The sequence below is a fragment of the Peromyscus eremicus genome, chromosome 1 (genome assembly GCF_949786415.1).
Source record: "Peromyscus eremicus chromosome 1, PerEre_H2_v1, whole genome shotgun sequence".
NCBI classification, from domain to species: domain Eukaryota; kingdom Metazoa; phylum Chordata; class Mammalia; order Rodentia; family Cricetidae; genus Peromyscus; species Peromyscus eremicus.
The window spans coordinates 180,110,877-180,182,965 of NC_081416.1; the positions used below are offsets into that span (position 1 = coordinate 180,110,877).

The 72,089-nt window shown below is 40.5% G+C and overlaps 2 protein-coding genes and 2 pseudogenes across 2 annotated transcripts; all 4 read right to left on the reverse strand.

The window, feature by feature from the left end:
- Positions 1-1,368: 1,368 nt before the first annotated feature.
- On the reverse strand, positions 1,369-2,343 carry LOC131902611 (vomeronasal type-1 receptor 4-like). The gene has a single exon (XM_059253624.1). The coding sequence runs from the start codon at positions 2,302-2,304 to the stop codon at positions 1,369-1,371; it is 936 nt and encodes a 311-aa protein (XP_059109607.1). The 5' UTR covers positions 2,305-2,343.
- A 15,557-nt stretch (positions 2,344-17,900) lies between these two features.
- LOC131902613 (vomeronasal type-1 receptor 4-like) lies at positions 17,901-18,857 on the reverse strand. The gene has a single exon (XM_059253625.1). The coding sequence runs from the start codon at positions 18,816-18,818 to the stop codon at positions 17,901-17,903; it is 918 nt and encodes a 305-aa protein (XP_059109608.1). The 5' UTR covers positions 18,819-18,857.
- Positions 18,858-36,075: 17,218 nt separating this feature from the next.
- On the reverse strand, positions 36,076-37,195 carry LOC131902602 (vomeronasal type-1 receptor 4-like; annotated as a pseudogene).
- A 20,478-nt stretch (positions 37,196-57,673) lies between these two features.
- Positions 57,674-58,551, reverse strand: LOC131902614 (vomeronasal type-1 receptor 4-like; annotated as a pseudogene).
- Between the last annotated feature and the right edge of the window lie 13,538 nt (positions 58,552-72,089).

Below are 72,089 nucleotides of genomic sequence, written 5' to 3' on the forward strand. Positions count from 1 at the left end.
GTAGAGGAAGAGGTGGGCAGAAGTTAAGGCAAAAATACATATAACAACATAAAGTAATATGGAATCACCAGAACCTAGCCCTCCTGCAACAGCAAGACCTGAACATCAAAACGTAAAAGAAGCAGAAGAATGTGACCATAAAAACAGCTTCATAAAGATGCTAGAGGCCTTTCAAGAAAAAATGAAAAATTTCATTAAAGAAATGGAGGAAACAGCAAACAAAAATGGAAGAAATCAATAAAGATGTTGAGAAAAAGGCATACAAAAATTGGAAGAAATCGATAAAGAAATTGAGGAAAAGACAAATTAAAAAATTGGAAGAAATCGCTTAAAGAAAGCCAAGAAAACCAGGAAAAAGCAATTAAACATGTGAGGGAAACAGTTCAAGACCAGAAAACTGAAATAGAAGAAATGAAGAAGACACAAACAGAGGTAATGCTGGAAATAGAAAATCTGAGTAAAGGAACAGGAAACACAGATGCAAGCATAACCAACAGAATTCAAGAGATGGAAGAATCTCTGGTGTAGAGGATTGTAGCAGAAATCTTAAAAAGTCTTATTAATAAAATCAAACCTTAGCCAGGTATTGGGGTGCATGCTGGAAGATCAGAGAAGCAGATCTCACCTTGCCAGTTTCTCTGCTGACCCTATTTCCTCAGACTAGAAACCTCTGTGTCCTCATCCAGAATGAATCTCAGCTGAACTGTGCTACTCAAAACCTAAAAGCTTAACCAGCTAATAGCTTCTAGTTTCTGATCTTCACACCTTTATACCTTTCTGCTTTCTGCCATCACTCGCTGGGATTAAAGGCTTGATTTCTGGGATTAAAGGCGTATGGCACCATGCCTGGCTGTTTCCAATGTGGCCTTGAACTCACAGAGATCCAGAGGGATTTCTGCTTCTGGAATGCAGGACTAAAGGTGTGTGTGCCACCATTTTCTGGCCTCTATATCTAGTCACTATTCTGTTCTGTGACCCCAGATAAGTTTATTAGGGTACACAATATTTGGGGAACATAATACCACCACAATTTGTAATAACCAGAACTTGAAAACAACCTAGATACCCCTAAAATGAAGAATAGATAAAGAAAACATGGTACATATACACAATGGAGTACTACTCAGCAGAGAAAAACAGGGTGGAGATACAGAGTTGTGAGGCAGGGTCTCCTTGTCACAATTTGGCCTGGATCTCACTCTGCAGGCTGACATGCCATTGATTACATCACAATCCTTCTGGCTCAGTCTCCCCAGTGCTGGGATAAGTTCAGTGAATCAACATGTCTGGTTTATGAGGAAGGATTTCCAAACAACTTTTACTTAATAGAGTGTGTATGGCTGTTAGTAAAGCTGTCTTCTATGTTTGTCATGTTGACTGTGGTTTGCAGTAGTTGAAGAGCACAGAACAAGGATCCTTAGGATCCCTAAAGATCAACAGGAAAGGAGAAATAGTGGGGAAGGACGCCATCAAAGCTTCACCTACATGCCTCAACCAGATGCGAGAGTCCATTAAAAAAGTGTGTAAGATAACACAAATAAAATTTAGGAGGTACAAGCCAACAAATGTGACCACAAGCATGAGGATGGTGTGGGCTGCTCTAGTCTCAGCATGGCCTCGGTGGTTCTGATTGGCAGCGAGGATGTGCTGTGTTCGCTGGTGATGTCTATGCAGAAGAAGCACCATGGAGACACTGGTCCAGGCCATGATGCTGATGAATATGGAATCATGGGCAAAAAGCAAGATGACAATGCCTGCACTGAATCCAGATGTGGAGCAGACCCACTTGCCTTGATTGTGAGTGTCATTGCCTGTGCTCTGTGGACCCCTGATTTTTATTGGAATGTAGACATTATTTAAGACACTGAACAACCAACAACTGTAACAAGAATAACTCAGGACATCAGGGGCTCTTCCTTGAGGCATCAGCCTACCCCAGTGACCAGGAACAAGAGTGAGAAACTGATGGATGCTCAGGACACAGGTGGAGCACATGTTTGTGCTTCGAGCCACCAGGCGAATGAAGTACCCAAGTTTGCATTGCAGGTTAATTTGAGGACTCCTTGGAACAAAAACCATCACGTTGTCTGGAAATGCAGTGACAAGGAGAATGAACACATTGGCCACAGCCAAGTTGGTGACAATGACCTGTGTGGGCCTCAGTCGAGAGCCAGTAAAGATGGGAGAGAAATTGTGGACAAACAGAAGAATGTTGGCCAGTGTCCCACACCCAATCTCGAAAAGCAGGAGTGTCTGCAGAGCCAATTCCTCAGTGGCTTTCAGAGTTTTATTCTGAGAGGACATGGAGACAACCTCTGTGCAGGCTGGAGTGATGACCAGGAAGAACACTGCTGCGTTCAGAACACTTCTCAATGTCTGAGCATTAGAATGATTTGTGTCTTACTTCTTTTGTGAAGGGAGACACTATGGTATCACAGTATAGAACTTGTCCTGGAGAACACTGCATAGACAACCCAGACTATTATTTTGTACTTCATGTACTTTCCCTCACCTCATGATACAAGTGTATTAGTGATACAACTGTATCATTCTTGGTCCACACGTCAGCCATTGTCACACATTGTGGCATATAAACATATGAACAGTAAACCGGGGAACACATTATTTTGTCTTTCAAATGCAACATCTTCCCTCAATGATAAAATGCGTTAAGAAATACAAATTCGAGGTTGGAGAGATGGCTCTTCACAAGACTCTTGTTCTAATCCAGCACTCACATGGTCCTTCATATCACCTATAACATCAATTGCCCAAGTTGAATGCCCTCTCATGGTTTTTGTGGCACTGCACAAATGTGGTGCCAGACATACAGGCAGTTATAACACTAGAGTCATAAAGTAAAATTACTACATCTTTAAAATGACAAGAATTCAAACTTGTAATTCACAAAATCATGTAAGTAAAGTAAGTGGCCAAAAAGAACCTATGAGCTTTTTTAAAAATTTTATACAGATCATCAAAGTGATAGAATACAAAATATTTCAAAAAAGTAACCAGTTTTCTGATCACAAATATGAACCTTAATTTATACATATATATCCTTATGTACATAAGCAACCACAAAAGTTCTATGAGGTAACTCCTTCGGCAGATAAACATCTTATGTGAAGTGACTGCGTACAGGACTAATTCAAAAAAATCAATAGCCCTCATATATACAAATGATGAATGGGTTGAGAAAGAAATAAAAAAAATACCCTTCAAAATAACCACAAAGAATATAAAATATCTTGGTGTAACTCTAACCAAGCAAGTGAAAGACCTATATGACAAGAACATAAAGCGTTTGAAGAAGAATATTGAAGAAGATATCAGAAGATGGAAGTATCTAACATGCTCATAGATTTGTAAAATTAATATAGTAAAAATGGCCATCCTACCGAAAGCAAGGTAAAGATTCAATGCAATCTCCATGAAAATCCAAACACAATCCTTTACAGACCTTGAAAGAACAATACTCAACTACATATGGAAAACCAAAAAACCCAGATAGCTAAAAGAATCATGTACAAAACAACTTCTAGAGGTATCACCATGCCAGATTTCAAGCTGTACTAAAGAACAATAGTAATAAAGCACACATGTTATTGACATAAGAAAAGAAACGTTGATCAATGGAATCAAAGACCCATGCATAAAACAATACATGTATGGACACCTGATTTTTGACAAGGAAGCAAAAATTATACACTGGAAAATAGGAAGTATCTTCAACAAATGGGGCTGATCTAACTGAATGTCTGCATGTAGAAGATTACACATAGATCCATATCCATCACCATGTACAAAACTCAAGTCCACGTGGATCAAAGAACTCAACATAAATCCAGCTACACTGAACCTGATAGAAGAGAAAGTGGAGAACAACCTTGAACAATTGGCACAAGAGACCATTTCCTGAATAGAACACCAATAATGCAGACACTAAGATCAACAACTAATAAATGGGACCCCATGAAACTGAAAAGCTTCTGTGAGGCAAAGGATACTGTCAGTAGAACAAAACATCAGCCTTCAGAATGGAAAAGATCATCTCCAACCCCACATCTCACAGAGGGCTGATTTTCAAAATATAAAAAAACTCAATTTACACGTACATCTGGAAAAATCCCCAGGTACCAAAGTATTTCATTTATTCATACTTTTGTGTATCTTTCCTATTTTAATGAGGAAGCAGAAATTGGAGAGAAAATAAGCCATCATCATCTTCCCTCAGCCACACTCAAAATGTGGTGATACACGATCACAGTTAAACCATTTGCCCAGACAAATACTTTGGAAACTCCTGTCTTTGAATCATGTCTTTGAAAGCTCTTATTTAATCTGCAGCTTACTTCATATATTGTTTTCCAGAGGAACAATCAGTCTCCATCCATCAGTTAAAATTAACCATCCCATATACGGACGTCAAGTTCAATGTCACTTTCAACTAAGTGTTAAGCTGTGAAACAGACACTTCCTTGGGATGAAGAAATCATTGACATCATTAGGTAAAAAAGAGACAAAAAACAACTATCCTAACCATTAATGTTGCCTTCAGAAGAGTTGCAGTAGGGAGAAGAGAATGTTAAGCAGACATCTACAGGTGCAATAATCCTACCTGTCCAGCCACAGCAAGGATAGAGGTGCTCACAGAGATGAAGACCATCTCCTAAAAACTTACTGAAGAAACAAAGCTCTTATTTATTCTCCATTTTAAGATCTTCTCTTCTCTGAGACAGGTACAAGAAAAGGCTTACCTCTCCAATATTTTCCATGGAACATAGTGCATGTGCCTGAATGAACACAGATTACCAGTGCTCATAAAAGGACTGTTTATTAGACTAACATCCCTCAGAGAGTGCATTATCTTGTCATGTGTGGTGTCAATGACAGTGTTTGCATGGAGACTTTGGGATACCTTTAATGAAGGAAAAAAAAACATTGGTCCTCAGGGCAAATCACAATTTTTACCTTGTTAATGATAATGTTTTTGACTTTGTTGGATGTTAAGGAATAGCTGTCAGAAGTTAGAAAATGTTTCCCAGGTATCCTTTGGGAGCATCTAAGTTTTCAAATTGTGTTGTCATCAGGGGTGGAGAGGGGCACTTCAGGGAAGATGAATGGATTTGTTTAGTGTATTTCCAAGGGGGCTTATTGTACAGTAGTTTCACACTTTCAAAATCATACTGGCATGAAATCCTTGAGGAAGACCATCAACATGTCATCAGGAGTCTGGTATTTTTCCATCTGTGAACCAAGTATTGGGAAAGAGCCATGAACTTGAGGTAAGCCAGAACAGAGATGAGTCACACAGTGGCAGACAGGCCCATGGTGGGGAGTTGGGCTTGAAGGAACACTAAAGAACAAAAACCATCATGGCAATCATGCTTAGAAAAGAGAAAGAAGGAAGGGTAATTCAGAGCATCATGGCTGTGTTCTGTATGAGCCTTGCTAGAGTGTGGGAATATGGGAAGAAAAATTACAATAGTTCAAAAAAAATTACACTAGTTCATCAAAGTGAATTTTTTAAAAAAAATCTCTACTTCAATACGGCCTCCCATGATTCCATCTTTTAGGAATGGTTCTTCCTCTTGGGGCATAAGCTCCTGGCCAGGTGAATGGCCCATGTGATATGAAGGTTGAATCTCCATTTAGGCTGTGTTGGATTCAATGGATTTTTCCTTAATTAACTTCTATGTCACTCTAATTTTTTGTACAATTATCCCTGGTCAATATTCCAGGAATTATAAAATATCTAACTAGACCAAAGATAAAAAGTAAAAGACAATGACTTGTGTGTGGGTCCTCTCCCTCTGGGCCTGTTGGCCAACATATCAAGAGGGGAAAGGGGCAGATGGGGAAACAGAAATCTTTGGTGACCCATGAGCAGGAATGCAGATAGCTCTTTAGAAGACAGATTTCCCTGAATAAGTTCAATTTTATTCCAGAGTATAAGGAATGTAGCAGGGAGCTTAGGGACAAACCCTAGTTTGCATTAAGTGGCACACCCCTATCACAAGGCTTAGTATGTGGCAGTAGGGTCCTATAGCAGAGCTCCTAGTACAAGTCTTCTTAGTGGGGATCTGTGCCAAGGACTATGTTAAAGAAGAACCAGGCATTTGGTTTCAGAGGCAGCTTTTGGATTAGGTCAGTTTTCCAGGCCTGGGGACATTCTCCAGATAAAGCTAGGTAGAGAACAGGAAGTTCTCCTAGGAGGTGATGGTTCCATTTTGCTCAGCTTGTAGATAAAGGTGCTAGGCTCATGTCAGGCTGTGACCTTGACCAGTCAGCCATGACTTCCAACATCTTCCTGGTTTTAGTTATTAATGAAGAGGCATCACTGTAAACCTTCTAGGAAATGTAACTATATCCTTCATTATCCATTCTGTGTATAATGCCAAAGTTCAGGGTTTATCTCAAGTCCTTATTCAAGTAGTCTTTGAGACTGGATCATCTCATCTAGTCATCTCAAAATTGCTCTGAGCACCTTGTAGTTCAAAGCTGATCTGTAGATGATGTTTGTCAGCTTAGTGATGTTATTATTGTCCATGTGGAATTGTTGTTGTTGTGGGGCCCCAACTTCTTCCTGGAGACTTCAGTTGATGTTAGGCCTGGCCGTGATTTCCTGCAGAAAACTGATAAGAGACTCGAACACAAAGACATATATGCAGCTAATTGAAGCCTTTTTTCTAGAATTAATTAGTACTCTATATACCATTCATATCTTAACAAAGTTTAAAATGTGTATCTATACATCTATATATCTATATATATATTAATCTTGTAAGTTTTGATATAAATTTTATACTTTAAGAAAAGTTTAAAGAATCAGAATAGAATCAAAGAGTTGAGATTAGTAATAGAATAGTCCCTTAATTAATTTGGCTTTTCTCCTGTCTCATAGCAGAAGATGGCTCTTTTATTCTGGCATGATACAGGGAGTTTGCATTTTCCTTTTAACAACATGCTTGAGTTTAAAGAAGGAGAGAGCCATTCTCCAACTCCAAAGTCAGCTTTAAATTTTAATTGGACTGGGACTATTAGAAGACCAATAGTGTTACATCTTTAGAGAAAAGCAGAAACAAACATTTAGGAAGACATAAAATTTTTTAGATAATATATACCCATATGCCGTTTCACTCTGTTTCCTGGGATAGATGATTTGTCCCTTTTCTTCAGTTGTCTCATTTGTCCAGTGTTCTTCAGATTCCTTAACCTTCATTCTCCTAAAAGACAAAAACAAAAACCTTTCCCCAAGACTAATTTTGGGGATGTTCCTTTTTGGCAAGTTATTATCTGATTAAATGAAAAGACATGTGTTACTGGTATAAGTTAGTTTAAATTGGATGTTCATGTTGGTTGATGAGCTATTACCTCCTCTAATTAAGAGGTTTCTCTTGTTCAAATCGAACCTTTATCAATTTTGATGGTACCCACAGCTTATCTTCTCTTGTAGAAACAAAAGCAAAACCTCGTCCCCAATGTAACACATACCCTGGTTTCCATTCTGAGGTCAGCACATCCTTAAAGTATATAGGCTGATTTAATTCTGTAGTTTTTTCTATTATCCAATGTCTCTCTGCAGCTGTTGTTCCTTTCTCATTGGCATTAAGAAAATTCAAAGTTAATAGAGCATTATGCAGTCTGTTTCTGGGGGTTTTGTTACCCCTTTCTGTTTATTTAGCATATCCTTTAGAGTTCTGTTTGATCTTTCTATAACTGCTTGACCTGTAGAATTATGTGGTATGCCTGTAATATGCTTTATATTGTAATAAGCAAAAAAAACTGTTTCATTTTAACAGAGACATATGATGGAGCATTATCAGTTTTGATTTGTGCAGGTATACCCATGATGGCCATAACTTCTAGCAAATGAGTGATTACAGAATCAGCTTTTTCAGAACTCAAAGCAGTTGCCCACTGAAATCCTGAATAAGTATCGATAGTGTGGTGTACATATTTCAGTTTTCCAAATTCTGCAAAGTGAAACATGTCCATCTGCCAGATTTCATTCCTTTGAGTACCCTTTGGGTTACATTCTGCTGGTAATGGCATTTGATTGTAGAAGGAACAAGTAGGACATTTCTTTACTATTTCTTTGGCTTGTTGCCAGGTTATGGAAAAATCCTTTTTTAAACCTTTACTATTCACATGATGTTTTTTATGAAATTCTGAGGCCTCCAGCACATTTCCTATCAATAATTTATCAATCTCATCATTGACTTGTGCTAGAGGGCCTGGCAGACCAGTATGGGATCGGATATGAGTTATATATAAAGGATGACTCCTTTTCCTGATTGTATCTTGTAATTGAATAAATAGTGAAGTTAATTCTGAAGCATCAGGGATAAATTCTGCAGTCTCAATATGTAATACTACTCTTTCAGCATACTGAGAGTCAGTTACTATGTTGAGAGGTTCTGAAAAATCCATTAATACCAACAGAATAGCATACAATTCTGATTTTTGAACTGAATTATAAGGACTTCGAACCACTTTACTTAAATTTTCTGATTTGTAACCTGCCTTTCCTTGTTTGTTGGCATCTGTATAAAATGTATGAACTCCAGATATGGGTTTTTCCCGTACAATTCGAGGCAAAATCCAATCAGCTCTCTTTATAAGATCAATTCTATCGCTTTTGGGATATTTGCTGTTAATTTCTCCCAAAAAATTACTGCAAGCTCTTTACCAAGGTTCACTTTCTGTCCATAATTTTTCAATGTCCTCCTTAGTTAAAGGTACGACAGTTTCTGCTGGGTCTCTTCCTGCTAATTGACGAAGTCTCAATTTTCCTTTCCAAATCAAGTCAGAGATTTTTTCCACATAAATTTTTAATTTTTTGTTTGGGTTATTTGGTAAAAATATCCATTCTAATATAATATCCTCCCTCTGCATTAATATTCCTGTAGGAGAATGCCTAGAAGGTAAAATAACCAAAATGCAATCCAGCTTTGGATCAATATAATCCACGTGCCCTTCATGTACTTTCTTTTCTACCAAGGCCAATTCTTTCTCAGCTTCAGGTGATAATTCTCTTGGACTATTTAAGTCCTTGTCACCTTCTAAGGTTTTGAACAAATTATGCAGTTCATCATTTTTTACCCCAACAATAGTTCATAGATGAGAAATATCTCCAAATAATCTTTGAAAGTCATTAAGATTCTGTAGTCTATCTCTCAAAATTTGCCCCTTTTGGGGTCTAATTTTTTGTAGCTCTATTTTATATCCTAAATAATTTATAGAATCTCCTCTTTGTATCTTTTCAGGAGCAATTTGTAATCCCCAGCAAGGCAATATTTTCTTTACTTCTTCAAACATTCCTTCTAAAGTATCTGCATTTGAGTCAGCTAGTAAAATATCACCCATATAATGATAAATTATAGATTTAGGAAATTTTTTACATATCACTTCCAATGCCACAGAGTTGGGCTATTCAACATTCCCTGTGGGAGGACCCTCCACTGAAATCTTTAAACCGCTTGAGAATTATTATAAGTAGGCACTGTGAAAGCAAATCTTTCTCTGTCTTTTTCTTGTAAGGGTATTGAAAAGAAACAGTCTTTTAAATCAATAACTATAAGAGGCCATCCTTTTGGTAACAGAGTAGGCAAAGGAATTCCAGATTGTAGAGAGCCCATTGGCTGAATTACTTTGTTAATTGCTCTAAGGTCTGTTACCATTCTCCATTTACCGGATTTCTTTTTAATAACAAATACAGGAGAATTCCAAGGGCTGGTTGATTCTTCAATATGCTGAGCATTTAACTGTTCTTCTACCAGCTCTTCTAAAGCCTGGAGTTTCTCTGTTGTTAAAGGTCATTGCTGGACCCATACAGGCTTGTCTGTTAAGCATTTTAAAGGTAGAGCTGTTGATGTCTTTGGAAGATCATCAGTTGTTGTGCCCTGTTCTTGTATAATATGGATGGCTGGTGACCACTCAGAATAATGCCTTCTAATATTTCTCTCAGAAACATGTGCTAGTTTATGATTTGTTTCTGAGATTGGAGGGATGTTAATCTGAGTATTCCATTGTTGCAAAAAGTCTTGACCCCACAGGTTCATAGGTATGTTAGCTACATATGGTTTCAATTTTCCTCTCTGTCCTTCTGGACCTATACATTCGAGCCATCTTGCACTCTGTTTCACCTGAGATAATGTCCCAATTCCTAACAGTTGAACGTTTACCTCCTGAAGAGGCCAAGTTGGATGCCAAAATTCTGGTGCAATTATGGTAACGTCTGCACCTGTGTCTACCAGACCAGACAACAAAACACCATTTATTTTTATCGATAATTTTGGTTTTGTTCATTAATAGAAGTTTGCCAAAAAAATTTCTTTATATTTTCTCCTGAATTTTCTATTCTCTCTGTTTCATCATCCTGACCAGTATGACTTATTCCAATAGGCATTTGGTTATTTAATTGCTCTGAGTAGGGGTTTCCTCTACGACTGCAGGAAAAGTTTGAACTGGATTTGCTATTGGGGCCTGTATGAGGCCCCTCTGGGAGTTTCCCGAAGACTGAGGCAAAGGATTACTCTGTCTGTCCCTTGTTGATCTACATTCGTTGGTCCAGTGTTTTCCCTTACCACACCTTCTGCATACTCCAGAAGGAAGGGGCATTCTGTTGCCATTGTTCCTTGAAGAAACATTGTTTCTAGAAATGACCGGTTTAGAGTCCCTTTTCAAATGTCCTTGCTTTCCACATCCAAAACATCTAACATTCCTCAAACCTTTTGAAATTGCTTCTCCTACCCATGTATCATCATGCTCATGAGCTTCAACATTAACTGTGTCTCTAATCCAATCTTCCAAAGGTGCAGATCTTGCCTTTAACGGCCTGATTATTGTTTTGCATGCTGCATTCGCATTCTTTTTTTTTTCAACTACAACAATAAAAGATTTATTTATTTCTATTTGTATGTGTAGGCGCGTTTTCCCTGCATATGACTGTGCACTATATGTGTCCCTGGTGTTCTCCGTAGCCAGAATAGATCAGATCCCCTGGAAACTGGAATTACAGATGTTTGTTAGCTAGCTACCATGTGGGTGATGAGAACCAAACTTAGGTCCTCTGCAAGACTAGCAAACGCTCTTAAAACTGACCCATCTCTCCAGCCCCTATTTGTGTGTGTGTGTGTGTGTGTGTGTGTGTGTGTGTGTGTGTGTGTGTTTGAGACAAGGTCTCACTGTGTAGCCCAGGCTGGCCTGGATCGTCATCATCTTCTACTTCAGCTTCCCAAGTGCTGGGATTACAGGCATGAAGCCACTACTCTGGGTCTAGCATTTACAATTTTAGTAGTTATTGGTTTCCTTCCTGAATCTATCATGAATTCTCATATACATTAACTTGAAGAAATATGACATCTTAGCACAGGTAAGCTATTCCGTTGCATTAATAAATTAACTTGCAAGGGGACAGCAACTCATCACTGGCAGCTAATGGCCAAAATAGTCGGTACCCAAACCTGTGCAGTCCATGTGAAATTTCACAACACCGATGTTGCAATTTGCTTATGTAATGATAGTATTTACTTTGTGATGTCCCTTTTCTTCCCCCAATTCCCCCCTTAAAGTGTTTTCTTACCCTAGACTGGCCTTGTGTCCTGTCAAATGACGCTAGCACTACTCTGACCTTCATGGGGTTAGCCAAGGGTCAGGGCTTCCTTCTGCAAGTGAGCTAGCCTTTGGTAAAGCCACTCCAAAGCAACAAACTTCCGCCAGCCACTTCCAAGACTAGGTGCACATATATGAGGGGACTGTAATACCAGCACTTGGGAAACTGAGGCAGACGGACAGACGCGAGTTCGAGGCCACCCTGGTCTACATAGAGACGCGCGCGTTCCAGGCCAGTTACAAAAGGCTCACGTGACGATCTCGCTGGGACCGGTTATGCAAGCAGACGGTTAATTTGTAATTTACCTTCCCGAGTAAAGGAAGCCCGCCCCTCGGTACCGGAGCCGTCATTGGGTGGTGCGGCTGTCAATCACGCTGTATATAAATAGAGGCTGCTCGGCGCTCGGCCAGGCAGCGTGGCTGGCGTCCTCCGGTCCGACACGTGTGGCACACCATCTCCTCCGGGAACCTCTGCCTGCTGTGGCAAGTGGGCTCGCCTGCAGGTACCGGGGCCTCTGCTCTGCCCGGCCTCCCCCGCAGGCGGCACGATGGCGGAAGCGGCGGCAGGCGCCAGCGGAGAGGCCATGGCGGCGCTGGTGGCGGCGGAAGGGTCCTTCGGCCCGGCGGGCCGGAGTTTCTCCAACTACCGGCCATTCGAGCCCCAGACACTGGGCTTCAGCCCGAGCTGGCGGCTGACGAGCTTCTCTGGCATGAAGGGCTGAGGCTGCAAGGTCCCCCAGGAGACTCTGCTCAAACTCCTGGAGGGCTGCATTCGCATTCTTAAAGGCCAAAGATTCAATTATTATCTTACTAGCTTCTGAATCCGGGACCATTCTCTTTACTGCTGAAGCCAGTCTTTGTAAAAAATCTCTGAAAGATACCTTTGGGCCTTGTACAACCTTTGTAAATGACTCAATTTTTTTCCTGGTTCCTCGACTCTGTCCCATGCATTCAAGGCTGCTGTTTGACATAAAATTAGGGTTTGGACATCATATAAACATTGTGTTTGTGCTGAAGCATATTGACCTTCTCCAATAAGCTGATCCTGGCAGACTTGTATTCCTTTATCCCTCCACTGTTTTTCTTTGTTTTTAGCTTCATCCTTGAACCAAGTTAGCCACTGAAGCCTTTGACTGGGTTCAAGAACAGCTTGTGCCAGCTCCCGCCAGTCCTGTGGTACAATCCTATTATATGTTGACCAAGAGTTTAACATTTGCTTTACATATGGGGAATGCATGCCATAAGATACTATTGCCTCCTTAAACCTTCGTAAATCTAACATTTCAATTGGAGCCCAAATATTTTGTGTAGTCATTTGATCAGGCAACTGCTGTATGATTACTGGACAAACTAAGGGTGACTGTATTAAAACAGGCTTTCTTTCTGTAACCCTATGATCCAATCTTGAAGCAACTTCACTGTTAGTTTCTTCTGTCTGAGTTTTTACAGGTTTAACAGGTTTTTCTAAAGCTGTCACCCTGGCACTTAAATTGACTATCTTTTTAAATAGTAAAATGAGGATAAGCATAGTAATAAACTGCATAATTCGATCAACATTAATCTTCTCATATAGCTGTTCCATTGTCAGACTGTCTAAAATTGCAAACAAAGCCCAATTTTCTTCCAATGTACACAGAATACCAATTTTTTTTAATGTGGAAAAAAATTTTTCTTTTAAATAGTTTCCTTTAAAATATCTGATATGTTAAGTGACTTACCAAGTCCTCGTAGAACAGTACCAATCTGAGGGAATTTCAAAACAGCCACCTAGTATCCGAGGTGTGAGTCCAGAGAGAGAGAGAGACAGACAGAGAGAGAGAGAGAGAGAGAGAGAGAGAGAGAGAGAGAGAGAGAGAATGCAAGAACCATAGCCACAAGTTCTGCCTAAGAGCTTGAATCCAGCCACGTGTTCCCGCTTGAGCTTAGTCAAGCCTTGGCTCTGGCTACCTTAAGCTCCAACCACATGCATTGGCTTTACAGGCAGGGCAGGCCTGAGTTGTTTGTAGCACTGGCTTTAAGCAAGTAGCTCAAGGTTAGTCCCACCTGTGGTCAAGCTGACCTGGGCCTGGCCTAGGGAGCCGGCTGCCCTGGCAAGAAACCGGACCTGCTGGCCGCCCTGGCGGGAAACTGGACCTGCCGCCAAGCCAAGTTAAGTGGTTTTTAATGGATTCTTGTCACATTGGGTGCCAAATGTAGATGTAACCAACTGTCTTATTAAATAAGATACACAGAGCCAATTCAGAGAAGAGAGCCAAGAGGTCAGAGCTAGGAGCCTCACCCTTCCTGCTTCAGTGACCCTCTTCAGTCAAGAGAGCTCTCCAAAAAGGACCTACTTCCTGTGTGTATGTCTTTATATAGTCTAGCTGTTCTGCTTTCTCATTGGTTGTAAACCCAAACACGTGACTGCCTCATCACTGCCTGTATGAACCGCCCTCTAGGTCCTTAAAGGCATGCGCCATGGCCACCACACACTTGCTATGGCTCTAATAGCTCTGACCCCCAGGCAACTTTATTTATTAACATACAATTAAAATCACATTTCAGTACAAGTAAAATACCACCACAGAGATCCATAGGGGAAATTTCTTTAAAAGGTGAAAATAGAACTACTGTGTGGTCTGAAAACTGACAGCCTAAGTTATATTCTCAGATTTACATTGTACAAGGAGACATTGACCACTCAAGTTGTCCTCTGACATTCACACCTATACCATTTCACATGTGCACATGTGTACATACAATAATCCATGTCATATAAAATTTCAAAACCCTATGTCTAAGGGTCTCAGTGCTGTGACAAGACACCATGACCAAGGATCCCAATTAAAGGAAGTGGCTAACTGGGCTAATGAATTCAGAGTGTTTGAGACCATGATGGTAGAACAGAGGAATGATGGCAAGGAAAGCTGCGAGTTTACATCTTGATACTCAAGAAGTGGGAAGAAAGTGAACTTGGGATGGTGAGAGGCATTTAAAGTTTAAAGAAACTTTATACTTTACCCTTGGACCCGGTGATAAACCTCCACTAAAAAGAACAAATCTTAGTCCTTTCCAAACCGCAACCACTTGGAAAGCTAGTATTAAAATGGAGGAGACTTATATGGAGGACCTTATTTAAACCACAACAGCATGAAAGTGAGACAGTGAGAGTCCACAAAGATGCTCTGCAGGCAGAGAGAGTGGTTGATGACAAAAGAGGAAAATTAGACTCTAGGAAACCATCACCAGAAGATCCAAGATGGTGGTTGTCAGGCATACACTGTCTTCTAGAAGCTCCAGGGAAAAAACTGGGGACCACTGGTGAACAGATCTCAGAATATGTGCTAGATTGTGTGTGTGTGTGTGTGTGTGTGTGTGTGTGTGTGTGTGTGTGTGTGTGTAACATTTCAGTAGCAAAGCATATTAGGAAGGTCCCAAAACAGAATGGGATGTCTACAGCATGTCTCAGGGATTGGCATAGTTCGGCACACTCTGTGATTCAAGATCATAAAAGGTTGTGCAAAAGAAGAAAATCATTTGAGTTTAAAAGAAAAATAGCTTATTCTTTTGTTACCATTTCTTTTTGGGCATTGAAGTTAGACCAGGGCTAAATTTAACCCTTTACGTCTTGAAGATCAAGACTACTTGAAGATATTTTCCTCAGGGATCAATTGGTCTTGCAGGAACCTCTAGTTCTTTTAGCCTTTCTTCTACAAGCTGACCCATCTAGGTAAGAATGTGTCAAAGGCCTTGCTAGATCATGGCTTTGCTTGGGATCAAGGAGGGAAAGTCTCCTCTATCTTGCATGTCATCCCTGTAGACTGGACACTGGTTAGAGTCTACCTAGGAGGGTATCCATGGCCTCCCTGCTTAAGGGGGTAGGTGACTTAACAAGGAAGGCTACAGAATATTTTATGAGATGCTCCATGTTCCTCCAGGAGTTGGTTGACCTTGGAGGATCACCCCTCTTAACCCCTTTGTCCACAGCAGTATAGGCTTGCCAGTATCCTTATTGAGAACCCAGGAAGGCACTTAAATCAGTTTGATATTTGTTAAATTATTGTTATTTTACATTTATGAATGTTTGCTTGAATGTTTGTCTGTGCACCACATGCATGCCTGGTACCCTGAGTGGCCAAAAGAGGACATTGAATCTCTGGAACTGGAACCACAGGTGGCTGTGAGCCATCACATAGGTCCTCTGAACTGAACCTTGGTCTTCTGTAAGAAAAACAACTCTCTTAACTGCTCAGCCATATCTCCAGCCAAGTCTGGTATTGTTCTCTCCTACATAATATTTATATAGAGCTGAGGCAGAAGATAACACTTTTAATACACACTGATTGGATGGCCTTTTGTTCCTTTAAAGCAGAACTTGAAAAACTTTCCCAGGGTGGATCATTACTTTCAGAGAACTCCAATGACTTCAGAGTGTTGAATTTTGAGCTTAGAAAGTCAGGATCACAGTTACCATATCTACATCTCATCTTTCACATTCAATCCATGCCATACTTAGACTTGGTAAGGATTTCCAATTTTCTAACTGATGCTGGGGAAACAATCTGCCATCTTAATCTTTATACACAAATCCTTCTTTGCTAAAATATTTCCTTTTTAACACCTTTCCATCATTACCTTTTTCTTATGTCCAGTTTCCTTTTCATTAAATATCCTTCCTTCACATGATGAAATACAATAAAATTATCAAGTTAAATAAAAAAAGAAAGTTTAATCCAAAACAGCATGCATAGTATAATGAAATAAATTAACATAACTAGAATGAATAATATAAAATTGCGAAGCTTTAGATGTTCCCAGCAGACCTGTATAACAACAATGTCAGACGGCAATATTTTCTGCCTTGTATAGTCCAGGAAATATTCTCACATAGGCATAGGAACTCATAGTGGATGCTGCACAGAAGATGTGAGTTAAGTCCAGGATGACAGGCTGGACACAAATCACACGAGAATCAATAAGATTTCTTATGCTTCAAAAAAGAAGATTTACACACACACACACACACACACACACACACACACACACGGAGGGGGAAGGGAGAGAGAGAGAGAGAGAGAGAGAGAGAGAGAGAGAGAGAGAGAGAGGAGAGAGAGACCTATACATAGTCCTTATGTAGCCAACAGGTGAATCGACACCATACAGTGCATATGATCTTCAGGGTTTAGATTTCAGGGTGGAGATATGCTCTTCCTTGTCTGTTCATGGTCGCTGCTGCTGAGAGAATCCTATGGCAGTCTATAGTATATTGGAGGTAAGATAGATTTATCACATCATTCTTTATGTTTTTTAATTATTTGCAGTTTATTTTATTTCAGGTTTGACATTCTCACTGTATTTTTCTTTGATTTCTTGCTTTTAAATAATTTTTATTCATTTTTATACCAATCACAGATCCCACTCTTCCCTCCTCCCAGCCCTCCAGCCTTTCCTTACCCACCCACCACTCATTCCCTCTTACAAAAAGGTGAGGCCTCCCATGGGGAGTCAGCAGAGCTAGGTCCATTTAGTAGGGGCAGGTCAAAGCCCCTCCCCCTGCCTCAAGGCTGTATTACATCATTCTTCATAGAATGCACTATCAGGAGGATAAGAGAAAAATCAAGGGAAGGTGAAGTTCTAATAAACTTCATAGTAAACTAGGGCCTTCATTTTGATTTTCAGTGATGAAGTATAAAAACTCACATGATAAATCCCAGAAACGAAGCTTCCACATCTTTAACTTATATTTATCCCCACAGGAACATTTCCTTAGGGAAAATTAAAGAAGGTTTACCTGGATGTGTGAGAATCAACCTTTCAATGCACAATACTTTCCCTATCTAACATGGCGGCATTTCAGATAAATACATGGGAAACAAAGACTCAAAGACTAGGAGGACACATATTTATTGTTCAGGAACCTTATATGTGTCCAGGATAAGCACAAATCTCTGTTTTTCAACTTTAAAATTTACATCTGTCCAATGACAACAATATGCCAATACATGAGGTTATGAGCTTTGTTTACATGAGATAACATTTGTATAAACTCTTCACATGACAAGCTAGATATGTGGAACTGCGGCTCTGTATCAGAGGTTGTCCAGTATCTTACTCCATAGGTCTGGGATATACCATTAATTACATTGCATTTCTCCTGGATTAACTTTCCCAGTGCTGGGATGCCTGTAGTGAGTCACAATATCCCTTTTGTAAAGACAGACTTTTCAAACCATTATTTACTATAGAGTGTTTCTGACTGTTGGTAATGCTGTTTTCTGTGTTTGGCCTTTTGACTGTGGTTTTCAGCAGTTGAAGAGCACAGAACAAGGATCCTTAGGATCCCTAAAGATCAACAGGAAGGGAGAAATAGTGGGGAAGCCTGCAGTCAAAGCTTCACCTACGTGCCTCAACAAGAGACCCCAGTCTGTTAAAACAGTGTGAAAGATGATACAAATAAAATTTAGGAGGTACAGGGCAACAAATGTGACCACCACTATCAGGACAGTTTGGGCTGCTCTGGTCTCAGCATGGCCTCTGTGGTTCTGAGTGGGAGTGAGGATGTGCTGTGTTCTCTGGTGATGTCTATAGAGGAGAATCACCATGGAGACACTGGTCCAGACCATGATGCTGATGAATGTGGCATCATGGGCCAAATGCAAGAAGACAATGCCTACAGTGAATCCAGATGTGGAACAGAGAAACATGCTTTGATTGTGAGTGTCATTGCCTGTGTTCTGTGGACCAGTGACTTTGATTGGAATGTAGACATTATTTAAGATACTGAACAACCAACAACTGTAACAAGTATAACTCAGGACATCAGGGGTTCTTCCTCGGAGCATCAGCCTACCCCAGTGACCAGGAACAAGAGTAACAAACTGATGGATGCTCAGGGCACAGGTAGAGCACATGTTCATGCTTCGAGCCACCAGGCGAATGAAGAGCACAATTTTGCATCGCAGGTTACTTGGAGGACTCCTGGGAACAAAAACCATGATGTTGCTTGGAAATGCAGTGACGAGGAAAAGGAAGGCATTGGTCACAGCCAAGTTGGTGACAATGACCTGTGTGGGCCTCAGTCGAGAGCCAGTAAAGATGGGAGAGAAATTGTGGACAAACAGAAAAATGTTGGCCACAGTCCCAATCCCAACTTCAAAAAGCACAAACATCTGGAGAGCCCATTCCTCAGTGGTTTTTAGAGCTTTACTCTGAGAGGACATGGAGAGGACTTCTGTGCAGACTGGAGTGATGACCAGGAGGAACACTGCTGTCTTGAAAACACTTCTCAATGGTCTGAGCATAATGAATGATTTGAGTCTTTACATCTTCTATGAAGGGAGACACTATTATATCACTGTACAGGAGCTTATCCTGCAAAACACGGCATAGACAACTCAGACTATTATTTTGTACTTCATGTACTTTCCCTCACCTTGTGATAGAAGTGTATTGGTGATAGAGCTATATTTTTCTTGGTCAACATGGCACCCACAATAACACAGTAGGGCATATGAATATATGAACAACAAACATAGGAACACATTTTTGCATCCTTTAAATGCAGCATCTTCCATCTTAGCACAATGATTTCTTCATCCCAAGGAAATGTCTGTTTCACAGTTAGCACTTATCTGAAAATGACATGTAATGTGACAATTATATATAGGATGACTGCTTTTTAGCTGATGGATAGAGACTGTCTGTTCCTCTGGGAAACAATGTATGAAGCAGATTGCAGACTAAACAAGAGCTTTAAAAGACATGTTTCAAGGACATGAGTTTCAAAAGAATCTGTCTGTGCAAATGGTTTAACTGTGATGGTGTATCAACATATTTTGAGTGTGGCTAAAAAAAGCTTGAGCTGACTCACCAGCATCTTCAACATTTCTAGCTTCTGCTTTCTCATAAAAATAGTTAAGATACAGAAAATTATGAATAAATGAAATGCTTTGGGCCCTAGGGACCAAATGTGTTAGTAATTACAAATTGAAGGTTGGAGAGATGGATCTGCACAAGACTCATGTTCAAATCCAGCACCCATTTGGTGGTTGACATCCATCTGTATTCAGTTTTCCAAGTTGAATGTCCTCTCATGGCTTTTGTGGTACTGTACAAATGTGGTGCCAGACATACAGGCAGTTAAAACACTAGATGCATAAAGTAAAATTACTATATCTTTAAAGGAATAAGAATATAAATTTATAATTCATAAAATCATGTAAGTAAAGTAAGTAGCAAATAAAGAAGCAATCAGCTTTTGAGAAAATTTTTTACAGATCATCAAAGTGATAGAATACAAAATATCTCAAAAAAGTAACCAGTTTTCTGATTACAAATATGAACCTCCATTTACACATATATGTCCTTATATACAGAAGCAGCCCTAAACGTTCTATCACAGAACTCCTCTAGCAGATAAATACCTTTAGTGAAATGACTGGATACAAGATAAATTCAAATAAATCAGAAGCCCTCCTATATAAAAATGATAAACATGCCAAGAAAGAAATCAAGGAAACAACACCCTTCAAAATAGTCACAAATAATAAAATAACTTGGTGTAACTCTAACCAAGCAAGTGAAAGACCTATATGACAAGAACTTCAAGTTTTTGAAGTAAGAAATTGGAGAAGATATCAGAAGATAGAAAGATCTCACATGCTCATGGACTGGTAAGATTAACATTGTTAAAAGGGCCATCGTACCAAAAGCTATCTACAGATTCAATGAAATCTCCATTAAAATTCCTACACAAGTCCTCACAGACCTCAAGCAAACAATACTCGACTACATATGGAAAACCAAGAAAAACGCAGGAACGTTAGAACAATAGTGTACAATAAAAGAACTTAATGAGGAATCATCATACCTGATTTCAAGCTCTACTACAGGAATATAGCAATAAAAATCACATGATATTGGCATAAAAACAAAAAGTTCAATCAATGAAATCAAAGACTCATCATGTAAATACATGCACCTATGGACACCTGATTTTTGACAAAGAAGCCAAAATTATACAATGGACAAAAAGAAAGCATCTTCAACAAATGTTGCTCATTTAAATGAATGTCAGTATGTAGAAGATTGCAAATAGATCCATATCTATCACCCTATACAAAAATCAAGTTCAAGTAAGTTAAAGATCAGTTTTTTAATTGAAGAATTTTTTGTTCATTTTACATACTAACTAAAGATTCCCTCTTAACTTTCCTCATGCTACCCCCAAAGGAGCCCCACAACTCACCCCCATCTACTCCTCCAAAAGGCTGGTGGTACATTCAGTTGATTCAAGACCAAGGCCCTCCCCCACTGCATTAAGGCTGAGCAAGGCATTTCACCACAGGTAATGGGCTCCAGATAGCTAGCTCACGCACCAGGGATAGTGGATCGAAGACCTTAACATAAACCAAGTTACACTGAACCTGATAGAGAAGAAAGTATGGAATAGCCTTGAATGAATTGGCACAGAAGACCATTTCCTGAATACAACACCAATAATGCAGACACCAAGATCTACAATTAATAAATGGAACCTAAAGAAACTGAAAAGCTTCTGTAAGGCAAAGGACACTGTCATTAGAACAAAACAGCATTCTACAGAATAGAAAAAGATCTTCACCAACTCCACATCTGACAGTGGGCTGTTTTCCAAAATATAAAGAACTCAATATACACATACGTACAGAAAAATCCCCAGGTCCCAAAGCATTTCATTTATTCATAATTTTCTGTATCTTAACCTTTTTTATGAAGAAGCAGAAGCTGGAGATGCTGGTGAGTGAGCTCCAGCTTCCCTTAGCCACACTCAAAATATGCTGATACATTATCACACTTAAGCCATTTGCACAGACAGATTCTTTTGAAACTCATTTACTTGAAACATGTCTTTGAAAGCTCTTGTTTAGTCTGCAACTTACTTCATACACTTTTCCAGAGGAACAGTCAGTCTCCATCCATCAGCTAAAAATCAGCCATACTATATAGAGATGTCACATTACATGTCATTTTCAGATAAGTGCTAAGCTGTGAAATAGACATTTCCTTTGGATGAGAAAATCATTGACATTATTAGGTAAAGAAGAGACAAAAAAGCAAGTATTCTAACCATTAATATTTACTTCAGAAGAGTTGCAGTAGGGAGAAGAGAATGTTAAGCAGACATCTACAGTTACAAGAATCCCACCTATCCAGCCACAGCAATTTTAGAGATGCTCACAGAGATGAAAGCCAGTTCTTAATCTTTATTAAAGAAACCCAGCTCTCACTTCTCCATTTTAAGATCTTCTTGTCCCTGAGACAGATCCAAGAAAATGCTTACCTCTCCAATAACTCGGTGGAGCACTGTGTAAATGACTGAAGAAATACAGATTTCCAGTGCTCATAAAAGGACTGTTCATCTAGACTAAGATCCCTCAGAGAGTGCATTACTTTGTTATCTGTGATGTCTTGACAGTGTTTGTATAGAGACTTTGGGATACTTCCAATGAAGGAAAAAAAAATTGGTCCTCAAGGAAAATCACAATTATCACCTTCTACTTGTTAATTATAATGATGTTTATGACTTTGTTGGATGCTAAGGAATAGCTGTCAGAAGTTAGAAAAAGTTTCCCATGTTTCCTTTGGGAGCATCTAAGTTTTGAATTTGTGTTGTCATCAGGGGTGAAGAGGTGCACTCCAGGGTAGATCAAGGGATTTGTTGAATGTATTTCCAGAGGGATTCATTGTACAGTACTGTTTCATACTTGCAAAATCATGCTGGCATGAAGTCCTTCAGGAAGATCATCAACATGTCATTAGGAGTCTTGTATTTTCCCATATGTGGCCTAAGAAGTGTTGGGAAAGAGCCATGAACTTGAGGTAAGCCAGAACAGAGATGAGTCACACAGTGGCAGACAGCCCCATTTTGGGGAGTGGAACTTGAAGAAATACTAAAGAATAAAAACCATTGTGTCAATCATGCTTAGAGCAGAGAAAGAAAGAAGGGTAATTCAGAGCATCATAGCTGTGCTCTGTAACAGTTGTCCTAGGGTGTGGGAATATGGGAAGGAAAAGTACAACATTTCATCAAAGGGAAATTTTTTCCAAATATCTTTTTCAGCATGGCTTAAGGTCAGCCCACCTATCTATAGGTGTTTCTTCTCTTTTGGTGCATAATACATTGGCTGGGTTATTGGCCTATATAACATGACTGTTTAGTCTCCAATATAAGGCCATAGGTTTTGTCGTCTTAGATAGAAGTAGGTTTGCAGGAAATCTGGGACACTACAAAAAGACCAGATATAAAAAATAATAGGAATAGAGGAAGAGGAAGAAACACAGGTCAAAGGCACAGAAAATATTTTCAATAGAATCATAGAATAAAATATCCCAAACCTAAAGAAGTACATGCATATCAAGGTACAGGGAGCATACAGAACACCAAATGGACTAAACCAAAAAAGGAAGTACCTTTGGTACATGATCATCAAAACATTAAATGTTCAGAACAAAGAAAGACTGTTAAAAACTGCAAGGTAAAACAATGAAGTTGGGGATTGGGTTTAAAAAAAGACCAAGCAATATATAATGGCAGACTTACCAGATTTACTCCTTTTTCTCAGTGGAGACTCTAAAAGCCAGAAGGGCCTGGACAAATATGCTAAGATAATTGTGAATTTATGTGATGACTGTATGTCATTCTTTGTTTATTTTTTCTATCCTCAGTTCTTCCTGTATTGTTTCTCTTGGGCTAGGGAGAGATGTGAGACTGTATGTATGCCATTATCACCAGAATTTTAGGTGATCTCTTTATTGGCACCACAGTATAAAAAAGCAATTGGGATTTTATTTCTGTGGTTCTTAATTTCATTAATAAAAGCCTTTAAGAAGCCATCAAATGGAAGCTGAAAGATGATTTTATTCGAGTTGAAAAGAAAAACATACCAGAACAGGAAATCTATAAATTGCCTATAAATATCAGCAGTTTCTCAAAGGAGGGGAATTGAAAAGAGCCATGACCTTGAGTTAAGCCAGCATGGAATTGTTCACACAGTGGCAGACAGCCCCATGGTGGGGTGTGGGGCCTTAGTGATAGGCTAAAGAATGCCAAGCAGTGGGGTCAACATGCTTAGAGCAGAGACAGAAAGAATAATTCAGAGCACCATGGTGTGCTCAGCAAGAGCCTTGCTAGAGATAGGGAATCTGGGGAGGAAAAGTAGAGTATTTCAGCACAGGGATAATTTCTCTGACCCTCTCTTTAGCATGCCTTAAAGTGAGCCCACCTTCCTAGAGGTGATCCTTCCTCTTTGTGGCATAATCTCCTGACAAGGTGATTGACCTGAATGTTGAATCTCCAGTCAGGACAGACATTTCACTGTCTTAGATACAATATTTTTCCGTTAATTAAATTCTATGTCACTCTAATATTTTCCCACTGAAGAAGTAAACATGAAATTATTTGTAAATAGATCCTAGGTCAGAAATCCCAACCATTTTTGACATCTGTGACATCTGGAGAGAAGAGTGTTTTCAGGTGGCCCAAAGATATTTCTGGCTTCTAGCCAGGATATTAAATGCTGATTTTTCTCTAGTGTCTTTCTACTGAATATGGCATAACCAACATGTGCTCTCCAATTCTCATATTTTCCCTCTGGGGAGAATATTTCATGTTTCTACAAATGTGTATGAGCTGTAGTAGAAATGTCATTGGAGACAGAGTGTATCTGTCTTCTTCAAGCTGATGGAGAATTTTTAGTAAGAGAGTTGGGGAACCCCTCAAGATGGACATGTTGAATAAATTACAAAAGAACATCAGTAGTTGCTTGTGCCACAGGTGTCAGGACGAAGGACGTCCCTGACTGGAGATGGAAAGAGATGTGAGGAGAGGTAAAGTCAGGACCTTGACACATCCTAGGCAGGGAGGGAGGAGAAGTAAATACAGAAGACATTTTGAAGTGTTTTAGTCAAAGCCTTCTAATCTGGTGATGGGATCACTAGAGCATCCATCCATTCGGCTCTTAAATAGTTTTCATTTGAACCCTATGGCTGAATATTTAGCTGAGAGGTTCTATGAAATCTTAACATCTGAGAATTCCCCAATCTCCTCATGATTCAAGAAAATTCATTGTATGTACATTTTGGTTTGAATGAGAATGTCTGTCATAGGCTCATCTCCTTGAAAACTTGGTCCACATATGGTGGAATTGTTAGGGAATGTATAGGAGGTCCCGACATGTTGGTGGAGCTGTGTCATTTGAGGTAGGCTTTATGGTTGCAAATACTTCTGCCATTCCAAGTGTGAATCACTTTGACATTTTGGTGTAGATCAAGATGTGAGTTCTCAGCTGCTCCTTTACTCTGCCATCACAAACTCCAATCCTCTAAGACCATGAGCCAAATTAACTCTTTCTTTCTCAATAACATTGGTCATGGCATTTTTATCACAGCAACAAAAAAATAATGCAAATGATATAGAAATGGCTATGTAGCCTAGAGAGGAAGTAGAACCACATAATGCTTTAGACGTGGATTCAGAAGATCTTTTTCTTCAGTTCCCACTTGCTACTCAGACCACACAAAAAGAATGTGTGGCATATTGAGAGTCCTATGAATGTATCATATCATTCTTAAATATTCTTTCAGGTTTTGCACAGTAGATTCATTTTTGAGGCCTCACTGTATAGTCCAGGCTAGCCTGGAATTCACTATATAGACCCAGCTTGATTCTCCCTCACATAGAAGGCCTGCCTCTGCCTTCTGAATGCTGTGATTAAATGCCTTCACCACTGCACCCATCTGTTCCATAGTCAGTTTAACTACAATGTCAGTCTTGGTCAGATCACAGTAAATAGCTAATAAGCTCCCCATTAATTCAAACTAAAATATTAAAAGGGTAAAGTCTAACAAAAATACAATCAGAAAAAAGACAGACTAATTAGAAAGGACAATTAAGTCAAATAGAAAACTAGAAGCACAGTTTCTATTTTAATGCTGAAAACTAAAATTTCTTATGAAAAGTCAAAGAAATGAAACTTCTATACCTTTATTAGTATTCACACCTGCATTAGAAATTTCTTCAGTCAAAGTCCAAGCTTTTTAGATCCTTTTGTGAAAACACATAGTTGCATTTTCTGGTTAATTGATGATGTGGGAGGGCCCAGTTGAGTGTGTGATATCATCCCTTGCATCAAGGGTGCTGTAAGAAAGCAGGCTGCACAGTTGATGGAGAGCAGGTCAGAGAGATCCCCTTGCTTCTGCCTCTTGAGTACTGGAACTGATTTAGGTTAAGACCACTACATATGGCCCACTACATGTAGTTTTCAGCTCAGTAGGAGCCAATGAAATGAAAGGTTCTATGAGATAAAATGCAAGCGTCAATATGTTCTGGTTAAACTCTAAAGACTTCTAAGAAGCAGCAATTCTAATTTTTGATGTTGGATCCAGAAGTCTTGGTCAAGGGTAGAGGGATATGTGAATTCTATAACAAAGCCCAAAGTGACAAGAATTCCACCTGCTCAGTCACAGCAAGATGGAGAGTCTGCCGAGGGGTGAAGGCTTTCCCCTGAACTCAGTCACTGAATAAACACAGCTCTGAGCCTTCTGTCAAGGAAGACCCCTGTGTCTATCTATTTTCCTGAAGAAGAATTCAACAAAGTATCACCTTTCACATAGTATCTACAGAGCTCTGTGCAGGAAGTTTTCAATACAGGTGAGTCCAGGATGCCAGTGTTCATAAAGGGCAGGTGTCTGGCCCTGATATCCCTCAGAAAGACCATTACAATATCACCTTTTAGTGGCAGCATCTGCATGGTTAGAGTTTGGGTTGCCTCCAAGGAGGAACAGGTTTTCTCCCCATAACAATCACCACAAACAACTGATTGTGGTGACTAAGGAACAGCTGGGCCAAAGTTAGAAAAGGTTTGCATGTTTCATTGTGGATAATCTATGTTTGGAATTGATGTTAATATTAGTTATGGAAATGTGTGCTTGAGGGTAGATCAAGGGATGTATTTATGGTATTACCTGTGGGATGGTGTACATTGCACAGTACTGTTTCAATCCTCCAAAAGTATGCTGAGGACAAATCCTTTCATAAGGACCATCATTGTGTGAGCTTGAGTCTAGTATATGCTATGCAGATCCTACAATCTTCTACATGTGGCCTGGGACTGTTTACTCTGTCAGTGTAGACCCACCGGAGCACATGTTTCCTCCAGCAGATTCTGTGAGTTATTTCAGTGTTCACTTGTCTGTATGTGGCTCTCAGGCTTGTTTTCTGAGATACCCATGGATCCTCTGACACTACAGAGGCCTAATATATTGCCATTGTACAGAGAATCTGCTGTATAAGTAAGGAATCCTGGGAAAACGGGCAAGGATATGGATTAGGCAATCATAACAAATATAGAGAACAGGGTATGGGTGTGTGTGTGTGTGTGTGTGTGTGTGTGTGTGTGTGTGCAGTTCTAGCATGTAAAAAGCAAGGGAAACAGGAATCACACCCTAAGGCTCACCTTTCCTTTATAATTTCAAATTCAATTCCAGTGATAGTGAACATGGCTCCTAATCCCCTTAGCCATATCTAGATTCTGGATATACCTCAGGGACTGTCACCTGACTCAGGATGGTGTCAGAGAACTATATCATATCACTCACCTCCATAGACCTGCTGGGACCCTTGGGGACACAGGCCAGGCACTGTGAGGTCACAGATCCATGACTCTCCACTTCACAACTGGCCTCCCAGGTCTGAATAGAATCCATGGATCTCATATCCTGAGGTCAGAAGGAGTACTAAAGGTTGATTCTAGCTCTGTGCAATCTGCTGACACTTTTGTATGTCTTGAGCTGTGCCCTTAGCAGCAAATCAGGGGTCGCTTTAGATACCTCATCCAGGAAGCAGTCTAAATCTGTGGGTATTTTGCAAGCGGCTGAAAGTAGATCTACCACATGACACAGCTACATCATTCTTGGGCATAGGCCCAAAACCCTATATCCTATTACAGAGACATTTACACCCATGCTTATCCCCACTCTGTTCACAATATCTAGGAAGTGGAACCAGCCTAGATGTCATTCAGCTGGTGAGCAGATAATGGAAATGTGGTGCATTTACACAAAGGAATCATAGTCACTCAAAAAGAGAACATGAAATTATGAAACTTCCAGGGAAATGAAGGAAACTAGAGAATATTATCTTAAGTTATGTAAGCAAGGCTCAGGATAAATGGAGCTTGCTTGCTTTCATATGCATATCCTAGCTCCTAATTTTTATGTGAGTTTATTTTTGTGTGGGTGAGTATGCCTCACTGCCAGGAAACTAGAAAGGAGCCCAGCCAAGGTGGGGAATGGGAGAGTAAAGAGAAAATGGTGGGAAGGATAATAAAAAGTGTGACAGTGTGATATTAAAGTGCAAAGGGGGAATCACTGGGAGGGGAAAGTGAAGCAGGGATGAGGGCAGGGAGATGGGGAGATGATGGATGTGGGGAGGGTCAACCAAGACTGTTTGAAAATGCCATAAGGAAGTGGCTGCTTTGTACACTAACTTCAAAAGCCAAGAGTTGAACAAACTTGTCAGAATCACTATTCATCATGCAAACACAGTTTTCAGAATGAGAACCATCTAACTCCAACCAGAATGGCTCTTAGCAAAAGAATAGAGAAGAGTACCACAGAGCACAGGTTGCTCTTGCAGTGGACCTGGGTTTGACTCCCAGTACCTATGTTAGGGAGCTGGCTCTGAAAGAACTGTCGCCCTCCTCTGGCCACAGTGGACACTACACTCACATGTACACAAAATATATTAATAGTAGTCATTGGATCAGATGTATAGAATACACACAGGTGTATTAACAGATACATACTGATGGGGAAACAGTGTTTGTAAAGCAGTACATTGTAGGAGCAGGAGAATAGAAAATTCAGTGTAGAAGAGAGTTGCAGAAGAGGCACAGTCCATGTGAGGATGTTTGGTATCAAGGTGGAGGTGCTAGAAAACTGATTAGGGGATTTCTGAGAGGGCTCCGTGGGTTGAGGCACTTGCTGTGGATGATCTGAGTTCCATCCCTGGGACCCACATAGTGGACAGAAAAAACTGACTCCTGAAAGATGTCCTCTGACCTCCACACATGGGCCATGCTGTGTGTGCACATGCACACACACACACACACACACACACACACACACACACAGAGAGAGAGATACACAGACACACACACACACAGAGCAAATAAAATGTAATAAGAAAAGCTTAAACATCCTTTTATAAAGAATTTTTTAACTGTTTTTAGTTCATATGTGTTTACATGCAGTGTCCTGAGAGGCCAGAAGAGGGCATCAGATGCCCTAGGACTGGAGTACAGATGATTGTGAGCCACTATGAGGGTGTTGGGAATCAAACCAGGGTATTGTGCAAGACCTGCAAGTGCTCTTAACCACTGAGCCATCTCTCCAGTCCCAAAAGACAGTTTAGAGACAGAGAAGCTGGGCAATATATATGCTGATGTAACTGGTACTGGTAAGTCAATCAATGAGACCAAATCAGCACATCATACCATAGAGGTTCAAAATCTAATTATGAGTAACCATATTAATTTGTGGAAGAAAATACAGAAGAATAATTAAATTTCAGAGTAGGAAAGATCATCATAAATGATAAGATTAATCCAATATATCACATTATGTTTAAAACAATTCTACCTTCTAGGTACCATAGACAATATACAGAAAAACCCACTTTTTGGAAAGATTTAGATACCACATATTAGGCAAATAATTTTTATTTATATACACCACTCATATACAGTCAAGCTCATAAATTTTTTTATCTATCTATAAATTATATATAATTATTTTATGTTTTATAAATTAAATTTAAGTATACTCAATTTAAATACACCTAAATTTATTTTATCTTTTTTTTTTTTTTTTTGGTTTTTCGAGACAGGGTTTCTCTGTGTAGCTTTGCTCCTTTCCTGGAACTCGCTTTGTAGACTAGGCTGGCCTCGAACTCACAGAGATCCACCTGCCTCTGCCTCCCAAGTGCTGGGATTAAAGGCATGCGCCACCACTGCCCAGCAATTTATTTTATCTTTTACTGAACCTAATACTATGTATGTTTATTCATATATTATGTATATACTTTATGTACATTTATTTATGTATTTATGTATATACTGATGTACAGTCAAGTTAAATCTTCATACTGAGGAGAAAGAAACACATGCTAACTCCCCCATTATCATAACCACCATCATCCTTTCCATTCCTGTCATCTTCATCATCACCCTCTCCATGTCCATCCTCCTCATCAACACCATCATGTTCATTAAAATATCCATTTCCCACAGGAGGAAGTTCAGCTATTGCAGGTAGCCACAGAGATCACCTCCAGTTAGGACCCGAGAAGTGAACCACCCTTCATCTCTTCAGAATCCCCCAGCACCCATCAGACACTTTAATTCATTACTAATTATGACTGTTTACTTATCTACAATTGTGTGGGTGGGTGTGCTTCTGACGTGTCACATATGTGGAGGTCAGAGGACAGCATGGGACTTGGTTCTCTCTGTCCACTTTTATGACAGGTCTGGGAATCCAACTCAACCTGTGAGTTTTGCACAGTGAATGCTCAACTTACTGAAATACCTCCCCAGGCCTTAAGATATGAATGAAGGAAAGAAAAGAAAGAAGGGAGGGAGTCAGGGAGGGAAGGGTTAAAAAGAAGGAGGGAAAACTGTCATCATAATATATTGTATGAGAACAGAGTCTATTTTCAATAAAAGGAAACAAATAAAAAATTATTTTTTTATTTTTAATGTATGAATGTTTGCTTGAATAGGTGTATGTGCACCACACACACGCCTGGTACCGTGAGGTCAGAAGAGAGCATTGAATACCCTGGAACCTGAACCACAGATGTCTGTGAGCCACATATAGGTACTGTGAACCAAACCCAGGTCTTTTGTGAGAGTAACAAGAACTCTTAACTGCTCAGTCATCTCTCCAAGGCTGGTATTAATAACCACTGGGTAATATTTAGACAGAGCTGGAAAATAAAGCCTATAGAGCCTAATCCATTTATTTTTTAATTTTATAATTAATTTAATTTTGCATATCAGCCACAGATTCCCCTGTCCTCCCTCCTCCCACACTCCCTCTCTGCCCTCCCCCAATCCACTCCCCATTCCCAACTCCTCCAGGGCAAGGACTCCCCTAGGGATTCAGTTCAGCCTGGTAGATTCAGTTGAAGCAGGTACAGTCCCCTCCTCCCTTCACCTAGGCTGAGCAAAGTGTCCAGCATTGGCCCTAGTCCAAAAAGCCAGCTCATGCACTAAGGACAGGACCCAGTCCTACTGCCTGGGGTCCTCCTAAATAGTTCAAGCTAATCGACTGTCTCACTTATCCAGAGGGCCTGATCCAGTTCCATGGGGGCTCCTCAGGTATTGGTTCAGTTCATGTGTTTCCACTAGTTTGGCTATTTGTCCCTGTGCTTTTTCCAATCATGGTCTCAATATTTCTTGCTCATATAATCCCTCCTCTCTCTCTTGCCTGGATCTCCATCTGGGGCCTGGTTGTGGATCTCTGCATCTGCTTCCATCAGTAATTGGATGAGAGTTCTATCACGACAGTTAGGGTGTTCGGCCATCAGATCAACAGAGTAGGTCAGTTCTGGCTTTCTCTTGACCATTGCCGGTAGTCTATTGTGCAGGTATCTTTGTGGATTCCTGGGGACCTCTCTAGTACTTTGATTCTTCCTATTCCCATGAGGTCTTCATTTATCATGGTCTTTTATTGCTTGTTCTCCCTCTCTGTTCTTGATCCAGCTGGGATCTCCTGCTCCCCTAAGCTCTCTTTCCCTTGACCCTTGCCCTTCGTTAACTTCCCACGTCCAGTTTGCTCATGTAGATCTCATCCATTTCTCTGTCGTTGGGTGATCCCCATGTCTTTCTTAGGGTCCTCTTTACTAGGTAGCCTCCCTGGAGTTGTGGGTAGCAGTCTAGTCATCCTTTGTTTTATTTACATCTAGTATCCACCAATGAGTTAATTGGTTCTTTGAAAAAATCAACAAGATAGACAAGCCCTTATCCAAACTGACCAAGAGGTAGAGAGAGAGTATCCAAATTAACAAAATCAGAAATGAAAAGGGAGACATAACAACTCACACTGAGGAAATCCAGAAAATCATCAGGTCATACTTCAAAAACCTGTACTCCACAAAACTGGAAAATCTAAAAGAAATTTTCTAAAAGAAAATCTAAAATCCAGGAAATTTCTGGATAAGTAACACATACCAAAGTTAAATCAAGAGCAGATAAACTGTTTAAATAGACCAATAACCCCTAAAGAAATAGAATCAGTCATTAAAAGTCTCTCAACCAAAAAGAGCCCAGGATCAGACGGTTTCAGTGCAGAATTCTAACAAATCTTCAAACAAGAGTGAATACCAATACTCTTTAAATTGTTCCACACAATAGAAACAGAAGGAACATTACCAAACTCCTCCTATGAGGCTGCAATTACCCTGATTTCTAAACCAAACAAAGAAAGAGAACGACAGACCAATCTCCCTCATGAACATTGATGCAAAAATACTCAATAAAATACTGGCAAACAGACTCCAAGAACACATCAAAACAATTATCCACCATCATCAAGTAGGCTTCATCCCAGAGATGCAAGGGTCGTTCAACATATGAAAGTTTGTCAATGTAATATACCATATAAACAAACTGAAAGAAAAAAACCACATGATCATCTCACTAGATGCTGAAAAGACATTTGACAAAATCCAACACCCCTTCATGATAAAGGTCTTGGAGAGATCAGGAATACAAGGAACATACCTAAACATAATAAAGGCAATTTACATCAAGCTAACAGCCAACATCAAATTAAATGGAGAGAAACTCCAAGCGATTCCACTAAAATCAGGAACGAGGCAAGGCTGTCCATTTTTCCCATGCTTATTCAATATAGTACTTGAAGTTCTAGCTAGAGCAATAAGATAACATAAGGAGATCAAAGGGATACAAATTAGAAAGGAAAAAGTCAAGCTTTTGTTATTTGCAGATGACATGATAGTATACATAAGTGACCCCAAAAATTTGACCAAGGAACTCATACAGCTTATAAACACCTTCAGCAATGTAGCAGGATACAAGGTTAACTCAAAAAATCCATAGCCCTCCTATATACAATTGACAAACAGTCTGAGAAGGAAATCAGAGAAACATCACCCTTTGCAATAGCCACTAATGATACAAAAGAGCCCAATCCATGGAAATACATAACGATTGGACAAATATTTTGTTCTTTTGAGGCAGTACTTTAAAACTCACCGAGGAAAGACCAATACTTGGAGAAAATCCCACTTTTACTCAATGTATTGAACTTCAACCTTACAAAGATAAGATCCCAGATGCCATATCAATATTTCACCTCTCACATCCATTCAAACTTACCCAGACCTTCATAACTTGGTCAGGCTTGCACACTTTCTTCCTGATGCTGGGAAATCATTCAGCCATATTAAATTTCATACACTTTTTTTCTAAAGGTATTTTCATTCTCACACCCTTTCAACAATATCTTTACCTGTGTCCTGTTTCCTTTTTGTTTTTTTTTCCTTTCATCATATGATGAAACAGAGCAAAATACTGATTTAAGTTCAAAAGAAAGTTGGCTCCAAACTTCATATGTAACATAATAGAAATAAATTAATATTTCCAGTATACATAGTGTTCAATTATGAAGCATTGTTATTCCCCTGAAAATGCCACATAAAACAGGTCACTCAACCATATTTTCTGCATTGTACAGTCCAGGAAATGTTCTCATATAAGCATGGTTATGGTCGCATTTGAGAATAAATACCAGATGAATCAAAGCAAAATATCAACCAATTGAAATTGACAACATCCAAAAGAAAAACAAGGAAAAGCCCTGATAAAATGTCATCTTGAGGCAATGGCTGAGGAGTTTAAGACAGATGTCCACTCTATCTTGTAGGTGGATGAGCAGCCCATTAACTGTTTCTATTGCAGACATCATTATATCTAGAGATGGACAATAGCTCCCTCTCCTTGAAATAGTATTCCCCTCAGTTGTTATGACGTGCACGATGCCTCTCCCCTTGGCCTGTTTGGCTGTTCACATTGGTGCTTGTCCCAGAGTCAGAGCTTATCCTGACTCAGGGAAGGGTTGTTAGAGGACTGTTGAAACCAAGTGCTTGTGCCTCAACTGAGTAGACTAACCCCATCTCCAGAGCCTGCTTCTCAGTGAGCTCACAGAGCACCTGGCAGTGCACACACAAAAGACTTTAGATCCTCTGTAAAGTGGAAGGCTGCAAATGATGACTCTTACTTGATGACCAGTGATTATAGAAGGAACCAGTGGTGTGTTTTGCACATGTGTATTCTGGACAGAAGATTCACATTTTTGCTAAAGACAGGCTGGACCCTATGCACTGAGAATCTCCTAATTTCCTTATGCTTCATCAAAGGTAAGTTTATACACATACACACACACACACACACGCACGCACGCACGCACACACGCACCCATGTGGGCAATGGTGGAATGTCTTTCTGTATGCTATGAATGTGTTGCTCTGATTGGTTGATAAATAAAATTCTGATTGGCCAGTAGCCAGGCAGGAAGTATAGGAGGGATAAGCAGAAAAGGAGAATTCTGGGAGAGCAAGGCTGAGTCAGGAGATGCCAGCACGCCTTCCAGGGAGCAGCATGTAAGGGCACACAGGTAAAGCCAAGGAACATGTGGCAACATATAGATTAACAGAAACGGGATGAGTTTGAGTATAGGAGCTAGTCAGTGGTAGGCCTGAGCTAATTAATGGGCAAACAGTTTTCATTAATATTAAGACCCTGTGTGTTTATTTGAGTCTGAGCAGCTGTGGGATTACAGGACAGGGGGGAGCCAGGTGGGACCAGGAAAACTTCAGCTACACACACAAACACACACACACACACACACACACACACACACACACACACACCCCTCCATGTAATCACTATGTATCTAACAGATGAGTCGATACCAAACAGTGTATATTACCTTCAGATTTGGACTTTGGTATGGAGATGTACTCTTCCTTGTGTGTTCATGGTTGCTGATGCTGAGAGAATCCTAGAGCAATATAGGGCTTATTGGAGGTGAGATAGATTCACCATATCATTCTTATATATCCAGTGAGGAGCTCCACACTTGTTCTAACCAGAACATGAGTATTTTGTGGCTCACCTTCATTTCTAAATAAATAATCAAAATAATTAAAAACTGTAATATTAAAGATGATAAACTGTGCTCAAATCAGTCAATAGAGTATTCCATCAGGAGAAAGGCAAAATAAACAGGAAAGAAATAAATGAGTCTATTAGGAAATAGGACCTTTGTTTTGATTTTCAATGATGAAATACAAATTAATCTCATGCAGTGAATCTCAGAAATGAAGCTTCTACAGCTTTATGGATATTTGTCCATCCAGCAAAATTTCTTTAGGGAGAGACAAAGAATGTTTACCTAAATATGTGAGTAGCAATTTATCATTGCAGAACATTTTCCTTACCCAACATGCCAGCATTTAAGATAAATGTAAGAGCAATAAAGACACAAGAGAAGCAGGTCCTATTAATATTGTTCAGGTGCCTTATATGGGTATAGACTCTAGGATAAGCACACATCTTCATTTTCAACAGTAAAATTCATGTCTGCCAATTAACATGCATTTATAATGATACACTATAACAATTATACACTAACATATGGGTTGTTATAATCATCTATATGAGACATTTTCTATAAACTGTTGAAACAATAGACATGAATATGTATAGACATCTGACAGGAAAGGAAAAATAATAAAGTATGTGGATATAGAGGCTGGAGAGATGACACAGAGATTAAATATCCTTGCTGTCATTTCAGAGGTCATAAGTTCAATTCCCAGTGTCCACATGGTGGCTCACTACCATCTATAAAGAGATCTGGTGCCCTCTTCTGGTGTGCATAAATACATGCAGGTGGAACACTGTGTACATAATATAATAAATAAATTTTGAAAAAGAATAAAAAGAATATGGATATATAGGCTACAGTATTGATTGCATGTAACCTAATACAATACACCAACAGTAACACATTGATTTCCTAAGGCGGTGGTGAATATTTATGTGATGACTGGCATTCTTTTTCTTTCTTTTTCTTTAATTTACTTGTTATATTCTTTCTTAGGGTGCAGATACAGTGTTGTGAGACTGGATCTCCTTATTACAAGCTGAACTAGATCTCATTCTACAGCCTGACATGCTATTGATTATATTTCAGTCCTCCTGGCTCAGTCTCCCCAGTGCTGGAATAAGTTTAGTGAGTCAATGTGTCTGGTTTATGAGGAAGGATTTTCAAACAACTTTTACTTAATAGAGTGTGTACGGCTGCTAGTAAAGCTGTCTTCTATGTTTGTCATGTTGACTGTGGTTTTCAGCAGTTGAAGAGCACAGAACAGAGATCCTTAGGATCCCTAAAGATCAACAGGAAGGGGGAAATGGTGGGTAAGCCTGCAGTCAAAGCTTCACCTACGTGCCTCAACCAGATATGAGAGTCCACAAAAGAAACCTAAAACAAACTGCAAACACAGTCTAGAACATAAAATCTTACAAAGATGACCACCAGCATGAGGATGGTGTGGACTGCTCTGGTCTCAGCACGGCCTCTAAGATCCTGATTGGAAGTGAGGATGTGCTGTGTTCGATGGTGGTGTCTATGTAGGAGAAGCACCATGGAGACACTGGTCCAGACCATGATGCTGATGAATGTGGCATCAGGGGAAAAATGCAAGATGACAATGCCTACACTGAAACCAGATGTGGAGCAGACCCACTTTCTTACATTGTTAGTGTCATTGCCTGTGCTCTGTAGACCACTGACTTTGATTGGAATGTAGACGTTATTTAAGATACTGAACAACCAACAACTGTAACAAGAATAACTCAGGACATTAGGTGCTCTTCCTCAGAGCCTCAGCCTACCCCAGTGACCAGGAACAAGAGTGAGAAACTGATGGATGCTCAGGGCACAGGTGGAGCACATGTTTGTGCTTTGAGCCACCAGGTGAATGAAGAACTCAATTTTGCATCACAGGTTACTTGGAGGACTCCTAGGAGCAAAAACCATCATGTTGCTTAGAAATGCAGTGACGAGAATGAACACATTGGCCACAGCCAAGTTCGTGACGATAACCTGTGTGGGCCTCAGTCGAGAGCCAGTAAAGTTGGGAGAGAAACTATGGACAAACAGAAGAGTGTTGGCCACAGTCCCAATTCTGACCTGGGAAAGCAGAAGCATCTGGAGAGCCAATTCCTCAGTGGTTTTTGGAGCATTATCTGAGAAGTCATGGAGAGGTCTTCTGTGCAGAATGGAGTGATGACCAGGAGGAACACTGCTCTCTTAAAAACACTTCTCAATGTCTGAGCATAATGAATGATTTGAGTCTTTACTTCTATGATACGATTGTATCACAGTATAGGAGCTTGGCCTGGAGAATACTGCATAGACAATTCAGTCTATTATTTTGTACTTCATGTACTTTCCCTCACCTCATGATGGAAGTGTACTAGTGATACAGCTCTATAATTCTTGGTCAACATAACACCAATTGTAACACAGTATGGCATAAAAACATATGAACGCAGCCCCGGACTTCCCTTCTGGAGCACAGGTGAGTCCCCTAACTTGCCCCCGACCCCATCCCTGGGCACCAGCCACTCCGGGGAAGACCTGCCCAACTTGGCCCCAGGTTCTGGCCACCGGGCAGATTCCCTTCTAGCCCCACCGGGAAGGATCCCCTTCTCCAAGACCCCTGGCAGACCCTGCAGTCTCCACACCCCGCCCCTACGCCCATCCGCCTGAGCCCCAAGCCTCTTCCTGAGATTTAGAGGCCGGCCCCCAGCTCATATCTTGCCCCAGACTTCCATTGTGGAGCACAGGTGAGTCCCCTAGCTTGCACCAGACCCCATCCCTGGGCACCAGCCACTCCGGGGAAGACCTGCCCAACTTGGCCCCAGGTTCTGGCCACCGGGCAGATTCCCTTCTAGCCCCACCGGGAAGGATCCCCTTCTCCAAGACCCAGGGCAGACCCTGCAGTCTCCACGCCCTGCCCCTACGCCCATCCGCCCGAGCCCCAAGCCTCTTCCTGAGATTTAGAGGCCGGCCCCCAGCTCCCATCTTGCCCCGGACTTCCCTTGTGGAGCACAGGTGAGTCCCCTAACTTGCACCAGACCCCATCCCTGGGCACCAGCCTCTCCGGGGAAGACCTGCCCAACTTGGCCCCAAGTTCTGGCCACCGGGCAGGTTCCCTTCTAGCCCCACCGGGAAGGATCCCCTTCTCCAAGACCCCTGGCAGACCCTGCAGTCTCCACTCCCTGCCCTCACGCCCATCAGCCCGAGCCCCAAGCCTCTTCCTGAGACTTAGAGGCCGACCCCCAGCTCCCATCTTGCCCTGGACTTCCCTTCTGGAGCACAGCTCCCATCCTGCCCTGGACTTCCCTTCTGGAGGAGAGAGAGAGAGAGAGAGAGAGAGAGAGAGAGAGAGAGAGAGAGAGAAGAGCTCCATCCTGCCCCGGACTTCCCTTCTGGACAAGAGCTCCCATCTGGACAAGAGAGAGAGACTTCCTGAATCTGTCAGCTCTGTCTGAACCAAGTGTGCGGATAAGGCCAAGAACGAACCACAAGGAGATGGGCAGACATCAAGGCAGAAACACATACAACAAAATGAATAGCAGTACAGCATCACCAGGCCCTAGCCCTCCTCCAACACCTAGACCTGAACATCAGAAATTGGAAGAAGCAGAAGAAAATAGCCTTATAAATGACATCATGAAGAAGCTAGAGGCTTGTATAGAGGAAAAGGCAAAAAAATGGGAAGAACGCTGTAAACAACTAGAGGAAAGGGCAAACAAATTAGAAGAAATCAATAAAGTCCTAGAAGAAAACAATAAAGTACTGAAAGAAAATCAAGAAAAATCAATGAAACAAATGAAGGAAACAGTCCAAGACCTGAAAAGGGAAATAGAAAAAATGAAGACACAAACAGAGGGAATGCTGGAAATAGAAAATCTGAGAAAATGATTGGGCACTTCAGATGCAAGTATAATCAACAGAATGCAAGAGATGGAAGAGAGGATCTCTAGCATTGAAGATACAGTAGAAGAAATAGATTCATCAGTCAAAGAAAACACTAAAGCCAACAAAGTCATGAACCAAAATGTCCAAGAAATTTGGGACACCATGAAAAGACCAAACCTATGAATAATAGGGGTAGAAGAAGGAGAAGAATACCAACTCAAGGGCACAGAAAATATATTCAACAAGATCATAGAAGAAAACTTTCCCAACTTAAAGAAGGAAATGCCTATGAAGATACAAGAAGCCTATAGAAAACCAAACAGACTAGACCCCAAAAAAAAGTTCCCTCGCCACATAATAATTAAACAATCAAATGTACAGAATAAAGAAAGAATCTTAAGAGCAGCAAAGGAAAAAGGCCAAGTGACATATAAAGGCAAACCTATCAGAATAACACCCGATTTCTCAATGGAGCCTTTGAAAGCCAGAAGGACCTGGACAGATGTGATGCAGACACTAAGAGACCATGGATGTCAGCCTAAACTAATATACCCAGCAAAACTTACAATCATCATAGATAGAGTGAACAAGACATTCCATGACAAAACCAGATTTAAACAATATTTATCCACAAACCCAGCCCTACAGAAAGCACTAGAAGGAAAATTCCAACCTAAGGAAGTCAGATACACCCTCAAAAACACAGGCAATAGATAAAGCCACAGCAGTAAACCCCAACGAAGAAATGTACACACACATCACCACCAAAAAATAACAGGAATGAACAATCACTGGACATTAATATCCCTCAATATCAATGGACTTAATTCACCTATAATAAGACCTAGGCTTACAGAATCGATATGAACGCAGGACCCATATTTCTGCTGCATACAAGAAACACATCTCAAATTCAAAGATAGACACTACCTAAAAATAAAAGGCTGGGAAAAGACTTTCCAATCAAACGGTCTTAAGAAACAAGCAGGTGTAGCCATCCTGATATCCAGCAAAATAGACTTCAAACTAAATCAATCAAAAGAGATCAAGAAGGGCATTACATACTCATCACAGGAAAGATCCACCAAGATGAAGTCTCAATTCTGAACATTTATGCCCCAAACACAAGGGCACCCACATATGTAAAAGAAACATTACTAAAGCTTAAATCACATATAAAACCCCACACATTAATAGTGGGAGACCTCAACACCCCACTTTCACCACTGGACAGATCTCCCAAATTGAAACATAACAGAGAAATAAAGGACTTAATTGATGTCATGACCCAAATGGACTTAATCGATATCTACAGAACATTCTATCCTAACAAAAAAGAATATACCTTCTTCTCAGCACCCCATGGAACCTTCTCTAAAATCGACCACATACTTGGCCACAAAACAAATCTAAACAGATATAAAACAATTGGAATAACCTCCTGTGTTCTATCAGACCACCATGGTCTAAAGTTGGATTTCAACAACAAAAACTACAGAAAACCTACAATCTCATGGAAACTGAATAATACCCAACTGAATCACCAATGGTTTAAGGAAGAAATAAAGAAAGAAATTAAAGACTTCCTAGAGATCAACGAAAATGAAGACACCACATATCCAAAACTATGGGACACTATGAAAGCAGTACTAAGAGGGAAATTCATAGCACTAAATGCCCACATAAATAAGCTGGAAAAATCTCACACTAGTGACTTAACAGCACACCTGAAAGTTCTAGAACAAGAAGAAGCAAAGTCTCCCAGGAAAAATAGATGCCAGGAAATTATCAAAGTGAGAGCTGAAATCAATAAAATAGAAACAAAGAGAACAATACAAAAAATTAATGAAACAAAGAGTTGGTTCTTTGATTAAATCAACAAGGTAGACAAGCCCTTATCCAAACTAACGAAAAGACAGAGAGAGAGCATCCAAATCAACAAAATCAGAAATGAAAAGGGGGACATAACAACAGACATTGAGGAAATCCAGAGAATCATCAGGTCATACTTCAAAAACCTCTATTCCACAAAACTGGAAAACCTTAAAGAAATGGATAATTTTCTGGATAGGTACCACATACCTAAATTAAATCAAGACCAGATAAACTATTTAAATAGTCCAATAAGCCCTAATGAAATAGAAACAGTCATTACAAGTCTTCCAACCAAAAAAAGCCCAGGAACAGATGGTTTCAGTGCAGAATTCTACCAGATCTTCAAAGAAGAGTTAATACCAATACTCTCTAAATTGTTCCACACAATAGAAACAGAAGGAACATTACCAAACTCCTTCTATGAGGCTACAATTACCCTGATTCCTAAACCAAACAAGGATACAACAAAGAAAGAGAACTACAGACCGATCTCCCTCATGAACATTGATGCAAAAATACTCAATAAAATACTGGCAAACAGACTCCAAGAACACATCAAAACAATTATCCACCATGATCAAGTAGGATTCATTCCAGGGATGCAAGGGTTGTTCAACATACGAAAGTCTGTCAATGTAATACACCACATAAACAAACTCAAAGAAAAAAACCACATGATCATCTCACTAGATGCTGAAAAAGCATTTGACAAAATCCAACACCCCTTCATGATAAAGGTCTTGGAGCGATCAGGAATACAGGGAACATACCTAAACATAATAAAGGTAATTTACAGCAAGCCAACAGCCAACATCAAATTAAATGGAGAGAAACTCAAAGCAATTCCACTAAAATCAGGAACGAGGCAAGGCTGTCCGCTCTCCCCATATTTATTCAATATAGTACTTGAAGTTCTAGCCAGAGCAATAAGACAACATAAGGAGATTAAGGGGATACAAATTGGAAAGGAAGAAGTCAAGCTTTCCCTATTTGCAGATGACATGATAGTATACTTGAGCAACCCCAAAGATTCCACCAAGGAACTGATACAGCTTATAAACACATTCAGCAACATAGCAGGATACAAGATCAACTCAAAAAAATCAGTAGCCCTCCTATATACAATAGACAAAGAAGTGGAGAAGGAAATCAGAGATACATCACCCTTTACTATAGCCACAAATGACATAAAATACCTTGGGCTAACACTAACCAAGCAAGTGAAAGACCTATATGACAAGAACTTTAAGTCCCTGAAAAAAGAAATTGAAGAAGGTGTCAGAAAATGGAAAGATCTCCCATGCTCATGGATACGCAGAACTAACATAGTAAAAATGGCAATCTTACCAAAAGCAATATACAGATTCAACGCAATCCCCATCAAAATACCAACACAATTCTTCACAGACCTGGAAAGAATAATACTCAACTTCATATGGAAAAACAAAAAACCCAGGATAGCCAAAAGAATCCTGTACAATAACACAACCTCTGGAGGCATCACGATCCCTGACTTCAAGCTCTACTATAGAGCTACAGTAATAAAAACAGCTTGGTACTGGCATAAAAACCAACATGTGGACCAATGGAATCGAACTGAAGACCCTGACATTAATCCGCACACCTATGAACATATAATTTTTGACAAAGAAGCCAAAAGTGCACAATGGAAAAAAGAAAGCATCTTCAACAAATGGTGCTGGCAAAACTGGATACCAACATGTAGAAGGCTGCAAATAGATCCATATCTATCACAAAAATTAAGTCCAAGTGGATCAAGGACCTCAACATAAATCCAGCTACTCTGAACCTGCTAGAAGAGAAGGTAGGAAGTAGTCTTGAACGCATTGGCATAGGAGATCACTTCCTAAATAGAACACCAGTAGCACAGACACTGAGAGAAACAATCAATCAATGGGACCTCTTGAAACTGAGAAGCTTTTGTAGAGCAAAGGGTACGGTCAACAAGGCAAAGCGACAGCCTACAGAATGGGAAAAGATCTTCACCAACACCACATCTGACAGAGGACTGATATCCAGAATATATAAGGAACTCAAGAAATTAGACATCAAAATGTCCAACAGTCCAATTAAGAAATGGGCTATAGAACTAAACAGAGAATTCTCAACAGAGGAAACTCAAATGGCTGAAAGACATTTAAGGAATTACTCAACATCCCTAATCATCAGGGAAATGTAAATCAAAACAACTCTGAGATACCACCTTAGGCCTGTCAGAATGGCTAAGATCAAAAACACTGAAGACACCTTATGCTGGAGAGGATGTGGAGCTAGGTGAACTCTCTTCCACTGCTGGTGGGAATGCAAGCTTGTACAACCACTTTGGAAATCAATATGGCGCTTTCTTAGAAAATTGGGAATCCATCTCCCCCAAGATCCAGCTATACCACTCTTGGGCATATACCCAAGGAATGCTCAACCACACCACAAGAGCACTTGTTCAGCTATGTTCATATCAGCATTGTTTGTAATAGCCAGAACATGGAAACAACCTAGATGCCCTTCAACTGAAGAATGGATAAACAAAATGTGGTACATATACACAATGGAATACTACTCAGCAGAGAAAAACAATGACATCATGAGGTTTGCAGACAAATGGATGGATCTAGAAAAAATTCATCCTGAGTGAGGTAACCCAGACTCAGAAAGACAAACATGGTATGTACTCACTCATAGCAGGATACTAGATGTGGAACAAGGATGACTGGACTGCTACTCACATCACCAGGGAGGCTACCTGGAAAACAGGACCCTAAGAAAGACACGGGGATCGCCCAATGACAGAGAAATGGAATGAGATCTACATGAACAGCCTGGACATGATTGGAGGTAGTGAAGGGCGAGGGTCGAGGGAAAGAGAGTTTGGGGGAGCGGGAGATCCCAGCTGGATCAACAACAGAGAGGGAGAACAAGGAATAGGAGACCATGGTAAATGAAGACCACATGAGAATAGGAAGAAGCAAAGTGCTAGAGAGGCCCACAGAAATCCACAAAGATACCCCCACAACAGACTGCTGGCAATGGTCGAGAGACAGCCCGAACTGACCTACTCTGGTGATGGGATGGCCAAACACCCTAATTGTTGAGCTAGATACCTCATCCAACTACTGAGGGATCTGGATGCAGAGATCCATGACTGGGCCCCGGGTGGATCTCTGGGAGTCCAATTAGCGAGAATGAGGAGGGTTTATATGAGCGAGAATTGTTGAGACCAAGGTTGGATAAAGCACAGGGACAAATAGCCAAAAGAACGAAAACACATGAAATATGAACCAATGGCTGAGGGGTCACCAACTGGATCAGGCCCTCTGAGGGGGTGAGACAGTTGATTGGCCTGATCTGTTTGGGAGGCATCCAGGCAGTGGGACCGGGTCCTGTGCTCATTACATGAGTCGGCTGTTTGAAACCTGGGGCCTATGCAGGGTCCCTTGGCTCGGCCTGGGAGGAGGGGACTGGACCTACCTGGACTGAGTCTACCAGGTTGATCTCAGTCTGCGGGGAAGGCTTTGCCCTAGAGGAGATTGGAATGGGGGGCGGGCTGGGGGAAGGTGAGGGGGGCGGGAGGGGGGAGAACAAGGGAATCCGTGGCTGATATGTAGAACTGAATTGTATTGCAAAATAAAAATTTTTAAAAAAAGATATTTTTGTATATTGATACAAAAAAAAAAGATACAAGGGAGATGACAAGTCCTATTCCTACCAGTAAAGGAAGGACTGTCTCTCATCTTTGGTTTACAACAGTGTTGCTTCTTCCTGCTCATATACATAGACCTATGGAACAATCACAACAGGGGTAGAAAACCCTGGCAGGGCTTGTCTATGCAGGAGCTGATCATTCCCTGATACCAAAGAAGATGAAGAGCAATGCATGTCAGCCTGGAAGGAATGATGTTAGTGAGACATTGGTCCTGGGATGAAGAAGAGTGTATTGACCAGCACAGCTGTCAGCAGAGGTCTATTTCTGAATGCATAAAAGAAGCAGTTAGAGGCACTGGGGTGGGTAGTGAAAGGGAAAAGTTAACAACGTATTGAAGAGACTGTGACCAGAGTAGCCTGGGCATTTCCTCTTAGTTGTGTCTCCTGTTGAAGATATATTCATGGGTTAGTATGAACTGAGAGACCCACACCAGCTGTTGAGAAATAAGAATATCAGCAGAGGGTTGTGCAACAAAACTGGTGGGATATAGTTTTCCCTCGACTCCTGTTCTTTGCCTTTCATTCCAGGGGTCATCATAGTAGTGGTAAGATGGTTATTTAGATTGTAAAACAGGACCAGCATCCTTGGTTGCTATCACTCATGGATCCAATTTCATGGTGTTTTGTCCTCATAGGTTTCCTGAAGGGGAAAAAAATCAGTGGTGAGTATTGAGTTGAGAATTAGGGTGTTGAGCAGAGGCAGTTCATGCCTGTGACAGAACAAAGACTGTCATTAAAACAGCAGACAAGGAAGGTTTGAGGGGCATATGGCATGGGCAGTCACCACCAGATCAGGAGATTTTGTTGCTCTGGAAGGGGTGGCCTTTATCCATTTCCTCTGTTCCTGACCAGTCATTGAGTGGCAGGCCATCTTTCTGGTTGGCAGGGTGATGTTGGACATTTCTGGCTGGGACCTGAATAGGCCTTGCCTGGTCCTTTCTGTGAAAAAAAAAACACAAGCAAAGGAACCTCCTCCCGCTATGAGGAGGGGGTCAGGTTCCTTCCATATTCCATAGATGGGATAATGCCATCTTATCAAGATTGGAGTGTGTTTGTAGATTTTGTAGAAGTAGACTATTTTTAGAGTGGCTATTGTCATTGCCGATGCATTGTTAGAGGTATAGATGTTCTTTTTTGTCTTTATGTTGACCATTGCTAGTTTTTCAAAATTTTAAATTTAGGACTGAGTATATAAGACATACCCTGTAACAGGTAAAGGCTGAAGAACAGTGGAAAGTCTTGGCAGCCAGGTCCATGTGTGATGTAGTAAATAGGCACCTCAGCCTCTTGTCCCAGGTTTGAAACAGATACATATTAGGGACAGAAAGTAAAGTTAAAAATTAGCTTTTATTAAATTTAAATATTGACTAAAATGGAATCTAGTTAGAGCCGATATTTGGAAACTTGTTAGTTGATACCTTCAATATATGTTTTCAGATTTCTGTGAACAAATCCCATTGTTACCGTAACCTTTTATATATAAGGCTATGTTGTGATACTTTAAGAAGCACAATACCCAAAGTCCTGGTCCTTGGGCAGGTGTTACCTTTTAAGAACTAGAACTTGCAGAATTCTAGGAAATTACCTGATCTCTGGGAAGGCACTATCTTCTAAGAACAACAATTTCCAGAAATTCCAGGATACTGCTTGGTCTCTGGACAGGGATTATCTTTGAAGAACTGCAGTTCCCAGAATTCCAGGAAGTTTCCTGCTTTCTGGGCAGGCACTCTCTTTTAAGAACTATTTTAATTAATAAATCAACCTATTGATGAATTTAGTTTATTTTTGTACGTCAATTGGCATTACAGGTAGCTACATTGTCTCTTATGTCAGGAAGTTTCCTTTTGTCTCAACCTATCTAGCAGCTGTTATAGGGACAGGGAGGATGCCTTCCATACCTGCTCTCAGCTGAACTGAGGCATAGGTTGTCAGAGTCCAGAGCTTAGTAGCTTGTTATTTGTAGGTGATTTTTGAATAGTGATTGCAGCCACGTGGAAATCTATTGAGGTATAGGATGGTAAGAAATTAAAATTCAGAAGCTTAAGATAAAATCGTGTATTTGGAACCCTTTTTGTTTGATGAGTTGACAGGTGGGTCATATAAGATTTCTTGAATCTTATATGAATTTTATTTTACCAAAGGAGATAAACATTTTCCATGTCTCAGATTATCATTGTATTGAATCACACTGTAGAAAAGGAAGTTAGTGGGCGTCAGTAAAAATGATGCAAGAGATTTACATCTTGGTGTGATAGCAAGGGCTATGGCTTTGGTGAAAAGCATGAACATTGTTTCCTATGTCCAGAGAATTCAAAATAGATTGGACAGAGAAGTCTTAAGTCCATTGAGAAATACTTTTAAATCTATATTTAGAGAACACTTAAAGGAAACTGAAAATCTTGAGCTTTTGATAAACAATAAATAGTCAGTGCTCTACCAGCTTATCAGAACTCTGCTGACAATGTTTGTAGCTAGAGTTTTCCTGCCTGGCCCACAGTCAGGACAAATCTCTCTCACCCGCCAGTCCCACAGCCGCTCAGACCCGACCAAGTAAACACAGAGACTTATATTGCTTACAAACTGTATGGCCGTGGCAGGCTTCTTGCTAACTGTTCTTACAGCTTAAATTAATCCATTTCTATAAATGTATACCTTGCCACGTGCCTCGTGGCTTACCGGCATCTTCACATGCTATTTCTCATCGTGATGGCTGGCAGTGTCTCTGACTCAGCCTTCCACTTCCCAGCTTTATTCTCCTCCTTGTCCCGTATATACTTCCTGCCTAGCCAACGGCCAATCAGTGATTTATTTATTGACCAATCAGCAACACACTTGACATACAGACCATCCCACAGCACTTAAAACTCTGGACTTTAGAGTTTTAGTATAATAATAGCATAGTAAGGGAGAGAAATTGGAACCATTTTTATACACCTTAGGCCATTTTTATGCCTTTATAAATTGTATCCAAGTATCTTAAAAACATCTTTTTTAACATCCTCACAATCCAGGTCTTAATGTCTTTAGGCATTGTTGTTTGCATTCACATACATTAATAACTTGCAAATAACAACTTATATCTATATATTTAAAAACTTAACTTACCCTTTTATCACAAGTTAAGCTTTCACATCTTCAGACATTTATAGCTTGCATTTATACATCTTAATACACCTTCTTAGACCCTAATACATTTGCTTAGATCTTTAAAACTTAAGGTTCAAACTTTACACCCTATTTATACATTTAATAGATTTTTAACCAAATCTAATAAAAGGAACTTATAAATTTGGAGGTGTAGAATATTTATATAAACCCAGTTTAATTTTTTGACTGTGCCATTTTTAGTCTTTTTTAAATGTATATTTTATTTATATTTATTATATAAAATAAATATATTTATATATTTATTATATAAAATAAATATATTTATATATTTATTATAGATAAAGTGGTCTTTTATTATAATTTATACAGTATTCTGCCTGTATGTATGCCTGAAGGCCAGAAAAGGGCACTAGATCTCATTGCAGATGGTTGTGAGCCACCATGTAGGTCTTGGGAATTGAACTCAGGTTCTTGGGAAGAATAGATAGTGCTCCTAACTGCTGAGCCATCTCTCCAGTCCCCATTTTTAGTCTTTATGTTAGGATGCTCAGTCTGATGCAAGAGAGAGAGAGGCTTTAAACCATGTTTTAAACTAGGAAGGGGAGAGCGAGACCCCAACTCTAGATAGAGCCTTTTAATAAGATGGAACAGAGGCAAATTTTACCATTATTGATATCTATATCAAAAGAATATATAAACTTTTGTGAACCCGAATCTAGTGGCCAGAGATCTCAGAGATATTTTTTTGAGGTCCGACCAAAAGTAGTTAGCCCTATGATGACTTGAAAGGCAATAAGGGTGACAGAGATAAAATATTTAACCCACCTTTGTCTCCATAACATATTTCAATGACATTTATAAACATAGCAGAATGAACTAACAGACAAATAGACCAACTTTTAACGACACAGCTTTCAAATGAAACCTTCTCCTGAGAGGGATATTTCCCTATGAATTTTTAACCTTCCCTGATGGGCATCCTATTGATTCTGTAATAAAAGTGAAGAGTTAGTAGAAATAGAAAAAAGGAATTTTAATGGGTCTTCAAGGCTTTGTAGTCAGGATTGTAGTATCTGGGAGACTGTGAAAGGCAGCACTGTGGAAGTGTTGGTTGGGGAGACTGGACAGCGGACCCCAACCCTGGCCTCCCTCACATGCCCCTGCCATCCAGAGCCTGCTGCCCTGAAGGCCCCTAGCAGATAGAAAGGGGTAAAATATGATGACATTTTGATGATATCTTTCTATAGCAAGTATTTATCTCACTTTCCTGCAGTAAACTTTAGGTCAACTCATTGAAAACTATGTCACGATACCTATAAATCATCTACCACATCTATCTGGAGATAAAATGTGTTCAAAACCTGTGGAGAATTGCTGTGAGACTGAATCTTCCTTATGACAGCTTGACCTGGAGCTAAACCATAGATTTTATGGCCATCCTCTTGCCTCAGCCTCCCTAGTGCTGAGATTACATAGTGAGCCAAAATGACTTCATAGTCCAAAACATTTTCAACCCATGATTACCGAATATTTTATAATCACAGTGAAGCTGTCTTGTGTGTTTGTCTCGTGGACTGTGGTTCTCAGGGGGAAGAGTACAGAACAAGGATCCTCTTGATCCCTAAAGATCAAAAGTAAGGGAGAAATGGTTGGGAGCTTGCCGACAAAACCTCCCTGTCATGCCTCAACCAGAGATGAGAGTTCACCTAAGGAATGTGAAGAGAATTACAAATACCGTCTGCAAGATAAAGCTTACCATTCTGACCTCACATCAGGATGGTTTCAGTGGGTGTGATTTGGTTCTCACTTAAGATGTGAATTTGTTCTGACTTGAGGTGTGAATGTGCTGCACTCTCTGGCCATTTCTGTGCAGGAGAAGCATCCTGGCGACACTGGTCTAGACTGATGCTGACAAAGTAGAGTCATGGGCAAACCATGTAAGACTACATCCCCACTGAAACTAGAGGGGAGCAGACACTTGCTTTTAGAGTCAGTATTATTGAGTTGGGCTGTACACGGGTGATGTTCATTGGCGTGAAGATGTCATTGAATTTACCGAGGAACCACTGAGTGTCACAGAAATAACTCAGAACAACCATAAGGTCTGAAACCTGAGGACTTCATGTTACATCATTTGACTTATATGATTTAAGGGGGGAACTGATTCCTTCAAGCTGTCCAGTGACCCCTACATGGGTGTCCTGGCACTTATGTCTGTACACACAGAAACACACACAGAAACACACACAAACACACAAACACAAACACAGAAACACACACAGAAACACCCAAATATACACTCAATCAAAAAATAAAATACTAAAGATTTGAAAGACATGAGCTGGAGAGACAGTCTGAAGAATATTTCTTTAGGTTGTAAGACTGTTTAAAGATAATGAAGGAAAAATTAGACTGTAGGACATAATCATCGAAGTTGACCAAGATGGAGGATATCAGGCATATTTTTCTCCTAAAATCTCCAGGGAATATAATAATGATCATTTGAAAACAGTCCTCACAACATGTGTGTGGGGATGGGACATCTGAACCATAATTTCAATAGCAATTCCAAAGCAGGATGTGCTGTCTACATTAATCCTGGGGGGACTGATTCAGTTTGTGGAGGTCTCCCTCACAGATCATGAGAGGACATGCAGCAGAAGAGATTGGGAACCACAGATGAAGACAGAGAAGCAAAGAAATCTGCAGGATGCTTTCAGTAACATTTTATTTTTAAAATTTCATTTACTTATTTAACGTGTGTATTTAAGTGTTTATACATAACATTATACTGGAATTTTGGGTGGGATTTTTTTAATCATCACCAGTTTACAAAAGGGAATTGGAGATTCTTTTTGGGGGTTCTTAGTGTCATTATCAAAGGAATTTCAAAATGCATCAAATAGAAGCAGAAAGATAAGTTGATTCAAGTTGAAAAATAAAATCATCAGCCATTGGATGAGATTTCTAGCATGACAGTTAGGGTGTTTGGCCATCCTATCACCAGAGTAGGTCAGTTCAGGCTCTCTCTCGACCATTGCCAGTAGTCTATTATGGAGGTATCTTTGTGGATTTCTGGGGACCTCTCTAGCACTTTGCTTCTTCCTATTCTCATGTGGTCTTCATTTATCATGGTCTCTTATCCCTTTTTCTCCCTCTCTGTTCTTGATCCAGCTGGGATCTCCCACTCCCCTAAGCTCTCTTTCCCTCAAACCTTGCCCTTCATTACCCCCACTCATGAACCAGACGCAAAGATCCACGGCCAGGCCCCAGAAGGAGCTCCAGGGGTCCAATTGGCGAGAAAGAGGAGGGTTTGTAGGAGCAAGAACTGTTAAGATCAAGACTGGAAAAAGCACAGGGACAAATAGCGAAACTAATGGAAACACATGAACAACGAATCAACAGCTGAGGAGCCCCCAACTGCATCAAGCCCTCTGGATAAGTGAGACAGTTGATTAGCTTGAATTGTTTGGGAGGCACCCAGGCAGTGGGACCAGGACATGTCCTTAGTGCATGAGCTGGCTGTTTAGAACCTGGGGCTTATGGAGGGACAATTCACTCAGCCTGAGAGGAGAGGACTGGACCTCCTGGACTGACTCTACCAAGTTGAACTCAATCCCCAGGGGAGTCTTTGCCCTGGAGGAAATTGGAATAGGGGGTGGGTTGGGGGGAAAGAAGGGGGAAGGGGGGAGGACAGGGGAATCTGTAGCTGATATGTAAAATTAAATTAAATTATAAAATAAAAAAAGAAAAAGAAAATCATGCCATAATTCTCAGAGGCTTCTCACAAGAAGGAAATGAACATGTCATGGAAAGAAATTATGAACTCCAGTTATGCCAGCATGGAATTCAGCCACACAATGGAAGACAACAGCTTGGTGGGGTGTGGTGTGTGGGAAAAGACTAAAGAATGCCAATCTTAGGGCAAGATTGCTTAGAGCAGAAAAGTGACTAAGAACAGCTTGGCTGTTCTCTTGTGCTAGGCATGGGAATCTGCAAAAGTAAAGTATTTCATCATGGGGATAATTTTTCTAACCTGTCTTTAGCACAGCTAAAAGTGAGTCCAACATCCGAAGGTGACCCTTCCTTCTTGAGGCATAATACCTCAGCAAGGGGGAAGAACCAGGTAACTTGAATGGGGAGTCTACCATCAGGCCAGAGATTCTACTCATTAGCCTAGACCTAGATCAGAGATCTCAGCCATTTCTGGCATCTCTGATATCTGGAGAGGGTGATGGTGCTAAGAGGTCCACAGACACTCTTAGTTTTAACCAAGAAAGAAACTGGTTATTTTCCTTTGATGGGTCATTAGTATGAACTGCATAGTCAATAGGTGTCCCCTTTTCTTATCTTCCTCCTCTGAATAGGTAATCTCAACTTCAATATGTTTGTGGGGAGAAGGCTCCTATTGTTCCTTATAACTGAAGTGGGACACTGGATATGAAAGAAAGGGAACCACCCAGAAAGATCTGTCTAATAAATCATAGAAGGACACTGAAGTTCCATTTGTGTTACAGGTAAAGGGAGGGAAAAGATCCTTGACTGGAGCCTGGCAGGAGATATAAGAATGAAGTAAAAGCAGGAGTTATTAGATTGGAACGTCCTAGGCAAGGAACTGGGAGAAGCAAATGTCAGAGTTTTTCAGCATCCTCATCAAAGTGTATTTGTGATGGGATCATAAGACCATCCATTACACTGCTCAATCAATTTCCTTTGACCTCAGTGGCTGGACTCAACATCTGAGAATTGCTCGATTTCTTCACGTTGTAGAAAGATTAGATTTAGATATTGGAGGTTTGAAGGAGATTGGCCCCTGTAGACTCATATGTTTGAATTCTTGTTCCCAAGTTAGTGGAACACTTTGACAAGGTAGAAGAGGTGAGGCCTCATTGGAAGAGGTGTGTCACTCTGTTGGGATTTGAGGATTCACAAGACTCACAACATTTGGAATGCAATGCTCTACATGGGATGTCTCCATCAAATTCCTCCTCTTGGAACTCAGGGAAGACTATAGAATAGGAGGCAGAAAGAGTGTAAGAGTCAGAGGGGATGGAGGAAACCAGGAGATCAAGGCACACTGAATTAACTGAGCAAGGTGCATATAAGCTCATAGAGACTGAAGAAGCAAGCACAGGGCCTGCAGGAGTCTGCCCCATATCCTCTGAATATACATTACTGCCTATAGCTTAGTATTTCTGTGGGACTCCTGAGTGTGGGAATGAGTGGGGCTCTGATTCCTGTACCTGCTCTTGGGGATCTTTTCGTTCTGTGGGGATAACTTGTCCAGTCACAATATGATAATTTTTTTGTTTTCTCCTAGTATATTATGTTTTGTCACATTTGGCTGTTATCTCTAAGAATACGATTGTTTTCTATGAGAGACAGAAAGAGTGCATGCAGAGGAAGGAACTGGGTTAAATAGAAGGAGGGAAACTGTCATCAGAATGTATTGTATGAGAACAGAGTCCACTTTCAAAGGAAACAAATGAAAACAATTAAGTTTTATTTTGTATGTATGAATGTTTGCATGAAAAATGTATGTGCACTACAGATGCCTGGTACACTAAGTGGTCAGAAGAAAAGAGAGCATTGGATCCCCTGAAACCTGAACCACAGATGGCTGTTAGCCACATGCAGGTGCTTTGAACCTACACTGGGTCTTCTATAAAACAAACAAGCACTCTTAACTGTTCAGTCACCTCTCCTAGGATGGTATTAATATCCACTGAGTAAAATTTAGACAGAAATAAAAAATAAAGCCTAATAAACTCTAATACATTTAAATACATACCAAATGGACAAATATTTTGTTCTTTTAAGGCAGTACTTGTAAAACTTACCAAGGAGAGACTAATACTTGGAGAGAATCCCATTTTAATTCAATGTATTGAACTTTGACCTTACCAAGATATGATCACAGATGACATGTCGATATCTCACCTTTCACTTCTGTTTATATCTTACTCAGACCTTCATAACTTGGTCAGGCTTGCACACTTTCTTCTGATGTTCGGAAATTATCCAGCCATATTAATCTTAATACACGTTTTTTGTGCTACAAATATTTTCATTCTCACACCTCTTCAACATATCTTTTCCTGTTTCCTGTTTCCTTTTTTCCCTTTCACCTTATGATAAAACAGAGCAAAATAGTAAATTAAATTAAAAAGAAAATTGACTCCAAATACATGTGTACTATAATAGCAATAAATTAGTATCTCCAGTATACATAATGTTAAATTATGAAGCTCTGTATATTCCTCTGCAGACACCATATACAACAGGTCACTCAACAATATTTTCTGCATTGTACTGTAGAGAAAATGTTCTCACGTACACATGTGTGTGGTCTCCATTGATGATAAACAGTAGATAGGTCAAGGCAAAATATCAACCAATTGAAATTGACAACATCCAACCAAAAAACAAGGAAAAGCCCTGATAAAATGTCATCTTGAAGCAATGGCTGAGGGGTTTTAGATATATGTCCCCTCTATCCTGTAGGTGGATGAGCAGCACATTAACTGTTTCTATTGTAGACATCATTATATCTAGAGATGGACAATAGCCCCTCTCCTTGAAACATTTTTCCCCTCAGTTGTAATGAAGTGCATGATGTCTTTCCCCTTGGCCTGTTTTGCTGTTTACATTGGAGCTTGTCACAGAATCAGAGCCCATCCTGACTCAGGGAAGGGATGTTAGAGGACTGTGGAAACCAAGTGTTTGTGCCTCAACTGAATAGACCTAATCTCATCTCCAGAGCCTGCTTCTCAGTGAGCTCACAGAGCACCTGGCAGTGCACACACAAAAGACTTTAGATCCCCTGTAATATTGCAGACTGAAAATGATGACTCTTTGTAGATGACCAGTGATTAAAGAAGGAACCAGGTGTGTGCTGGATACTTGCATTCTGGACAGAAGTTTCATGTCCTGGGATGACAGGCTGGAACCTATGCATCTGAAAATCTCCTAATATCCTCATGCATTATTAAAAGTAAATTTACACACACACACACACACACACACACACACACACACACCTATATATAATCACTGTGTAGCCAACAGATGAGTCAATACCATACAGTGAATATTACCTTCATATTTGGACTCTGGTATGGAGATGTACTCTTCCTTGTCTGTCCATGGTTGCTGCTACTGATAGAATCCTACAGCTGTGTATAGCATATTGCAAGTGAGATAGATTTATTATATTATTCTTGTAAGTTCTGTGAAGTGTTCCACAGTTATTCTAACCAGAAGATGAATATTTCATGGCTCACCCTCTAATCCTAAACAAATATCCACCATTAAATAAAAACCAAAATATTAAAAATAAAATGATTAAAAATTATACACTGTACCCATATCAGGCAACAGAGTATACCATCAGGAGAAAGGCAAAAGAAACAGGAAAAAAACAAATGAGTCTGTTAGGAAACTAGGAGCTTAGTTTTGATTTTAATGATGATAACTAAAATCTCACGCAGTGAATCGCAGAAATGAAGCTTCTGCTACTTTATGGATATTTGTCCATCCAGCAAAATTTCTTTAGAGAGAGACAAAGAATGTTGACCTAGACATGTGAGTAGCAATCTATCATTGCACAATGTTTTCCCTATCCACATGCCAGCATTTAAGATAATCATGTGTGCAAAAAAGACACAAAGAGGGGCAGAGCATGTTAATACTGCTTGGGGGCCTTATGTGGGTCTAGGCTCTAGGAGAAGCACACATCTCCATTTTTAACTGTAAAGTGCATGTCTGCCAATTAAAATTCACATGCCAATACATAGGGGTTATTAGCCTCATCTATGTGACATAACATTTCCATAAACTGTTCAAACAACAAATATAAAGATGTTTAGACATTTGACTGGTAAGGGAAAATGAACAAGAATAAGAATATAGAGGCTGGTGAGATGGCTGAGAGGTTAAGAGCACTGACTGCTCTTTCAGCGGTCCTAATTTCAATTCCCAGCAACCACACAGTGGCTCACAATTATCTATAATGAGATCTGTTGTTCTCTTCTTGCATGCAGGCATATATGCAAGTGGAAAATTGTGCGCAAAATAACTAAAGATTTTTTTTTAGGCCATCTCTCATTGGACCAAGAGGTGAATGACTCTTCTCACACACAGAGAATCCTGACCCTAGGACCCAGGCCCTGGGACACAGCCAGTCCCCAGCAACCCCCACCCAACACTTGCCTCAGTTGCTGGCCAGCAGGGAAAACTCCTGTAGGAAACCCCCCTACAACCCCCCCATTGTACCCTGCAATCCATAAGTTCTACACCCTGCCCTCATACCCATCTTACTATGACCCCAGTAACTTTGAGGCATGGAAATCAAACCACCAGCTCTCATTGGACCAAGAGTATCTTCCTGAGGCACAGAAACCAAACTGCCAGCTCTCACTGGACCAAGAGCCAGCTTTCATTGGACCAAGGGCTCTCATTGGACCAAGGGCTCTCATTGGACCAAGAGTAACTTCCTGAGCAGGGAATCTACCAGTCCTCATTGGACCAAGAGTGGCTCTCTAAGACATAGAATCTGCCACCTCTCATTGGACCAAGAAAGTTTTCCTGAGACACAGAATCTGTTAGATCTGACTGGATGAAGAACTCCAATAAGACAAAGAGCAGCTTGGTGAGTCACAGAATTAACTAGCTGAGGTTGGTCCAAGAGCAGCTTACTGAGATACAGAATCTACCAACTCTAATTAGACCAAGAGCCATGATTAGACCCAGAGGGGCCCCCTGAGACACAGACTGGACCAATAGCAGCTCACTCAGACACAGACACCTCTTGCACCTAGTAGAGGAGGAGGTGGGCAGAAGTTAAGGCAAAAATACATATAACAACATAAAGTAATACGGTATCACCAGAACCTAGCCTTCCTGCAACAGCAAGACCTGAACATCAAAATGTAAAAGAAGCAGAAGAATGTGACCATAAAAACAGCTTCATGAAGATGCTAGAGGCCTTTCAAGAAAAAAAGAAAAATTTCATTAAAGAAATGGAGGAAACAGCAAACAAAAAATGGAAGAAAACAATAAAGATATTGAGAAAAAGGCAAACAAAAATTGGAAGAAATCGATAAAGAAATTGAGGAAAAGACAAATTAAAAAATTGGAAGAAATCAATAAATCGCTTAAAGAAAGCCAAGAAAACCAGGAAAAATCAATTAAACATGTGAGGGAAACAGTTCAAGACCAGAAAACAGAAATAGAAGCAATGAAGAAGACACAAACAGAGGAAATGCTGGAAATAGAAAATCTGAGTAAAGGAACAGGAAACACAGATGCAAGCATAACCAACAGAATTCAAGACATGGAAAATCTCTGGTGTAGAGGATTGTAGCAGAAATCTTAAAAAGTCTTATTAATAAAATCAAACCTGAGCCAGGTATTGGGGTGCATGCTGGAAGATCAGAGAAGCAGATCTCACCTTGCCAGTTTCTCTGCTGACCCTATTTCCTCAGACTGGAAACCTCTGTGTCCTCATCCAGAATGAATCTCAGCTGAACTGTGCTGCTCAAAACCTAAAAGTTTAACCAGCTAAAAGCTTCTAGTTTCTGATCTTCACGCCTTTATACCTTTCTGCTTTCTGCCATCACTCCCTGGGATTAAAGGCTCGCTTTCTGGGATTAAAGGCATGTGTCACCATGCCTGGCTGTTTCCAATGTGGCCTTGAACTCACAGAGATCCAGAGGGATTTCTGCCTCTGGAATGCTAGGATTAAAGGTGTGTGCGCCACCATTTTCTGGCCTCTATATCTAGTGACTATTCTGTTCTGTGACCCCAGATAAGTTTATTAGGGTACACAATATTTGGGGGAACACAATACCACCACAATTTGTAATAGCCAGAACTTGAAAACAACCTAGATACCCCTCAACTGAAGAATGGATAAAGAAAATATGGTACATATACACAATGGAGTACTACTCAGCAGAGAAAAACAGGGTGGAGATACAGAGTTGTGAGACTGTCTCCTTGTCACAATTTGGCCTGGATCTCACTCTGCAGGCTGACATGCCATTCGTTACATTGCAATCCTCCTGGCTCAGTCTCCCCAGTGCTGGGATAAGTTTAGTGAATCAACATGTCTGGCTTATGAGGAAGGATTTTCAAACAACTTTTACTTAATAGAGTGTGTACAGCTGTTAGTAAAGCTGTCTTCTATGTTTGTCATGTTGACTGTGGTTTGCAGCAGTTGAAGAGCACAGACCAGGGATCCTTAGGGTCCCTAAAGATCAACAGGAAAGGAGAAATAGTGGGGAAGCCTGCAGTCAAAACTTCATTTACATGCCTCAACCAGATGCGAGAGTCCATTAAAAAAGTGTGAAAGATTATACAAATTATATCTAGGAGGTACAAGCCAACAAATGTGACCACAAGCATGAGGATGGTGTGGGCTGCTCTGCTCTCAGGATGGCCTCGGTGGTTCTGATTGGCAGCGAGGATGTGCTGTGTTTGCTGGCGATGTCTATGCAGAAGAAGCACCATGGAGACACTGGTCCAGATCATGATGTTGATGAATATAGCATCATGGGAAAAACGCAAGATGACAATGCCTGCACTGAATCCAGATGTGGAGCAGACCCACTTGCCTTGATTGTGAGTGTCATTGCCTGTGCTCTGTTGACCACTGACTTTGATTGGAATGTAGACATTATTTAAGACACTGAACAACCAACAACTGTAACAAGAATAACTCAGGACATTAGGAGCTCTTCTTTGAGGCATCAGCCTACCCCAGTGACCAGGAACAAGAGTGACAAACTGATGGATGCTCAGGACACAGGTGGAGCACATGTTTGTGCTTCGAGCCACCAGGTGAATGAAGTACCCAATTTTGCATTGAAGGTTAGTATAAGGATTCCTTTGAACAAAAACCATCACGTTGAATGGAAATGCAGTGACAAAGAGAATGAACACATTGGCCACAGCCAAGTTGGTGACAATGACCTGTGTGGGCCTCAGTCGAGAGCCAGTAAAGATGGGAGAGAAATTATGGACAAACAGAAGAATATTGGCCAGTGTCCCACACCCAATCTCAAAAAGCAGGAGTGTCTGGAGAGCCAATTCCTCAGTGGCTTTCAGAGTTTTATTCTGAGAGGACATGGAGACAACCTCTGTGCAGGCTGGAGTGATGACCAGGAGGAACACTGCTGCCTTCAAAACACTTCTCAATGTCTGAGCATTAGAATGATTTATGTCTTACTTCTTCTATGAAGGGAGACACTATGGTATCACAGTATAGGAGCTTGTCCTGGAAAACATTGCTTAGACAACTCAGACTATTATTTTGTACTTCATGCACTTTCCCTCACCTCATGATGCAAGTGTATTAGTGATACAACTGTATCATTCTTGGTCCACACGCCACCCATTGTCATACATTATGGCATATAAACATATAAACAGTGAACATAGGAAAACATTAATTTATCTTTTGAATGCAACATCGTCCCTCAATGATAAATGTGTTAAGAAATACAAATTGGAAGTTGGAGAGATGGCTCTTCAAAAGACTCATGTTCTAATCCAGCACTCACATGGTCGTTCACATCACCTGTAACATCAGTTGCCCAAGTTGAACACCCTCTCATGGTTTTTGTGGCACTGCACAAATGTGGTGCCAGACATACAGGCAGTTATAACACTAGATGCATAAAGTAAAATTACTATATCTTTAAAATGACATGATTTCAAACTTGTAATTCACAAAATCATGTAAGTAAAGTAAGTGGCCAAAAAGGGACCCATCAGCTTTTGTGAAAATTTTATACAGATCATCAAAGTGATAGAATACAAAATATTTCAAAAAAGTAACCAGTTTTCTGATCACAAATATGAACCTCAATTTATACATGTATATTATTAGGTACATAAGCAACCGCAAAAGTTCTATGAGTTAACTCCTTTGGCAGATAAACATCTTATGTGAAGTGACTGCATACATGACTAACTCAAAAAAATCAGTAGCCCTCCTATATACAAATGATGAATGGGTTGAGAAAGAAATCAAGAAAACAACACCCTTCAAAATAGCCACAAAGAATATAAAATATTGTGGTGTAACTCTAACCAAGCAAGTGAAAGACCTACATGAGAAGAACATCAAGTGTTTGAAAAAGAATATTGAAGAAGATATCAGAAGATGGAAATATCTAACATGCTCATAGACTGGTAGAATTAACATAGTAAAAATGGCCATCCTACCAAAAGCAATCTACAGATTCAATGCAATCTACATTAAAATCCAAAGACAGTCCTTTACGGACCTCAAAAGAACAATACTCAACTACATATGGAAAACCAAAAAACCCAGATAGCTAAAAGAATCATGTACAAAAGAACTTCATCATCAGAGATTTCAAGCTGTACTAATGAGAAATAGTAATAAAGCCCACACATTATTGGCATAAAAACAGAAAGGATCAATGGAATCAAAGACCCATTCATAAAACAATACACCTATGGACACCTGATTTTTGACAAAGAAGCAAAAATAATACAATGGAAAATAGGAAGTATCTTCAACAAATGGTGCTGATCTAACTGAATGTCTGCATGTAGAAGATTGCACATAGATCCATATCTATCACCAAGTACAAAACTCAAGTCCAAGTGGATCAAAGAACTCAACATAAATCCTGAATCTGATAGAAGAGAAAGTGGGGAACAACCTTGAACAATTAGCACAGGAGACCATTTCCTGAATAGAACACCAATAATGCAGACACTAAGATCAACAACTAATAAATGGTACCCCATGAACTGAAAAGCTTCTGTGAGGCAAAGGACACTGTCAGTAGGACAAAACATCAGCCTTCAGAATGGGAAAGATCTTCACTAACCCCAGATCTCACAGAGGGCTGAGTTCCAAAATATATAAAGAACTCAATTTACACATACATATGGAAAAATCCCCAGGTACCAAAGTATTTCATTTATTCATAATGTTGTGTATCTTCCTTATTTTAATGAGGAAGCAGAAACTGGAGAGAAACTGAGCCATAACCAGCTCCCCTCAACCACACTTAAAATGTGGTGATACACCATCACAGTTAAACCATTTGCACAGACAAATCCTTTAGAAACTCCTGTCTTTGAATCATGTCTTTTAAAGCTCTTATTTAATCTGCAGCTGACTTCATATATTGTTTTCCAGAGGAACCGTCAGTCTCCATCCATCAGTTAAAATTAACCATCCCTTGCATGGATGTCAAGGTCAATATCATTTTCAATCAAGTGTTAAACTGGGAAACAGACATTTCCTTTGGTTGAGGAAGTCATTGGCATCATTAGGTAAAAAAAAGAGACAAAAAGCAACTCTCCTAACCATTAATGTTGACTTCAGAAGAGAATGTTAAGCAGACATATACAGGTGCAATAATCCCATCTGTCCAGCCACAGCAAGGATAAAGGTACTCACAGACATGAAAGCCACCTCCTAAACACTTACTGAAGAAACAAAGCTCTTATTTATTCTCCATTTGAAGATCTTCTCTTCCCTGAGAAAGGCACAAGGAAAGGCTTACCTCTCCAATATTTTCCATGGAACATAGTGCATGTGCCTGAATGAACACAGGGTACCAGTGCTCATAAAAGGACTGCTTACTAGACTAACATCCCTCAGAGTGTGCATTATCTTGTCATGTGAGGTGTCAGTGACAGTGTTTGCATGGAGACTTTGGGATACCTCCAATGAAGGAAAAAAATATTGGTCCTCGGGGCAAATCACAATTTTTACCTTGTTAATGATAATGTTTATGATTTTGTTGGATGCTAAGGAATAGCTGTCAGAAGTTAGAAAAAGTTTCCCATGTTTCCTTTGGGAGCATCTAAGTTTTCAATTTCTGTTGTCATCAGGTGTGGAGAGGTGCACTCTAGCATAGATCAAGGGATTTGTTAAACATATTTCCAATGGGGCATATTGTACAGTACAGTTTCACACTTTCAAAATCATACTGGCATAAAATCCTTCTGGAAGACATGTCATCAGGAGTCTGGTAATTTTCCATCTGTGAACCAACAAGTGTTGGGAAAGAGCCATGAACTTGAGATAAGCCAGAAGAGAGGTGAGTCACACAGTGGCAGACAGCCCCATGGTGGGGAGTGGGATTTGAAGAAATACTAAAGAATAAAAACCGTTATGGCAATCATGCTTAGAGCAGAGAAAGAAGGAAGAGTAATTCAGAGCAGCATGGCTCTGTTATATAAGAAACTTGCTAGGGTGTGGGAATATGGGAAGGAAAAGTACAAAACTTTATCAAAGTGAAATTCTTTTCCAAATCTCTTCTTCAGTATGGCATAAGGTGAGCCCATCTTAGGGGTGGTCCTTCCTCCTTGCCAGGTGATTGGCCCATGTGATGTGAATGTTGAATCTCCAGTCAATCCAGACATTCTACTGTGTTGGATACACTGTTTTTCTTTAATTAACTTCTCTGTCACTCTAATTTTTTGTACAACAATTATCCCTGGTCAATATTTCAGGAATTATGAGACATCTAACTAGACCAAAGATAAAAAGTAAAAGAAAATGACTTGTGAGGGGGTCCTCTCCCTCTTGGCCTGCTGGCCACAAGATCAAGAGGGAAAAGAGGCAGATGGGGCAACAGAAATCTTTGGAGATCTGTAGTGGGGATCTGTTCAAGGACTAAGTTAGAGAAGAACCAGGCATTTGGTTTCAGAGACAGCCTTTGGGTAAGGTCAGTTTTCCAGGCCTCAGGACATTCTCCAGGTAAGGCTAGGTAAGAGCAGGAAGTTCTGCTAGAGAGAGGTGGTTCCATTTTGCTTAGCTTGTAGATGAAGCTGCTAGGCTCATGGCAGGCTGTGACCTTGACCAGTCAGCCATGGCTTCCAACATCTTCCTGGTTTTAGTTTTTAATGGAGAGGCATCACTGTAAACCTTGAGGAACCTGTCTCCTGTGTCAGAAGAGTACAGGGTCTGGTAGTGAACCATGACCTGATTGTTGATAATTTTAGCAATGGTGGTGATCTGTCACCAGAGTCAATAAATAAGGCAGGAGTCAAGCATTCAAATAAAACAGCATTATCATAGGACTCACAGAGGGAGGGAGCCAAGAAAATAAAGGGGTATGAATCCAGCTAATTTGCTCTATGGCTGGAATTTTTAGAACAGGTCTTTGTGGAGTATGTTGAGGGTGTTGTCATTAGTTTTAACAACACCTGATTTTTTAACATAGAAGCCACATTCTTCCCTGAATACAAAGCAAGTTTCCCCATGTTCAGCAGTTATTATGTCTAGTGTTCTTCTATTTTGGAGCACAACTTTGGCAAGAGACTTCATCTGTCTTTGGATTGGCTGGAGGCTCTCAGTTGTAGATGTCATTGTGTAATCAAGTCTGTGTCTGAAGTCTCCAGGCAGAGGATGTGTCTGGGCAACGCAGTTGTTGTAGCCCCGGAAGATCCAAGGGAGATGACAAGTCTTATTCCTACCAGTACAGGAAGGAATATCACTTGTCTTTGATTAACAGCTGTGTTCCTTCCTCCTCCTCAGATAGATATTCCTGTGGAATAACCACAAAAGGGGTACAAAACCCTGTCAGGGGTGTCTATTCAGGATGTTTTACTGAAAATACATCATACACACCCTAAGGCTTTGCCAGCAATTCTATGTTCCTTCCAATACATTTCATCTCTTTATTCAAGTCTTCTTTTATTGTAATTACTCCCAAACTCCAATAGTGCTGCCCACAGGTTTATGGATTTTGGGTCATGCACTATGGCATGGGGACACTGCCAGGTCTTTCTCACAAAGAAAAGTGACTCTACATCCCCACCGTCCAACCACCCACCACCTTCAACTTGTCTTGGGACATCCATTCTCCCTTACCTGTCCATGCTGGAATTTTAAGCTGGTTGGTCACTTGCAGGCTTTCCACTGGTATCAACAATACCTGTGAATTCATATTTCTGTAAGACACCCCATAGATAGTGTTGCCTCTATTGCCCCAGTGGTCACATCTTGCCAGGCTGTTCAAAATTATAGCAAGCAGGGTCTGGCACTTGGTGAGACAATCCATAAAGACTTCTTCAAACTGATGTTCAGACATCCTGGGGTAGTTATTGTAACAGAGTGAAGTCATGAATCTGGGACATGGTTCTTGATCTCCTTTATAAATCCACATTTCTTAGAGCCACCAGGGACTCTCTGTGATTCATTGGAAAGTCATAGATCTGTGACCCATTTTCCTATGTTATCACTCTCCTCCAAAGTCCTGCTGCAATCTGTCAGGGTATCTATGGGTTGTCACATGACAGACACATTAACTTCCACTCGAGAATTTACTGTCTACTTTACCAAGATCAGAGGCCATGTGAATTACTGTTCATAGTACCAACCAATCTATGAACCTTTACCATGAGGTCAAAGACTGTGCACTCCCTAACCAAGTGGAATTTCTTCTGCTATCACAATTCACTCAGTGAAGATTCATAGGGGAAATTTCTTTAAAAGGTGAAAATAGAACTACTGTGTGGTCTGAAAACTGACAGCCTAAGTTATATTCTCAGATTTACATTGTACAAGGAGACATTGACCACACAAGTTGTCCCCTGACATTCACACCTATACCATGGCACATGTGCACATGTGTACATACAATAATCCATGTCATATAAAATTTCAAAAGCCTGTGTTTAAGGGTCTCAGTTCTGTGACAAGACACCATGACCAAGGATCCCAATTAAAGGAAGTGGCTAACTGGGCTAATGAATTCAGAGTGTTTGAGACCATGATGGTAGAACAGAGGAATGATGGCAGGGAAAGCTGAGTGTTCACATCTTGATACTCAAGAAGTGGGAAGAATGTGAACTCAGGATGGTGAGATGCATTCAAAGTTTAAAGAAACTTGTAACTGGAGTTTTCTCCAGTCCTGCCCAGCCCCATGGACCCCACAACCACTTACAAAATAATCACTCAGAAGCTCATATTAATTAAACTGCTCAGCCATTAGCTCAGGCCTACCACTATCTAGCTCATATACTTAAACTTAGCCCATCTCTGTCAATCTATATGTTGCCACGTGTTCCATGGCTTTACCTGCTGCCTTACATGCTGCTCCCTGGATGGCAGGCAGTCATTTACTCTCTTCAGCCTTCCACTTCCCAGACTTCTCCTCTCTCTTTGTCCCTCCTATACTTCCTGCCTGGATACTGGCCGATCAGCATTTTATTTATCAATCAATCATCCACAGCAGAAACTTTATACTTTAACCTTGGTCCCAGTGATAAACCTCCACCAATAAGGATACACATCTTAATCCTATCCAAACTGCAACTACCTGGAAAGCTAGTATTAAAATGGTGGAGACTGATGTGGTGTACCTTATCCAAAACACAACAGAGTAAAAGTGAGATAGTGAGATTCTACAGAGATGCTGTGCAGGCAGAAAGAGTGATTGATGACAAAGGAGGAAAAAAATAGGCTCTAGAAAACCATTATTAGAAGATCCAAGATGGTGGATGTCAGGCATGCACTGTCTTCTTGATGCTCCAGGGAATAAACTGGGGACACTGGATGACAGATCTCAGAATATGTGTTTCCATATATATACATATATATATATATAAATATGTGTGTGTATATGTATATATATATACGTGTGTGTGTGTGTGTGTGTGTGTGTGTGTGTGTGTGTGTAACATTTCAGTAGCAAAGCATATTTAGGAAGGTCCCAAAACAGAATGGGATGTCTACAGCATGTCTCAGTGATTGGCATAGTTTGGCACACTCTGCCATTCAAGATCATGAGAGGTTGTTCAAAAGAAGAAAATCACTTGAGTTTAAAAGAAAAATAGCTTAGTCTTTTCTTACAGTTTCTTTAGGGGTATTGCAGCTACACTAGGGCTAAAGTTAACCCTGTACTTCTTGAAGATCAAGACTACTTGAAGATATTTTCCTCAGGGATCAACTGGTCTTGCAGGAACCCCTAGTTCTTTCAGCCTTTCTTCTACAAGCTGATCCATCTAAGTGAGAATGTGTCAAAGGCCTTGCTGGATCATGGCTTTGCTTGCAATCATGGAGGTAAAGTCTCCTCTATCTTGAATGTCAACTTTATAGACTGGACACTGGTTAGAGTCTACCCAGTAGGGTCTCCATGGCTTCCCTGAATCAGGGTGTAGGTGACTTGCAGAGGCTACAGGATATTTCATTGGATGCTCTATGTTCCTCCAGGAGTTGGTTGACCTTGGAGGATCACCCCTCTTAATCCCACTGTCCACAGCAGTATAGGCTTGTCAGTATCCTTATTGAGAACCCAGGAGGGCACTTCTATCAGTCTGGTATTTGTTAAATTATTGATATTTTACATTGATGAATGTTTGCATGAGTGTATGTTTGTGCACCACATGCATGCCTAGTACCCTGAGTCACCAAAAGAGGACATTGAATCTCTGGAACTGGAACCACAGGTGGCTGTGAGCCATCACATAGGTCCTCTGAACTGAACCTTGGTCTTCTGTAAGAAAAACAATCTCTTATCTTCTCAGCCATATCTCCAGCCAAGTCTGGTATTGTTCTCTCCTACCTAATATTTATATAGAGCTGAGGCAGAAGCTAACACTTTTTAATACACACTGACTGGATGGCCTTTTGTTCCTTTGAAGCACAACTTGAAAAACTTTCCCAGGGTGGATCATTACTTTCAGAGAACTCCAATGGCTTCAGTGTGTTGAATTTTAAGCTTAGAAAGTCAAGATCACTGGTGCCATATTGACATCTCATCTTTCACATTCAATTCATGCCATACTTAGTCTTGGTAAGAATTTCCAGATTTCTAACTGATGCTGAGGAAACAATCTGCCATCTTAATCTTTATATACAAATCCTTCTTTGCTAAAATATTTCCTTTTTTATACCTTTCCATCATTATCTTTTTCCTATGTCATGTTTTCTTTTCATTTCATATTCTTCCTTCACATGATGAAACATGATAAAATTAGCAAGTTAATTAAAAAAGAATGTTTAATCCGAAACAGCATGCACAGCATAATGAAATAAATTAATATTCCTAGAATGTGTAATATAAAATTGCAAAGCTTTAGATGTTCCCCAGCAGACCTCAATAACAACAATGTCAGATAGCAAAATTTTCTGCCTTGTATAGTCCAGGAAATATTCTCACATAGGCATAGAAACTCATGGTGTATGCTAGACAGAAGAGTTGAGTCCAGGATTACAGGCTGGAAACAAATCACATGAGAATCACTAAGATTTCTTATGCTTCATCAAAAGAAGAATTACACTCACACACACAGAGACACAGAGAGAGAGAGAGACAGAGACAGAGACACAGAGAGAAACAAAGAGAGAGAATGAGAGAGAGAGAGAGAGTTATACATAATCCTAATGTAGCCAACAGATGAATGAATCGACACCATACAGTGCATATTATCTCCAGGGTTTAGATTTTAGGGTGGAGATATCTCTTCCTTGTCTATTCATGGTCGATAGTGCTGAGAGAATCCTATAGAAGCATATAGTATATTGGAGTTGAGATAGATTCATCACATAATTCTTTTTTTTTTTTACAGAATGCAAAAAGCAAGGTTTATTCAGATGAAGTCAAAGTTTACAAGCCGCGGCAGGGGGCTCGTTCCAAATCTCTCACGCACAGCAGGGAGATTGGAAGGAGCGCCCCTTTCTTAGTGAGGCTAGTTCTTAAAGCACAGACCACATAATTCATTTCTCACAGCCCGCCTTCCTTCTGGTTCACATCAGTAATTTTTCATATTATCTTTATTTCTTATTTGTTAAACAACCGTGTCTAGGAGTTTTTTTTTTAATTTTTATTTTGCAATACAATTAAGTTCTACATACAGGCACAGATTTCCTTGTTCTCCCCCCTCCTGCCCCCCTCACCTTCCCCCCAGCCCGCCCCCCATTCCAATCTCCTCCAGGGCAAAGCCTTCCCCACAGACTGAGATCAACCTGGTGGACTCAGTCCAGGTAGATCCAGTCCCCTCCTCCCAGGCCGAGCCAAGCGACCCTGCATAAGCCCCAGGTTTCAAACAGCCGACTCATGCAATGAGCACAGGACCCAGTGCCACTGCCTGGATGCCTCCCAAACAGATCAGGCCAATCAACTGTCTCACCCACTCAGAGGGCCTGATCCAGTTGGTGACCCCTCAGCCATTGGTTCATATTTCATGTGTTTCCGTTTGTTTGGCTATTTGTCTCTGTGCTTTATCCGACCTTGGTCTCAACAATTCTCTCTCATATAAACCCTCCTCATTCTCGCTAATTGGACTCCCAGAGATCCACCTGGGGCCTAGTCATGGATCTCTGCATCCAGATCCCTCAGTAGTTGGATGAGGTTTCTAGCATGACAATTAGGGTGTTTGGCCATCCCATCACCAGAGTAGGTCAGTTCGGACTGTCTCTCAACTATTGCCAGCAGTCTGTTGTGGGGGTATCTTTGTGGATTTCTGTGGGCCTCTCTAGCACTTTGTTTCTTCCTATTCTCATGTGGTCTTCATTTACCATGGTCTCCTATTCCTTGTTCTCCCTCTCTGTTGTTGATCCAGCTGGGATCTTCCACTCACCCAAGCTCTCTTTCCCTCGACCCTCGCCCTTCACTACCCCCACTCATGTCCAGGCTGTTCATGTAGATCTCATTCCATTTCTCTGTCATTGGGTGATCCCTGTGTCTTTCTTAGGGTCCTGTTTTCCAGGTAGCCTGCCTGATGATGTGAGTAGCAGTCCAGTCATCCTTGTTCGATACATAATTCTTTTTATAGAGCGAAGGACATGGTCAACAAGACAAAATGACAGCCTACAGAATGGGAAAAGAATTTCACCAACCCCACATCTGACAGAGGGCTGATCTCCAGAATATATAAAGAACTCAAGAAATTAGACATTAGAATGTCCAACACTCCAATTAAGAAATGGGCCTTAGAGCTTAACAGAGAATTCTCAACAGAGGAAACTCAAATGGCTGAAAGGTATTTAAGGATTTGCTCAACATCCTTAGTCATCAGGGAAATGCAAATCAAAACAACTCTGAGATACCACCTTACACCCATCAGAATGGCTAAGATCAAAAACAGTGAAGACAGCTTATTCTGGAGAGGATATGGATCAAGGGGAACTCTCCTCCACTGTTGGTAGGAATGCAAGCTTGTACAGTCACTTTGGAAATCAATATGGTGCTTTCTTAGAAAATTGAGAATCAATCTCCCCCAAGATCCAGCTATACAACACTTGGGCATATACCCAAGGAATGCTCAATCATACCACAAGGGCACATGCTCAACTATGTTCATAGCAACATTGTCTGTAATAGCCAGAACCTGGAAACAACCTAGATGCCCTTCAACTGAAAAATGGATAAATAAAATGTGGTACATATACACAATGGAGTACTACTCAGCAGAGAAAAACAATGACATCATGAGGTTTGCAAGCAAATGGATGGATCTAGAAAAAAATCATCCTGAGTGAGGTAACCCAGACTCAGAAAGACAAACATGGTATGTACTCACTCATAGATGGATACTAGATGTAAAACAAAGGATGACTAGACTGCTACTCACAACTCCAGGGAGGCTACCTAGTAAAGAAGACCCTAAGAAAGACACAGAGATCACACAACGACAGAGAAATGGATGAGATCTACATGAGCAAACTGGATGTGAGGTGAGTAATGAAGGGCAAGTGTCGGGGGAAAGAGAGCTTAGGGGAGCAGGAGATCCCAGCTGGATCAAGAACAGAGAGGGAGAACAAGGAAAGAGATACCATGATAAATGAAGACCCCATGGGAATAGGAAGAAGCAAAGTGCTAGAAAGGTCCCCAGAAATCCACAAAGATAACTCCACAATAGACTACTGGCAATGGTAGAGAGAAAGCCCGAACTGACCTACTCTGGTGATCAGATGGATGAACACCCTAACTGTAGTGGTAGAACTCTCATCCAATGACTGATGGAAGAGGATGCAAAGATTCTTGGCCAGGCCCCAGGTGGAGCTCCTGGAGTCCAATTGGTGAGAGAGAGGAGGGACTGTATGAGTGAGAGATGTTGAGATCATGATTGGAAAAAGCACAGGGACAAATAGCCAAAATAGTGGAAACACATGAACTATGAACCAATAGCTGAGGAGCCTCCATGGAACTGGATCAGGCCCTCTGGATAAGTGACACAGTTGATTAGCTGGAACTGTTTGGGAGGCCCCCAGGCAGTGAGACCGGGACCTTTCATTAGTGCATGAGCTGGCTTTTTGGAGCCTGGGGCCTATGCTGGAACACTTTGCTCAGTCTGGGTATAGGGAGGAGGGAACTGGACCTGCCTTAACTGAATCTACCAGGCTGAGCTGACTCCCCAGGGAAGTCCTTTCCTTGGATGAGGTGGGAATGGGAGGTGGATTGGAGGGAGGACAGGGCTAGGTGGGAGGGCGGGAGGAGGGAGGACAGTGGAATCCGTTGCTGCTATGTAAAATTAAATTAATTATATAATTTTTTAAAAAAGAGTCTGTAATCAATCTCTCCTAATTTGCACATTTTGGGGTCTAATTTTTTATAGTTCTATTTTATATCCTAAAAAATTAATAGAATCTCTGTAGATGTAACCGACCATCTTATTAAATAAGAAACACAGAACCATTGCAAAGAAGAAAGCCAAGAGATCAGAGCTAAGAGCCTTACCTGCCTGCTCCTGCTGCAGCTATTCTATTCAGCCAAGAGACCTCTCCGAAAGAGACCTACTTCCTGTCTGTTTGTCTTTATATAGACTTTCTGAGGCTGGAGAGATGGCTCAGCCATGAAAGGCTAGGCTCACAACCAAAAATATATAGACTTTCTGTTATGCCTTCTCATTGGTTGTAAAATCAACCACATGACTGCCTCGTCACTGCCTGTCTGTATAGACCTCCAGGTCTTCTATGGTTGGTATTGAGATTAAAGGCATGTGTGTCCAATGCTGGGTGTATCCTTGAACACACAAAGATCTACATAGCTCTGCCTACAAAGTGTGGGATTAAAGGCATGCACCACCAATGCCCAGCTTTTGCTATGGTTCTAATAGCTCTGACCCCTGAGCAATTTTATTTATTAACATACAAGTAAAATCACATTTCAGTACAAATAAAATACCACCATAAATCTCCTCTTTGTGTCTTTTCAGGAGCAATTTGTAATCCCCAAGGCAAAATTTTCTTTACTTCTTCAAACATTCTTTCTAAAGTCTCTGCATTTGAGTCAGCTAGTAAAATATCCATATATTGATAAATTATAGATTTAGGAAATTTTTTATGTATCACTTCCAATGGCTGTTGTACAAAATATTGGCACAGGGTTGGGCTATTCAACATTCCCTGTGGGAGAACCCTCTATTTATATCTCTTACCTGGTTGAGAAATATTATAAGTTGGCACTGTGAAGGCAAACCTTCCGCTGTCTTTTTCTTATAAGGGTATTGAAAAGAAACAGTCTTTTAAATCGATAACTATAAGACTCCATCTTTAGATCCTGCCAGCACCGGATTGAACTAAGAGGTGAGTCTTTATCCTCATACCCGAACACCCAAGCCCCTAGGCTTTAAGCCCAGGGGCACAACCTTGCACCCCTACACCACTACCCATTGCAGTCCCAGTTCCAGGTTAGGTGGCAGGCAGGCCTCCTGCAGACTGGTCAGACTACCACCATCCTCCATCAGACCCTGTAACCCACAAGCCCCACCCCTCCCAACCCACCCACAACAAGATTGCAGCTACTCCCTGAGACAGAACCAAAGAGAGCCAATTGGACTAAGAGCTTCTCCCTGAGACAAAGAGTCCATTAGCACCAATTAGACCAAGAGTTCCCACTGGGCCAAGAGTATCAATCAGACCAAGAGGCTCCCTCAGACACAGACACTGCTTGCACCAAGTGGAGAAAGGAATGGGTAGATGTCAGTGCAAAAATACAGTCAACAACATAAAAACAAATATGGCTCCATCAGGACCTACATCAGCAAGACCTGAACTTCCCAACACAGAAAACACAGAAGAAATCGACCTTAAAAATGATCTTAGGAAGATGATAGAGATATTTAAAGAGCAAATGAAAATTTTTCTTAAAGAATTCAAGGAGAAGTCAAACAAAATATGGGGGAAAATCAGTAAATCCCTTAAAGAAAGCCAAGAGAAAGCAATTAAACATGTGAGGGAAACAGTTCAATATTAGAAAACTGAAAATGAGACAATGAAGAAGACATAAACTGAGAGAATGCTGGAAGTGGAAAATCAGAGTAAATAAACAGGAACTACAGTTGTAAGCATAACCAACAGAATGCAAGAGATAGAAGAGCGGATCTCTGGCATTGAAGATACTATATAGGAAATAGATTCATCATTCAAAGAAAACACTAAAGCCAACATGACCCAAAATGTCCAGGAAATTTGGGACACCATGAAAAGACCAAAACTAAGAATAATAGGGATAGAAGGAGAAGAATACCAACTCAAAGGCACAGAAAATATATTCAACAAAATCACAGAAGTAAACTTTCCCAACCTAAGGAAGAAAATGCCTATAAAGATACAAGAATGTTACAGAACTCCAAACAGATTGGATCCAAAAAAAGTTCCCTCATCACATAATAATCAAACCACTAAACATACAGAATAAAAAAAATTTTAAGAGCTGCAAAGG

What these genes read in the sequence shown, in the direction of transcription:
- LOC131902611 (XM_059253624.1), bottom strand. Translation starts at nt 2,304, where the DNA reads ATGTCCTCTCAGAATAAAACTCTGAAAGCCACTGAGGAATTGGCTCTG.
- LOC131902613 (XM_059253625.1), bottom strand. Translation starts at nt 18,818, where the DNA reads ATGTCCTCTCAGAGTAAAGCTCTAAAAACCACTGAGGAATGGGCTCTC.